Source organism: Andrographis paniculata, unplaced genomic scaffold (genome assembly GCF_009805555.1).
Source record: "Andrographis paniculata isolate CXL003 unplaced genomic scaffold, ASM980555v1 Contig9END, whole genome shotgun sequence".
Lineage (NCBI taxonomy): Eukaryota > Viridiplantae > Streptophyta > Magnoliopsida > Lamiales > Acanthaceae > Andrographis > Andrographis paniculata.
In genome coordinates this window covers 2574549-2646637 of record NW_026137639.1, presented here as the reverse complement: position 1 = coordinate 2646637, position 72089 = coordinate 2574549, and the positions used below count along the sequence as shown (strand labels likewise).

General features: G+C 28.3%; 4 protein-coding genes across 20 annotated transcripts in view; 1 reads left to right on the top strand and 3 right to left on the bottom strand.

The window, feature by feature from the left end:
- LOC127244159 (uncharacterized) overlaps positions 1-11466 on the bottom strand; it is a 22187-nt gene extending 10721 nt beyond the window's left edge. For 3 of the 6 annotated variants that reach the window (XM_051264549.1, XM_051264550.1, XM_051264551.1), the window contains exons 1-2: positions 11033-11466; positions 10702-10948 (exon numbers count right to left, since the gene is read on the bottom strand). In XM_051264549.1, coding sequence (XP_051120506.1) covers positions 10702-10948; positions 11033-11281 — 496 coding nt within the window. In that variant the 5' untranslated portion in view covers positions 11282-11466. Of the gene's footprint in view, positions 1-3370; positions 3884-4339; positions 5970-6848; positions 8012-10701; positions 10949-11032 lie in introns of those variants that run through there. The other 3 variants (XM_051264552.1, XM_051264555.1, XM_051264553.1) reach the window with 3 other exon arrangements.
- Positions 11467-36438: 24972 nt separating this feature from the next.
- On the top strand, positions 36439-40150 carry LOC127244160 (copper transporter 6-like). 2 transcript variants are annotated; one of them, XM_051264557.1, is made up of 2 exons: positions 36439-37006; positions 39142-40150. In XM_051264557.1, exons 1-2 carry the CDS (start codon positions 36548-36550, stop codon positions 39202-39204), a joined length of 522 nt encoding a protein of 173 aa, XP_051120514.1. In that variant the 5' UTR covers positions 36439-36547; the 3' UTR covers positions 39205-40150. The 2 variants fall into 2 exon arrangements, with proteins under 2 accessions (XP_051120514.1, XP_051120513.1); XM_051264556.1 differs by having other exon boundaries at positions 36440-37006; positions 39113-40150.
- Positions 40151-43169: 3019 nt separating this feature from the next.
- On the bottom strand, positions 43170-48005 carry LOC127244156 (neutral ceramidase 2-like). Of its 3 annotated transcripts, XM_051264547.1 has the most exons (10): positions 47878-47982; positions 47230-47576; positions 46122-46330; positions 45688-46032; positions 45351-45615; positions 45013-45274; positions 44822-44947; positions 44667-44730; positions 44359-44528; positions 43170-43837 (listed from the first exon to the last, which is right to left on the bottom strand). In XM_051264547.1, the coding sequence occupies exons 2-10, from the start codon at positions 47538-47540 to the stop codon at positions 43289-43291; spliced, it is 2301 nt and encodes a 766-aa protein (XP_051120504.1). In that variant the 5' UTR covers positions 47541-47576; positions 47878-47982; the 3' UTR covers positions 43170-43288. The 3 variants fall into 3 exon arrangements, with proteins under 3 accessions (XP_051120504.1, XP_051120503.1, XP_051120502.1); XM_051264546.1 differs by having other exon boundaries at positions 45351-46032; positions 47230-47579; positions 47878-48005; XM_051264545.1 differs by having other exon boundaries at positions 45351-46032; positions 47878-47984.
- Positions 48006-57688: 9683 nt separating this feature from the next.
- LOC127244396 (uncharacterized) lies at positions 57689-69600 on the bottom strand. 9 transcript variants are annotated; one of them, XM_051264914.1, is made up of 11 exons: positions 69441-69600; positions 68273-68542; positions 67976-68191; positions 65600-67901; positions 64727-65436; positions 64429-64607; positions 64262-64356; positions 64127-64179; positions 63815-63980; positions 59286-59374; positions 57689-58298 (listed from the first exon to the last, which is right to left on the bottom strand). In XM_051264914.1, exons 2-7 carry the CDS (start codon positions 68477-68479, stop codon positions 64278-64280), a joined length of 3693 nt encoding a protein of 1230 aa, XP_051120871.1. In that variant the 5' UTR covers positions 68480-68542; positions 69441-69600; the 3' UTR covers positions 57689-58298; positions 59286-59374; positions 63815-63980; positions 64127-64179; positions 64262-64277. The 9 variants fall into 9 exon arrangements, with proteins under 9 accessions (XP_051120871.1, XP_051120868.1, XP_051120872.1 ...); XM_051264911.1 differs by having other exon boundaries at positions 57689-59374; XM_051264915.1 differs by lacking the exon at positions 63815-63980.
- Positions 69601-72089: the final 2489 nt, after the last annotated feature.

Below are 72089 nucleotides of genomic sequence, written 5' to 3'. Positions count from 1 at the left end.
AATAAAAAAAATACAAATAAAATTAAAAATAAATTAAAAATAAGTTTTTTACAGCGACACCTGGCGGACACGTCACCTCCGGCGAGCCACGCGGGCATCTCCAGCGCCGGAGGACTAAAACAGCGAAAAATTTTCACTTATGGGACTAGTTTGCGACAGGTTCCACTTACGGGACTAAAATGATAAGGGGGTCCAGTTACGGGACTAAAAATAACCCGTAAGTTGAAAATTTTCGCACATTTAATCATCCGACGTCGGAGATGCCTGCGTGGCATACCGGATGACACATATCCGCATGGTTAGCGCCACTTAGCTTGGCGGATAGTGGATAATTTTTATTTTTAAATTACAAATAAAAAATATAAAAGGATTTAAAAAATATAAAAGGATTTAAAAAATATAAAATTAATATAAATATAATATTTTTTATTTTTATTTTTTCTTTTCTTTTAATTAATTTTTTTATTTTTATCTTTAATTTTAAATTTTAATTTTTTTATTTTTATTTTTAAAAATAAATTATAAAGTAAAAATTATTCACGTGTTCGCTGGGTGGCGTTTTCACTTTACAAAATTATATTTAGTAACCTTAAGTTACAGATTAAAATGATAAAGAGGTTTAGTTACTGAACTAAAAAAATAGTTTACTCATATATTTATAAGGCTAAATTGTATAAAATCCACCCGTTGTTTCATGAAATTGCACCAAATCCCCCATACTTCTAAAACTGCGTCAAACTCCCTCGTGGTTTCATAAATTTTGCGTCTAACCACCTCAGTGGTCCTTATTTAACGGTATTTGATCTAAATGCGCTCAAATTGCGAATAAATTTTAGAATCTCAATTTATAAACCCCTAAAATTACAAATATATATTTTTTTTATATTTACCCTAAAAAATAGTTATTTTTTCTCAGGTTTGAAGAGTTTATTTTTACTATTTATTTAGCCTAAATATATAAAAAATAAATATATTTGTAATTGTATGGGTTTAGAAATTGAGATTCTAATATTTATTCGCAGTTTGAGCGCATTTAGGTCAAATACCGTTAAATAAGGACCGCTGAGGGGGTTAGACGCAAAGTTTATGAAACCACGAGGAAGTTTGACGCAGTTTTAGAAGTACGAGGGATTTGGTGCAATTTCATGAAACCAAAGGTGGATTTTATGCAATTTAGCCTATTTATAATAATAATAATATTTTCTATTTTAAAGTATGTGTTCACTTGATATTTTACTCTAATACATTTTTTCAAAATATTATTCAAAACTATAACATATATTATAAAAGTTAACAAAAAAATCAATAAAAGTATACAAAATATTACTCTCTCCGTCCAGCTAGAAAAATATACATATTTCTATTTTCGGACGTCCAATACAAAGTAAGCATTTCATTAAATACCTTATTTGCTTAAAAAAATATTCTTACTTTACATCACATCATTATTTTTACACAAAAAAGCAAGACAAAAAATATTATTACACTACTTTTAACAATCTACTTTAATTAAAATACTATTATTTCTTAAATACTGCGCAAAAATAAGTGTTTACTTTCTATGTGGACGGAGGGAGTATTTTTTATAATAATTTCACCATTCTATATATCTCAAGAATTTATTAATATAAAACAAACACACATTAAGGGGGTATATTCAATATAGATTTTGTAGGATTTTGTTGGACTTTCAAAATTTGGATGTATTCAATCAAGACTTTTAAAAGTCTTTTAAAATTTAGAGGTATTCAATCCAAACTTTTAAAAGTGTTTTAAAATCTTGAGGTATTCAATATAGACTTTAAGTCTATTGATTTTAATGGAAAATTGTGAAAATTTTGTATAGGAAAGAATCTCTCCTAATCATCAGAGGTTTTGATGGATTCTTAAAATTATTATTATTATTATTATTATTATTATTGTTGTTGTTGTTGTTGTTGTAGTATATATGATCAATAATATGATAATATTTATTACTATTATTATAATTTTTAATAAAAATAATAATTTAAAACTAAAATATATTAACAAATTATTATGAATTTTTTAAAAAAAATATATATTTTTATATTATAAATATAATTTTAAAAATTATTATTATCACAATAAATATGTATTACTGTCGTCTTTTCTTTTCAATTATCGAACACTATATTATCATTACGATAACAATGAAATAGATATTTAAATATATATTTTTTGTTGAATCGTTAATTTATATTTATTTTAATATTTTAATATTTTTTTAAAAATCGTAAATTATATTTTTTTTATTTTATTTATATACGTATTTATTTTTCATGTAAAAAAGTTATATAAATAATAATAATAAATAATAAAGAAATATAAAACTAATTTGATATATTGAATGATAATATAATACTTATAAAATTAAAATTAATAATTTAGAATGGAGTAGTATTACAGATGTTACAATACTTCTACATTATTAATACTTATATATTATTTATTAATATTAAATATTATTTTATTAATAATTATTTATTATATTTATAAAATTTGTTTGTTTGATATAAATTTATATAATTAATATATATACATAAAAAAAAATTATTTTACAATCCTACAAAATCCATATAAATCCATAAAGAATTCAATCAAATCCGAAGAAATCCATCTAAATCAATTACTAAAATCCATCAAACTCAACGTAGACTCTGTAGATTTTCTAAATCCACGTAAATCCATAAACTTTTTAAAATCCAAAAAAATTCATTAAAATCCTAATTAAATACACCCCCGTAAGTGTGTAAAATTAAAACTTTTGCTAAATAAAGCAGTAAAAATTGATTTTTTAGTTTCACCCGTAACTCTTTTATCATTTTAGATCATAGTTAGACTTTATATTATATTTTTTATATAGTTAAAATTTTGGCAGAAATGATCTGCAGACGTCGGAGTCCTAACATAGCACCCTAAACTCTAAATGCAATGGAGATTTTGCGAATGATACGTGGAAAACATTGAGAATCTGACGTGCAATGACAGCAACTCCAGCGCTTGAGGATTAGTTTTGCCATTTTTTTATTATTATGGGAGTAATTAAAAACAATGTCTAGTTATGATCTTAATATGATAAGGAGATTGTGTACAAAATTAAAAAAAAAAATAGTTTTCCCAATAAAGAAATATATATTAGTGTCTTGTGAATTTATTACTCTTCATTTCAACTCAAAATACTATTTTTATTATTTTTGTCCGTCACACTCAAAAATATCAATTTTCAATTATAGTAAAAATAATCACACTAAAACCAAAATACCATTTAATTTTTTTTTATAAACTATAAATCTAAAATTACATATACAAGTAATTTATATATAAAATAAAAAGCGTAAAAATGTTAAAACTATCTTACATATTTCTATTAACCGGTAAAATATTATTATTTTTTAATCTACTATAAAACCTCGTACAACTCTTTGGATTGTGATGAAAGGAGAGTATTGTTTTATATTTAAAAATATATAAATATATTTTACAAGTTCCATTTATTCATATACAAGTGCACTTGATACTATTTTATATATCATCTCTTTATTAATTTATAAAGCATTTTAAACAAAAATGTAAAAAAGATAAAAGAAAAGAAAGACCTACAAAAATATTTATTTAGAGGGGAAACTATTTTTAGTCCCGCACATGACCATTATTATTGCCACTTTAGGACTCTAAATGAACTCTATTCCCAACTAATTTTTTTTACATAAATAGTCATTTGTCACCGGAATTGACACATTGTCGATGATGTGGTTCTCCGGTGCTGATTTGGCGCTCGAAAGATCATACACGTCTGCACCAAATTAGTAAGGGCAAGCCACATCATCACCGACATGTCAATTCTGGCTACGGAGGACTTTTTCTGCAAAAATTGCAAAAATAAAAAAATTAAGGCACAGTTTTCATACATGGGCTGTATTTGTTTTGTGAAAATGATTTGAAGAGATATTTTTTCATATCAAGTATAAAAGATTGTGTAGATAATAAAAAAAATAATAAATGTGTATAATATATTAATATTTTTAGAAAAATTTAAAAAAGAATAAACACATGCTCTATTTAGAATCTGAAAATAATAATAGTAGTTACATGGAGAACTAAAAAAATAATTTATCCTTATTTAAATTATACTCCTCTGTCCCAATTGAAGGTTTATTTTTTTATTTTCTTTTTTAAAGTGGATTAATAAATCGTAGTAGTATTATCTTAGTAATTGTATATATAATAACAGGCTTGTAATTTATATAATTAATATTTGATTATATTAAAAAAAAGAAAGAAATTTTTTTAATGAGAAATACAAAAATAGTAAAAAAAATAAAATAAAATAAAAGAGTCACGTTTAGTTAAAACTATACTATAACAAAAATTATTAAAAATTGAGTGACAAAGATAATATGTGTTATATATTGTACATTTTTTAAATTGTTTCCCTCTGAAATAATGTCAGTTCTTGCAATATTTGTTGGATTGTGAAGTCTAATAACAAACTACCTAGGATTAAGGATATAGTTAGGATTTTTTTAAATAGCAAACAATAAGAAATAAAGATAAGATTAAAGTTTGTTGTGATATGCAAGATTTAGGCCTAAGGTTTCAACCTCATACACATAAATATATATATCTTATATTTTAGTATTTTTTTTCAATTTCTTAATTAAAAGTATAGTGAAATTCTTTCTTTTCAATGACCCAAATATAAGTCAATTTAGATTGAATTGAGTAAACAAATTCCCTTTAGTTTCATATTGTTTCATTTCATATCATTGTGATATTTTCGTAAAAACTAGTATCAGAGCCTCACGGGTGGAAGCCCTCACAATGATGTAAGAAAAGTTTCTCATTAACAAATTCAATAGAGTCGACTACGGATTTTGGAAGATGCACATTAAAGATTATTTCTATGGAATGATTCTATACAAATCCTTGGGAGATATGTACCAGAAGCCATATGTAGCCAATAAAGTTCATCAGATGCGGAAACTCTTCAACCTTAAGATATCAGAGACTAATATCGTTTATGATCACATCAACGAATTCAATATTATCACATCGGATTTAGCCTATGCTAATATTGAATTTGACGATGAGGTTAAATTCCTAGTCTTGTTTTCGAGTCTTCCAGAAAGTTAGGAAGACTTTGCCACAATAATTAGTGTTTCATTAGGAAATGAGAAATTGAAGTTCGATGTCGTTAGACATCTGATTTTGAGCGAGAAAATTCACAGGACAAAAAAGGTTATAGGTTCTATTCTGAGTATGGAAAGTCAAGCTAAAGGTAATTCTAAAAACAAAAATCAAAGTGGACTCAAGTTGAGTAATTGAAATAGACTCAAGAAAGATTTAAACCATATTATGTGTTGGAATTGTTATGAGTCCAAATATTATTGAAATCAATGCAGAACACCGAAAAAAGATAAAAATATAACAATTCAACCAATGCAACAACAGAAGATATAAGGGGTGCTAACAGTGTGAGCACAAGCACTCCTTTAGAGTCATTGTTTTGGATTCTAGGGTTTCGTTTCACTCTTGCAGTAATTTAGAGATCATAGAAAACTAAAGTTCCAAATATTTCGGAATTGTTCATCTTGTGGATAATGAACTGTTGAGGATTATGAGAAAAGAGAATCCCAAGATATATATATATATATAAATAAAAAAAAAATCCATCATGGAAACAAATGGGAATTGCATGACGTCACACACATACCAAGCTTGAAGAGAAATTTGATCTTTGTAAAACAATTAAACGATAAAGATTATTCTACAATGTTTTAATACAAGACATAGAAGATTTTCAAAAGAACCATAATGTTTGCTAGAGGTTAAAAGAAAGTGTCATATATATGACTACAAATATGTTGACTAAGGTTGTACACTTAGAGAAGTTGAAACTATCTCATAGCTTCAACATGTTTGGATAATGAGAATAATACAGTTTTACACTGCAATTGAAATTGAAAGATGAAAGTAAGAATTGCAATCAGTTTTCAATTAAAAGATTGTTGGATTGTAAAGTTTGAAAACAAACAAATAAGAAATAAGAATATAGTTATGATTTGTTAGAATAACAATCAGAAATAGTGTAAAACTAGAGTTATTGTGATATACGATATATAGGCGTAGGATTTCAATTATATATATATATTTTTTATTTCTATTAATTGAAAGACAGTGAAATTTTTTATTTCGCAGCATCCACATACGAGATCAGTTTAGATCGAACCGGGTAACTAGAATCTCTTGAATCTTATATTGTTTTTTTTTTGAATCTTTGTGATATTTTTGTAACAGTATTATAGTATATTTGGTTATTGGATCACATGTAAATTGAAAGTTGGATTAGAGGAGATTTATTAATTAATATTTGATTTACAATCTAATATATATAATTAAAAAAATAAAATACTTCAATCATTCTGTCTCACTTCAATGTACTTATTTGAATAGAAGATTAAAAATAATAATATTTTATTGGTTAGTGAAATCGTAAGATGATTTTAAAAAAATTATCATTTGTATTTTATTTATAAATTAATTTTATGTATAGTAGTATATTTATAATTTACGTAAAAGTTAAGGGTACTTTGTTATTAATGTAAGATTACTTTTATTATAATAGAAAATTTATACTTTTGAGTAGGAAGACGAAAATAGTAAAACTGTTACTTTTTGGGACAAATAAAGTATATATTAAGTATTTTAAAAATTATATCTCATTATATTATATAATATGAATATCATATTGTAAAAAGTAAACTTTTATATAATACAGAATAAATAAATTTTTTTATGTTTAATAGTATAAATTAATTGTATTAAAATAGAGAATTTTGGATTTATATAAAAATATTTATTTATTGAAGAGATAAATAAAAATAAAATTTTTGGAGTGTTTTCGAAACACAAATCAATATTATTTAGTCTATGTGGTTTTTTATAAAAATATATTATTTTTTCTCATAAAGCATTTGCGAGGACTGAATCAACCCAATACTAATATATTATTGTCTACTTTGAGTCGAGCCCACGCGAATTTATTTTTAGACTTTCTTCAAAAGATCTCATACTAGTAGAGTTCCATTTGATACTTAGGTGTGAGTTTTTTTCAAATCTTCTAATGTAGAACTTAGATTTGCATCTAAATAGCATCGTATTAAAATATTATTTAAAAGTAAAATTTAAATAAAAAATACACAATTTCAAATTAAAAACAAACAAACACTTAAATGGGTCCTATTGAAAAAAAAAAGAAAAAACAAACAAACAAACAAAAATTAATAGTATAATAATGCAAGTACTAACCACAGTTATGTTTGGATGTTATGCGATTAATAGTTAAGTAGTTCAAAATACTTATTTTGTTATTCTAGTTCCGATATTGTGTTTAATTTAGGAAATAAGCACTGTGATCATTTTTTCAGAAAGGACAGATGAAATGTCCACATACCATATGACACTCTCGTCTGCAAGTCACGTAAAATCAGGCGTGTCGGGCTTAGGCTAACCTCACAGGCCAATACGAATCCTCCAGCGTAGTTTGTTCTTACTCACGCGCACCTTGGGAGACTTTTTCAAATGGTTACCTATTTTCAAATTACTCTAGAGTTTTTTAGTAGAGCTCTTGAAAATGAATGTACACATTGTTGATATGTGTAGTTTATTCAATTCATTTAATTTCTATTTAACCTTTGATGACATAGCACCGGCTCATCCATACGCGAGAATTGGCTTAGCACCGGCCAAACTCCGGGGTATCACATCCTCCCCCACTTTAGAATACAAAGTCCGTGTTGCAGCTCAAGGATTCGTCAACTGTTAGGCCCTTCAACAGTCAGGTCAACGACTGTGAGCTGTCGCAAATCGACTCTAATACCAACTGTGACACTCCGGCCCGCAAGACACGTAAGACCGAGCGTGTCGGGATTAGACTAGTCTCACAAGTCAACACGAGTCTTTCCACCTTGTCTTTACACTGAGAGATGTCCTAATGAAGCACCCATTCTCAAATTATTTTAGAGAAAACATACTTAACTTTAGAGTTCTTTCAGTAGGGCTCCCGAAAAAAAATATGCAAATTGTTGACATGAGTAGTCTATTCAGTTCACTTAATTTCTATTCAATCTTGAATGGCTTAACATCAGCTCATCCATACATGAGAGTTGGCCTAGCATCGGCCCAACTCCGACGGTATCACATACCATCAATCTTTAGTTCAAATAGCATTGTGCTCTGTGAAATACTACTATCTACTTATTTTTTGAACTGGTGCTCTAGTAAAGTATGTCGGATGCTCTAAAAAATATGTATTGTACTCTATATCAATTTACCTTGTTTTCTATAGAAATATATTAATGTTTTATAGAAATATGTTTAATACTCTATATGGTAAATATTATGCTCTATAATGTGTTGTTAGTTCTCAAAATAACATTGATTCAACAGTCTATAAAACATTGATCAAGAGTCCAGAAAAATATACATTTTGAATATAGTATATGCTATTTGGACTCGCAATCAGTGATCTAAACTATTAAATGATGCACTTTAAAAACTTAAATGATGTTGATTTTTTCAAATCAATACTGTAACAACCGCATTTTTATTCAAGTGCATAAAATGTTATATCATATTAAATATGTTTTTTATTCAATTTTTACCATTTCCAAACTAACCAGGAATACTAGTGTGATTTATAGATTAAAGTGTTAACCGTTCATAGCATAAAAGCTATGGGAAATAAAACCTTAAATATAAAATTATTGTAATAAAATGGCGCCATTGATTTGGTGGAGAAAGGGTACATTGTGGTTGTGATTTTAAATGAAAAATAAAAATAAAAATAAATAAATAAATAATAATAATAATAATAATAATAATAATAATAATAATAATAAAATAAATAAATAAATAAATTATTTTGTATATTTTTTATAAAAATATATTATATTTTTTAATAAAATATTATATCAAAATATTATTTAAATAAAAATTCAAATAAATATTCAATTTCAAATTACAATCAAACAAACTCGAACTTTATTTATAAATATTTGTTGGTATATTGGTGTGAACTATTGACACTCAACATGTTAAATGTGTGATTGTTTAGTAGTTTTTCTATATTATCTTACTCGACATATTTTTTATTTTTTTTATGTCCCATGATAATTTGACAATTTTCTATTTTGGGTAAAATTAACTAAATAACATATATCATCATATAAGAACTATTCAAAAACTCTTTACTTCTATCTCTCTACTCAAAAAGTAAAGATTTTTTTATCTATATTTAAAACTTCACATCTTTTATAAAATTAATTTATATTAATTATAAATAAATAAATAAGTGTATCTTTTATATTATTCTATTATAAAAAAAAAAGAAAAAAATTATTCTCTACAAAATGATATTGTAAATATTCCCTTTATCTCGCTTATCATGTTCACATTTCTATTTTTGTTCATCTCATTTATTTTGTCACTTTCTTGTTTTTTGAAAAATATTATACACTTTAATTTTATTTTAAATTTATAAATTAAAAATTTGAAACTTTAATTAGACTAATTAGTATCTCAATATTAATCTATAATTATTTTTATTTTACGATAATTATTTTTACTCATACATTCTTAATAATTTACTAATTATACTTCTTTTAAATTTTCATGTCTACAGTAAAACGGACATGGTATCCGGGACGGATGGAGTATTTTTTATTGCATTTTAAATTATTTAAATGTATATTCTATTTTTAAAATTATATATATTAAATTTATTTTAAAACTATCAATATTATTAATTACATAAAAATATAATATCATAATTCACTATTATTAATTAATTAAACATGTTATTTTAAATACCATGTTACTAATGAAATGGTTCGATTCAGTGGAGACGATGGAATATTTTGTTTTGAAATATTTTATTATGTGAAGCATAAATAATTGTACGGATAATAAAAAAGTAATATATTATATTAAATATTGATTTATATATATAATATTTTGTATTAACAGAGCCTAAATTAAATTATTAATATTATTATTATTATTTTAAATAATTGTTGATGTTATATTTTGAATATAAAATTATTTTTAGTTATAGTTTTAAAATAAAAATAATTATTTAATTTATATTTTTAGAGAAAAAAAAAGATAAAAAAATCTTGTGAAAATTTTTGTAAAACATAATCATTTGATTTTGATATTTTGTGAAAAATCAACAAATTACACAATTCTCATTTAAAGCAATAATACTCCCCCTTTTCAAAATAATAATTTTAATTTTTTATTTTCGTCCATCTCAAAACAACAGTCTTATTTTCATAAATAATCATAAAATTAAATCTATTTTTCTTTATTATTATACAAATATCGTTATTTTTTACACAAATACATTCAGAAAAATATATATCTCCTTTATACTCATTTTCAATATAATATTATTATTTTTTAAATTTTGTATCGATGACAAATGAGATTATTGTTCCGAAATGGAAGGAATATATAAAAATAATAGTATATTTTAAAACCTATTTATATGTATATAAATTATTTTATTTAACCTTTTACTGTATTTAAAGAAAATTAAAATTTTTAAATTTTAACCGGCATATGATCCTTAGCCTTTTGAAATCAGTAAAGTCTTAGAAACCCTACAAATAAACATACCTGATTTCTCTTTGCTCCCGGTTGGGAGTCCTGATGCACGGGGGAGGAAAACGCCAGTACCGGAGGACCCGGACCCGCCAAGGAAAACTGCATGCATACCCGACCCGACCCGGCTGCTTGGCCTGTATTTCGGATCTGCATTTCGGAGCTGTTTCTTCTGCCGGTGGGTCGGCGGCAGCTTTTTCCGTCTTTCCGGCCGGAAACGGCCTTGATTGGCCGCCGGCGGTTGAGTTTCCGATTCAGGCCCCTGCCGGAAAATGATACCATGAATAATCAAACACATTTAGTTAATAAATATTTCCCCCCAAAAAAAATATACAGTAAGGCTTACCTCAATAATAAACTTCTTGTTCTCATCATTTATTTCTTCTTCTTCTTCTTCAAACATGAACTCAGCCATTTGGCGAGCTAATTCGGCGGCGAACTCGCCGCCGGCGTCTGCCGACGAGCCGAAATCCGGCGTGGTGGAGCCGAAGCAAATAGAGGAGCTTCTAGAAGTGGAGGTGGAGGTCGTGTGGCTATGGGTTTTGAATTGATCGGAATAGAGCAGAGGTTTTTTACTGCCGACAGACGACGCCATAGACACGCCGGCGATGTATGATATATAAAATATATATGTATAGAATAATAAATTAAGATTATTAATTATATATAAATATATATATATATATATATATGTATGTAGAGGTATATGTGGGACTTGTAATGAAAGGGAGGAGGAGCGTTAGCAGGTGGAGCTGCAGTTACAGTTGCATTTGCATTTCAATTTGGATTTGCATTTGCATTTGCATTTTGGGGTGATATGTATTATATGCACGTTTGACTACTATTTAATTATATTTTTATATAGTTGGAATTTGAATGATTTATATAATATTTTAATATAAGAAAAATAATATTATCTCCTTTTACTTAAAAGTATACATATTTTTATTTTAGAACATTCAATTACAATGTAACCATTTTATTAAATACCCTATTTTTTTCCACAAATATATTTACTTTACATCACATCATTACTTTTATACTCAAAAGTAAGGGCAAAAATACCAGTATACTACTTTTAACTACCCACTATAATTAAAATATCATTATTTTTTAAATTTCGCACAAAATATGAACATATATTTCTTAAGCAGACGAAGGGAATAATATATTTCGATTAAAAATTAGATAAACTAGCCCTATTGTTAAGAAAAGTAAGTAAATTTCTCAAATATTTTAAAATGTTTATGTTTAACGCCCTTTCGTCATTATTTAATACTCTCTCCGTCAAGTTAGAAAGTATACATATTTCTATTTTGAGACATCTAATTACAAATTAATCATTTCATTAAATACCCCATTTTTTTCCACAAATACCCTTACTTTACATCACATCATTACTTTTATACCAAAAAAATAAGGGCAAAAATGTCATTTCATTACTTTTACCTACACACTATAATTAAAATATTATTATTCCTTAATCTCCATGCCAAAAGTAAATGTATACTTTTAACTTGGACGGTGGGAGTAGTTATTATAAGTAAAATTCTCAAATATTTTAAAATTTTTATGTTTAACACTCTTTTGTCATTATTTAATAGTCATTATAAATAAAATTCTCAAATATTTTAAAATTTTTATGTTTAACACTCTTTTGTCATTATTTAATAGTCATTATAAATAAAATTCTCAAATATTTTAAAATTTTTATGTTTAACAGCCTTTGGTCATTATTTAATAGTGACTATACTATATAGTCTTAATTTAAAAGATAATTCAAAAATTCTATAACTACAAAATCACAGCTAGCAAAATGATGAAAGTAGATTAAATTTATAAAACTACCAAAAAATCTAATACTCCCTCCGTTTCAGAACTATAGTCTTAATTGAATTGAGTACGAGATTTAAGGAATATTGATATTATATTGGTAGTTGGTAAAAAGTATAGTTAAAAGACCTTTTTGCCATTGTAAATGTATTAGTGTAAAAAGTAGTGGCAATTGTGTAACCAAAATGAAAAAGTAGGGGTAGTTTTATGGTGATATGGTTATTTATGGAAATAAGACTATTGTTTTGGAACGGACAAAAATGGTAAATAAGACTATTGTATTGGGACGGAAGGAATACAATTTTAAAAGGAGAAGGATTTTTGCATAATTTTTATAAACTACAAATGAATTTTAAATGGTGATATTTTTTTCAATTAAATTTGATATTAATTGTAAATTTGCACCTAATTATTTAAATTTTCTATAAATAAAAAAGTTAAAATTCTTAAATAAATAAATAATTTATCACCATTCATTTAATAATTTTCGAAGACTAACTGTTAACTTATAAATTTTTACAAAAAAATACAAAATAAAGTATTGAATAATTATTTATTTATTTCTTTTAATCAAATAATACTATTTAAAATATGTTACTCTTTTTATTTACTAAGGTAATTAAATGTATATTTACAACAAAATATCAAACGCACTTAAAAAAAATTACAAATTACTACGGAAAAATTTTGTCACAACCGACAAAATTTCCGTCACAATTTTCAATTATAACGGAATTTGCATCCAACTGAAAATTGTAGTAAATATTATTGTAGTAATCCAATGTGACAACTAAGATTTCCGTTACAGAAAATTGCCACGTAATTAATGACTGTTATTTCCGTTGCAACATTTTGCATTGCAAGAAAATATAATTGTTGTTGATTCCGTTGTATTTTTTTGCAACACATTTTTCAAGATTTATATATGTTGCAAATTCTGTCACAAATACATAAAAAAAATTACGAGAAAATATAAGTATTGCTAATTCCGTCGCAATTTCTATAGCAGACCATTTATTCAATTTGTTTCTGCTCATTTTTTTTTTTCGATTTTTCCAAAACCTATATGAAAAATATATATTCAATCCTCCAAAATCAACCCAATTTAATTATTTGATTAATATCTCTCATCAAAGACACAAGAACTAACTAAAATAATATAGAATTTTTAAACCTAAAAAGTGTCTAATACACTATAGATATAATGTATTTATTATCAGTACCATAAGTAATAAATACCAGACAAATGTATAAATCTGTTTTCATCCGCCATAATATCATAAAAAACAACTAAAGTCATAACTATAAAAAGCATATAATAATAAAACATCATGATATTGGAGCACTACCACCATCTTAATCGGGGTCGAACCTATAAATGAATGGTGCTCTCATACGCCACCTATAAATGAATGGTGCTCTCATACGCCGTAATTGCTCTATAATGTGCAAGATCAAATTGTATATGACTTGTTGGTTCTCCATATTTGTAGCTCACTGCATCATTAAAATATCATTATAAATATATATAGCAAAAAATAAAAATATATTAATATTGCATACAGAAAATTCTATCCAAGAGACTTGAATTTTTTAATTATTTCTTAATAATAGAAATTCTATATAAGCAATATTTCAATGTACAAGCACTCAAAAAAATGAGAGAAAAACTCATAATTGATATAATATTATAATAATTTTTTCACATTTTTGTTTGAATTTTTTTTTTTTTTTTTTTTTTTATGAGAAGCAATATTATTTTTTCAATGCATAATAATATCTAAACATAATTTTGTAGAATAAGTCAAATGATAAATCATACTGCATGTGTCATTCATAATACTTAACTACTCATTTAAAATGATTAAATTATTATTTTTAAGGTGTTTGTTGCACTATTCAACTACAACATTTACAATTCCAATCATATTCAATTTTGTGCTTAAAATTATCAAATATTTTTAAGAAATCTTCAAGATTAAATATTAATATGGTATGATGAGATTGAAATCAAATTCTGACAATTAAGAATGAAAACAATTTATTAAAAGAGACAAAGAATTAAAGGATAATTTGGTTATATTATAGTAATATAACTCAACATCTACATCCATAAATCCTAATAACAAGCAATTTCGGGGTGTTGGATGATCAATACTTAAATGCATCTGAAAATCGCTGCCCTTAGCCCCTTACATTGGCAAAAACCCCTTACATTGGCAAAAATGATCAGTAAAAAATAACTCCTCATATTCAGAACAATGCTAGCATAATGCAAATCTGCTTCTCTATACTACTATGTTTAAAGTTTCTAAGAATTGGTATCTCTAGAAAGACAATAAAATAAGCAAACAAAAGTGGAATATAGTTATAATCATCTGAATATAACTATCGAGCAATAAAACATTTTACCTGATGAAGCAAGGCAAGTGTGGAATTGTACAAGTTCAACTCTAGACTGAACTGCTTCTTGTACTTCATTACTTCATCTTTTGGCTATCTCTGGATTTGTCTGTTCCAACAATTGTAGTAGTATTAACATGACATATTCACTCCAACTAAAAAAAAGCATTTATCCAAAAATAAGGAGTACCTGTAGCAGATGAATACCACTCACAAGGGTAGCACTGTAAACAACATAATTTTTGTAAACTATAGCCTATTTTAGGTATCTCTCCATTTGGTTCAAAAGTGTTTCATCAGTAATTCGGCAAAGTACACCAATAGCATTTCCTTAATACATATCAATGCAGTTATTGATGTTCTTCGTAAGGGAGCTAGTGACAATTATAACTTGTAAAGTCAAATATAAAATTTGATTCTTCACCTGTAGTAGAAAATTGAAGAATTCAGAGGTACAAGATGTGCAAAGATACCTTATCTGTAGAAGGAGAAAGCTCTTTTATCATCAGATATACCATTCTTTGTAGCGAATTTGAATTAAACAAAACAATGTTGATCCTGTGACCAAATTTCTGGAAGTAGTAGCCTGCAAGAAATGAGAAGTCTATTTACCAACATAATTCAATATATTTAATCTTGCAAATCGGAAGAACTGACATTCAAGAACATTAGCTCCAAATGTAGCAGATGACTCCATTCCAAAACGGCTCAGATATGTTCCATAACTTAATCCACTACTCTTTAAATTTGCCTACCAAATTAAAATACACAAAAAAGTTATAACACAAGCTCCAAATATAGCATATGGCTCCATTCCATTATAACTTCACTAATTCCATCGGGATAAATATATATATATATATATATGACCCTTTTGGATAAACTTGGATATTGACTGACCATATTAGATGCTGCAGCAGATACCTCTGCATGCATGGGCTGAGAGAATTTGCAGCATCTCTCCCTGTGCTTCAACTTCGCTAAGAGAACTTTGTACGGACCAACCATTGGAGAGTGAATAATGCATAGTTACAAAGCCAGGGTTCATAGAGGTCATGCTGCAATCAAATATAAAAAGTATAGAATCATTTTCATTATTATGATAATTTATCTAAGAAATTGGGCATATACAACATAACTCATCCTTGAAAGCAAAAACGAACAGCTGACCGGTGTAGGCAGATTATGAGCATGGTGATCTCTATGTTAAATACAATGTCCACAAAAGATGAAATGACTGCAAAGCAAATAATAAAGATAGTTGAATGAAAGTACAAACACAAAGCAACAACAACATCTGGCATTTGCAATTAACTTTGAAAGAAAACTAAACAACCATGTCATTCAATTAACAACACAATGGAAGATAAAACAACAATGATTGCACCGAACAACACATTCAGCGTCACATTTCCACAACAAATCGACACTTAGCTCGAGAATTTCAGTTTTAATGTCCAAGTGTTGCACTAGATCCTAAATACTATATAAAATCAAAAATTATGGATTTTTGCTCACCCCACTGCCAATTTATAATGGATTTCCAGTTATCCCCAAACTCTCCGAATCAACCCTATATAAACCCCTTCACAATTCACCAATCTATCAATCAAAATTAGTGAAAATGGAGGCATAGATAAAATACTCGTTCATCCTTGGATTCCTCGCCATCCTTGGCATCAATAGCGCTTATGAAGGCGGGGAGTGCTCTAGATAAACACCCGACGCTGAGGCGATTAAGCTGTACCCCTGTGCCTCGGCCGCGCAGGACGCAAACGTGGTTGTTTCCCACAACTTCCGCGCTCAGGTGAAAATTGAACCTCGCAGGTGAGGATTGCCAGCCTCCGGTCATTTTTGTTACCTCGAAGCGGCGACGGCAAGCAAAGCAGATGATCGATTGAGCTTTGAGAGCCAATCGAAGCGGCAACGGAAAACGTGGTTGTTTCCCACAACTTCCGCGCTCAGGTGAAAATTGAAAATAATGGTTCGAAAGCCGCTGTGCGTGAGTAAGAATTGGAATAATTAGTATAATTAATTAACACAATATTATTATTAATTATAGTTAATTAAAAATTAATTAATTAATAATATTATTAAATTTTGGAAAATTTGCAATGGATTTAATTTGTTGATAATCCCATCCCAATTTTGCAACGGAATATAAGATTCCTTATGAAATTTTTGAAATTCTGCTACTGATTTTATCTATTGCTATTTCCATAGTAATTTTGTAATTAATTTATGAAAATCTGCAATAGAGTTAATATCTTGTTATTTCCGTTGCAATTTTGCAAGGTAAAATAATATTTCTCGTATAATTTCTAGAATTTTTGTGACATGTCAATTTTCTTGCAATATTCCATCACAACATATCACAATTGCGACTATCTCTTATTTACTTAGCAAATTTTGTTGCACTTTTGCAATAGATTGTATTCCGTAATAATATTCCGTGGCAATTTAGGATTTTTTTGTTGTGAACTTTGGACGAAAAATAGTATTTTATGCATATTTTAATTTAGCACAAATAAATTTCAAATAATAAATAAAGTATAAGGTATTATATATATATTACTAAAATACCAAGAATATTATGCAATTTACGCTAGATTCAAAGTACACAAATTAATGTTATGTTATGTAAAATCACATAATTTACGTACATTTGACTACTATTTAATTTTATAATGCAATTATTATAAGCACTTAGGAGGTGGTGACAATTTCTTGCTATGGCCACCTATATATGGCTAATGGCTTCCCAGCTATTCCTACTACTTTTTATTTTTATATAATAATAATAATAATAATAATAATAATAATAATAATAATAATAATAATAATAATAATTTTGTTCATAATCAATTTATTTATGTATTTTAAAAGTAATTTTGTTCTTTACAAAAATTAATAAATAAATAAATAAAATCTTATATTTCAAATTGTGATTATAATAATACAATCACTTTAAACTCATTCAACGATAAATTATTTATTCACTCGTCTATTGTACTATAATTTATAAAATATTAATATTCTAAATTCATATAAAAAAAAAAGATAAATAGATAAATTAATTCTAACCTAATGGAGTATTATTGTTGTAGTTTCAATTGTTAATAGATATCTATTTATATGTTAGTGAGATAACAAAATGATTGTCCGTGAAGTGTTGAACCATTATGAAATAATATAAGCCGTTGGATTAGAAATGGAGTTAGTTATAAATAAACCGGTGTGTTTTTTTAGCATAATTCCTCTTAGATATCCTATTCATTTACAGTAGAATACTATTTTGGCGCGAGGCGGACCTAGGGGAATAAAGTCTGCAACGTAACTTCATAGGTGTTGACTACACGTATATCTCTCTCCTTCACCATTTCTTCTTATGTTCGCTACTCTGCTTCTTCTCCCTCCTTCATTATTTCTCATCTTCTATTCGTGCTCTTTATTTTTCTCTCAAATTTTCTTTACCCCCTTTGTCGCAGAGCGAAGATCGTCGGACTTTAGCGATTTCGTCGGCGAGTGAAGCAGAGGACTGCCGCGAAGGATTTCGGGGGACGAACGTCGACGGGGGATAGGGTTTCCGACGGTTGAGCGTAAAGAGGTAAGGAAAGTCGAACTACATTTCAATTTGGGATTAATTGGTTAGTCCATTTCGTAAATTCGTGCAATTTTCGATAAATCTGTGATAGGACCATCGTACACACCAATCCGATGTTGTCTTCATTCTTCGCTAAGGGTTTCGTATCGGAGCCAGAAGAATATGGATAGTTGTGCACGACCGTGCACTTAGGTCTATTTTTATACTTCAATTTCTACGGGAAGCAACCATTTATACGGAAGTCGTACTTGATTGATTCTAATATGCTGCTTTTGGTATTACGTGAAGCACACAACAAACAACAATCGACCACCGCCGTGCAAATGTGACTGCATTTCCCTGTCCGGTGCATTTAGTGTTGTTTTCGAAAAACCACGGACTCATGCATGGTTTTGCACACGCTTGTTCTTCCGCATGTAGCTGTAAGCAAGTCTTAGAAATAGATCCGAAATTCTTTTTATTTTTTTTAGTTACGGATGAAAAAAATAATAATAAAGGGAAAAAAAATCACTCTTCGTATATATTTCATTACTTTTATATTTAATATAAATTATTTTAAATTAAATTAAAATTTTCATTACTCCAATCATCACCTATCAAATCACTATTCAATAAAATTTTCAAAATCCCAACAAAACCTACTACACTAAAAAAAAAAAACACAAATTCTCAAAACTTTTAAAAAATTCAAATCCAAATCAAACAAATTCAATCTTTCCAAACCCAACATAAAGAAACACACTCACAAGTTTTTATTATTATTATCTATATAATATATATTTGAGGTCGGTCTGAGTCCCACACGATCAAAAAAAAAATTCTTTTTTTTTTTACTTTTTAATAAAAATAATTATGTTAAATAATATAATTAATAGGTTACCATTAATATTATATATGTATTATTGATATAATTAATGATGTTATAACTAATAAATATATTTATTAAAATTTAAATTCAAATTTTATTATTATTATTATATGTTATAATTAATAAAATTTTAATTAGTATATTTTTAAAGATAATAAAATAATTGATTTAATTTTATGATTAAAATTAATTATAATATTATTTTATTTTATTTTCATTAATACCTTTATTTAAAAGTAATGAAAATGTAATAATTTTGTAACGTAATTTTTATTATTTTTATAAATAATTATATTGATAATGAATAAAATTAAAATTACGTAATTATATTTTGTAATTCTAATATATATAAAACGCCGATAAGTCTCATAATTTTATAATTTTTTTATCTTTTAATTCTTAAAAAATTTTAAAATTAATGTAATATTTTATTAATTTTTATTTATAATCGTAATTAATGAATAATGGAATTTTACTAATTTTTGAATGTAATTATATTAAATAATTATATTAATTGATATAGATATAATTGATATAAATAATAAAATTATGATTAGTAAATGTAATTATTAAAAGTTAAAAATTATTACTATTATATAAGAGATTAGCGTGGGTCTATTTCACCATATTTTTTTTGATTTTTTATTTAAAATGAGATCTACTCCATTATATTTTTTTGTCATTTTTTTATTTTGCTAATAAAATAATACATATTAAATGCTATTAAGTATATCATAATTGATTAAATTATAATTAACACATTTTGAATATAATAAAAAAAAATGATTTAATTTTATGATTATAGTAAATTATAATACTTCCTCCGTCCCACATATCATGTCTACGTTGACGTTTCTGTCCATCCCACGTACCATGTCACTTTCTTTTTTTGGAAAATGATTATACACTTTAATCTCATTTTAAACTTTTTTAATTTTATTTTTTAAAAAATTTTAATTAAACTAATTAGTTATCTTAATCTTAATTTATAATAATTTATATTATCGGATAATTATTTTCACTAATACATTCTTAATTATCTACTAATTACACTTCTCCTAAAATATTGTGTCTACAGTGTAGCAGACACGGTATGTGAGACGAAGGTAGTATAATTTTATTTTCATTTATACCTCTATTTAAGAGTAATGAAATTTTACTAATATTTCAATGTAATTATTTTACTATTATATATATATAATCATTATAACTTGAAATATATTTTAATTATATATATGAAAAATGAAAATTATATCAATTTATCTTCTTTTTTTCCTTTTTAAATTTTTTTAAAAATAAATGTATATTAAATATTCATAATATATATACTATAATAATCCCTCCGTCCCGCAAGAAGGTTGTCATTTAGTTTTTGTGTCATTGTACTTAACATTAAAAATATCATTATATTTGAATAATTTACTCGACAAATATCATTGTATTTCTATTATAAAAGACTAATAAACATATTTTTTTATCTTTTTCTCTTGATTTCTACTGCGTATTGATATATTAATTAATATTTAAATATCAACACGCAAAAAGGCTATAGCTACCTTCTTGCGGGACGGAGGAAATAATATATTTAGTAAATTTATAATTATTACAATCAATATATATATATAATTTGATAATATACTATAATATGGATATATAATACTTCTTCTATTTTAAAATTAAATAATTGAATAATATGTATATATAATACTTCTTCTATAATACTTCTTCTATGAATAATATGTATATATAATACTTCTTCTATTTGAAACACTCCTATATTTTAATTTTATTTATCTATTAATCTATACAAAAAAAAAAATCTAATTCATACTATTTTTTTTTCTCATTATTGATTTTTTAATAAAAATAAATTTATACTATTAAATTAAATATTCATGATTAATATACCATAATAATATAATAATAATATTATTTATTTTTTATTATTATTATTATTATTATATAATATTATTATTATTATTCTCTTGTTTCAATTTTTTTCCTTTTTTTTGTATTTTTTAATATTTTTAAAACCGATTTCATACTTTTAATTTTCATTTAAAAACACAATTAATAACAATTATAATACTAATTAGTTATATTAAAAATGAATTATTATTATTTATAAGATTTTGGAAATATTTAATAAATTTAAAACTAATTTTGGTTTAGATGAGTATGGGAAAATTTTGGTTTGAATTTACTATTAAAATAATGTATTATTGGATGTTTTGTGAGAGAAAAAATATTTTTTTTCGAAAAACGCAGAGTTCAAATAGTAAAAATTTAAGATTTGGTGTAAAAGAAACATACTTAATATTTTCTTAATTCTAATCAAAATATATAATTAATGTTAATTATATTTATAATTAATAATTTTAAAATTTTAAACTTTTATTAATTTTATAACTATTTTTTTAGAAAAAAAAATTATTTCATACAAATTAATTATAATTATATTTGTAATTAACACATATCATTTTATCCTTTTTTTTTTTCTTTTTTAATAAAAATATTTATTCTAACGCAATACAAATTAATTATTATCAATTAATATATTAGTCAATATTATTATTATTATTATTATTATTATTAAATTAAACTTATTATGAATAAAATTAATTCTAACGTTTATGATTCGAAGTTACCAAATATTAAAGACATTGACTACGATCAATTAACGTCGGTATTAATGATGAATTTGATGACAATCCTCGTTTGAATGTGTATAAATGATCATCTCTTCACCTCATTTCAATCTCACATCAACCTTTCATCCTCTCCATTTTCCTCATTTTTTCGGCAATATTTTTTTAGCGAGTTTTCGGTTAATATTTCAGTAATATTTCTTTTCCTTAGTCACTCAATAGAGTTGTTTTTTTCCCCATATTTTAATAATCGGAGTTCCAAAATATTGGGGCACCACCTAATCTGAAAATGATGTGTCGTATTAACGTATAATTTACTTATACTATTTTATTTTATTTTTATTTTATAATGTGTATAAATAATTTCATATAATTTTGTGTTTACAGATATTTTGTGTTATTTATTTTTAGGTAATTCATATATTAGTTTATATTTAATAATAAAATTAAAATTAAAAATTGATTTGATTTTTATTTACAATATTAATTATTTTTTTGTGTTATGCCTCATATATTAATTGTCCCGACGCGCAAGATCAGTTTCTTACCCATTTCAATCACACTTTAACCTCCTTGTTCCGTAATTCTTTTATTTTTTACGAAATATTTTTCCTGTGAATTTCTGCTCAATCTTTCTACAACGTTTCTGCTCAATCTCTTTTTTGGCCACTCAATATAGTTTTTTCGCCCTCATTTTAATTCATTGGAGTTCCAAAATATTTGAATTGTAGAAAGTATAATTTATTTAATATCTTATTTTGTTATTGTTTTATACTTTGTACAAATAATTTAATAGTATAACTTTTTTTTTGTATATTATAGATATTTTTCTATTATTTGCTCTTTAAATAATTTCTATATTAATTTCTTTTTAATAATAACATTACAATAAAATTGATTTATTTTTATTTATAATATATGTATTATATTATTCATATTTTTTCATTTAAATTAAAATTTCTTATTTATTTTAAATAAAAATAAAAATATTGATGATTTAATGAAATTCTTATAATTTTATTCAAATATATTTGTGTATATATAAGTTTTCAATAAATCTATACAATTTTATTTTATTTTTCTTTATTTTATATATTTTTATTAAAATAAATTTATATTAAATATTCATGATTTATATACCATCATTAACATACTTAACAAAACTATAATTAACACAATTAATAAATATTTCATAAATATAAAAGTTGATAAAATTATTAAGAATATGATACTATAATGTATATATAAAATACTTATAGATGTATTCTTTTAATAAAAATTTAACGGTGACATAAAAAATAAAAATATAAAAATATTTGATTAACAAAAAAAATTAATATAAAAATGCCGTGCATCGCACAGGTTTCCACTAGTTATTAAATAAACAAGGGTAGTATAGGAGTTTATAAATCACTAATAGACATTTAACATCTATTAATTTGGTAGTGATAATATTACGTACATAATTGTATATTATTAGTAAATAATAAATCTTTTATACTCTCTCCATCCCACGTATCATGTCCATGTTGCTGTTTCTGTTCATCCTATATTCCATGTCACTTTCCTTTTTTGGAAAATAATTATACACTTTAATCTCATTTTAAACTTTTTAATTTATTTTTTTTAATTTTAATTAAACTAATTAGTTATCTTAATCTTAATTTATAATTATTTATATTATAAGATAATTATTTTCACTAATACATTCTTAATTATCTATTAATTACACCCCTCCTAAAATACCGTATTTACAGTGTAGCAGACACGATATATGAGTCGGAGAGAGTATTACTTAATGAATTAATGATGTTATTAAATAAGTATAAAAACAATATTCAAGAGAATGCATAAAGATTATTGAAATGTTATTCATAGTACAAAGAAATGCTTTTATTGAAATAAATTAATGATGTTATTAATAATAATGAAAACAATATTCAAGAGAATGCATAAAGATTATTAAGTAATAAATCTTTTATATTACTTATCCTTAATCCTCAGTCTTGAAGTAATGTGAGTATTACTTTTTTTGTTTTTTTTATAACGTGAAATCCGCAGCCACTAGTCGAACAAAATACCCTGCAAACTAGACTCAACAAGACAAGTCACACTAGACGAACTATATGTGGTATGTGGACCTGGTGGTGTAGAGAGTGAATTTGTCCCTCATTCACGTACCAAAAGACAATAGAAATCTGGGCGATATCTCCAAAGATGTTTGTATCCTCGAAGTATTGATCTATGTCGTATATGAAATTATCTATAGCCCCTAACCTTGCATCCCCAGCAAAAAATTCTAGGCGTGGGACATTACCCCCACGGCTCCCAACACAACTTTAGTCGGCCTCATCGCCCTTAACACTCTCAATGTTTTCAGTTCATCATGAACATATGAAGACTCTCCAACCGTAGTCTTCTTCAATTTTGCAATTTTGATCTTACACTCAGCAAGCTCAAGATTGTTCGCTATTAGTGGTTTATTGAGCGTGACAACCTCAGTCCTTAATGCATCAAGAAGATCCTGCATTATTGATCTCATTTTCGAGAGTTTTCCATCATGCATTAACTGAGGATAATATCAATTCGCACAACTCACCTCATTTGAACTCGCAAATAGTTTTCAAAAGTTCCCATTAGATCAATTTATTTGTCCATCACATTCCTTCAGCCTCTACTCGTGTTCTCAGGCTCAAGTATGTACTCACCGTTATTGTTCTATATTTTCTTAAAACCCAATTCTGATACCAATTGTAATACTCTAGGTTGGATAGTTCATCTTTGAACATCTTCCTATCAATATAATATTCATAAATACCTTGAGAACCTTATTGGTGAGCCTCACTACGTTAGCACAAAAAAAACAATTACTTACCCTTGGTGAACTTATTAAGTGAAGAGTCTAGTGTGTTCTTTCTCTCTCTAAAGTGATTTATAAAAGTATATTAAATTGAATTAACTAGTAATTGTCACGGTATTAAGCAAAAATAAAATAAAATTATATCATAAAATACCACAATAATTTTAGTTTTAGAATAATAAAATCAGATCATAATAGAATTAATTTTAAAATTAAAGAATTATATATTTTTTTTTAAACTAATAAGATTTAAACAATATAAAGTGTATATAATACTTTTCTCGTGTCAATTTAATGTACTTTTTTATTATTTTTATATATCCTATTTAAAAATATTATTTTTCTATTAGTGTAAAAATAATTCAAATATAAATATCAAAATAATTTTAACTTTTGTAAAAATACATCTTTTCTTTACATTTGTAAATACAAAAATATAAAAATCATCTTACATATTTTTATTAATTAATAAAATATTTTTATTTTTTAATTTATTATTTAAAAACAGTACATTTAATTAAAAGAAAAAAAATATTTATATAATTAGATTTGATAGAATATTAAATATAATATAATGGTGGATTCCACCGATAAAATTGACAACCAATTTATATTTTTGGCGTAACGCTCCAAAATGTTTAGGCCAAATGGAACAAATATCTGTATTTAGATGGAACTTGTAATTTTACACGGAAAAGTAATATTCCCTTCGTCCCATAAATATAGTTTTAATTGGATTGGATACGGGATTTAAGAAATATTAATATTATATTAGTAGTTGATAAAAAATATGAATAAAAGATTTTTTTGCCCTTGTAAGTGTATTAGTGTAAAAAGTATTGGCAATTGTAATAAAAATGAAAAAGTATGAGCAGTTTTATGGTGATATGATTATTTATGGAAATAAGACTATTCTTTTGGGACGGACAAAAATAATAAATAAGACTATTGTATTGGGACCGAAGGTAATATTTTATTATTTATATGAATATTATATTTATTAAATTAGAAAAAAATATATATATTAGTAAGGTCGGTCCTAATGCATGTAACATAGTCCAACTCGTAATATGTTATTATAGAATTGCTTTACATTATGTTTGTTTAGGTGATTGGATTTTAAATATTAAATTTTTGAATAAATAATTTTATTAAAATTAAAATATATATTTATATAATGTTTTTAATATAAAATTATATATTAATATAATATAAATAAATTGTTTAGTTTATTTATTTTTTATAAAAAAAAATTAATAATAGTAAAAAAAAACCTTTTAAAAACTAAAAAATAAAAAATAGAACTTTCAAGCAAATTAATTAAATTGGACTGGACTGACCCATTACATATTTTTCTTTTAATATATTTTTATATAAATTTAGTCATTGTAACAGTCTAAACTTGACAATGCCAAAAACACATTACAAGCAGGCCCAATTGAAGACTTGAAGTCAAAATGGGCTCGATTGGATTTTAATTGATAAATTGAGTGTTGTATTATGGTTAAGTAGTACTTCCTCCGTTGCCAAATTTACTCTCACTTTTTTTTCCTGTTTATTCGTTAAACTTATCATATTACTAATTTTGGCAAAATCAACAAATCAACATCTATAAATCAATTGCGATTTTTTAATAAGTTATTCTGCCAGACTATTTTGTGTTTGAACATGAGGAACTGAGTGTTTTATATTTATTCCAATCGACATTCAATAATCATAAAATGCATTCGATAAATATTCACTAGTATTATCATAGAATTGTGTTTGTAATTTAATAATTTGGGCAAATAATATCGCAAATGTCACATAGCGAGTAATAACCAATAGGCATGGGACCATCCGATAGATGCATCAATAAGCACCATAAAATATTTAAATGGCTCACACATTAGGTCTATTGGTCCACATATATTTATGTGTATTATTTCAAAAAAGGTAGGTTATTCAATACATACTTTAGTTGACGATGGTTTGGGTATCAATTTTTTCAGAGTACATGCAACACAACTTAATTCATTTAAGTTTAACACTTTATGACATTATAATGAATGGAAATGCGAATTTTTAATTATTTGTGTAATCACTATACCGTCAGGATGCCTAAGACGATAATGTCATATTTGAAAATCCGTAGTCTTTTGATCTACCGTGAGGTTTGTTTCAACAACACATAATCTGACATAATATAAACCAATAAATAGTTAGGGTAATCTCTCGATTGTGCATTTATTTTTATCAATGATATTGGTAATTAATAAAAATTCACCATCGGTACCACTCATAATTTCAATGTGATAACTATTTTTCCGAATGTCATTAAAACTCAGTAAATTTCTTCGAGCTTTAGTGGCCAATAGTGCATATTGTATCACAATTTCTGTCCATACGAGAAAAAATATAATGGCTTCTCCAGAACCTTCAATTGATTTTGCATTGCCACTTATTATATTAACATTTATTTTTTCTCTTTTCCAAATGGGAGAAATATTTTTTTGTATTTCAATATAGCATGTGTCGTTGCACTGTCAATAAAACATATATTTGTATCAATTTTGATTGACATTCATTTTACTTTCAAATATAAATAAACGTAGTATTAATAATAACAAATATAAATATTACAAAATGCAATACAAAAATGTATACGTGATCATTTAAATATTACAAAATATAAAATAATATAATGTAAAATGATATAACATGTCTATCGCTGGGGATTTGTTGGATTTAAGAAAAAATCTGCTATATCAAGATATGTTGTGTTGTAATCCAGAACATTACCATCGGGGTAGTTATCATTATCAACGTAATTAGTCTCGACCTTTTTCCCTCTTTTCTGCAGTGAAACTTGATAAATATCAACTAAGTATTTGGTTGTTCTGCGGATATTGGCCCAATGACCTTTAATGTCACATGACAAATGATGACTTTCTCTTTCACTGTTTAGCTTGTCCGGCTACATTGTCACATTGCCGTTTATTCTGCTTTTCGTAAATGTCAAAATTGTGGTGATTGTACAAAGTATATCGACCGCGTTAATTCTCACGACCGCGACCAAATCCACAGCCTCTACCACGTCCATCGATCTCGTACAGAAAATGTCATGTTCGCTTTAGTGAATGGACTAGAACCAGTGGGCCAGGACTGATGATTTTTCATCAATAACTCATTATTTTGCTCATGTAATAAAAAGACATGTTATTAGTTGTGAGTATTTTTCAGAAAAATTTCATAATATTGTTATTGCAATACAACATTAAAAATATGAAAGATAGAGGGAGTCATTTCCAATTTATTATTTTAAATAATATTTTCTCCGTAGAGCTTTAATTGAGATGTAATTTAATGGATAACATAAATGTACTATGTAACCGTTTTAAAATCCTACAAACATAGGTAAAGCAAATCATGTTGGGTTTTCGGAAGAGTGATATATTTTAAGTGTCCAAATATCTCTCTTAATTAATTCCAAAAATCAAGTAGATTTTTCACTGACAGATATTCTGACTGTAAAACAATGTCTAAATTGTGACAAATAAAAATAATAGTTTTAACCCGATTTTGGTTTATAACCATATTTTCACTAATAATTGTATAAACAAGACACATAGAAACCAGATGTATATCTATATCCAGGGACCAAGTCGAAAAATTATTGCTGGTGGGACTCAAATGTTAAAAAAAAAAAAATTGCAAATATTTTCATAATAGAAATAATATGTATAATACAAAAATAAAATTTACCAAAAATAAAATATATAAGAATTTTTGTACTAATAACATTTTATATAATATATAATATACTATATAAGATAAAGTATCGAGAGATATATAACTGTTATATATATATTTGATATTTAATATAATATACTACAATGTACTATATATATTTATCCATATATTAGTAAATTAAAGATGCTAGAGAGAGAATTAAGAGGGGAGAGAGTGAGAGACGTTTGTTTCTTTTAATTCAAAACTTTTTTAAGTTTTTATTATTTGAATTTTGTTTTTCTAAAATAAGATTTTTTATTTTTATTTTTTACAAAATATCTCATCATATATTTTTTACTACCAAACACAAAATAAACTTTTATCAAACCAGTCAAAAGAAGCATTCATATCTAATATACGTAGACCGTAGTGATGATAAAACACTTCGTATATACTACGTAATATATATGCGTAGGGGCGGAACCAGAACTTAGCGAGAAGAGGGGCTAATTTTTTTAAATAAAAAATAATACAATTATATTTAATTTATACATATAAAAACATATATATATTTATTATTGTGTAATTATATTTTCGAGTTGTTATATTTTAAAAAATTATGTTAGATATAATGTTGATTAGAGTTAATCATTACCCACCAGATTATAATATAATACGCACCATATATTTTTGTTGAAATTTTTGAAAAATATTAACAAATAATAATTACATATTGTAGATATATATATATATTTTTTAATATTGTTTGAAATTCACAAATAATACATTTATTTGTTTAAAAAAATTACTTTTAATAAAAAAATTATTAAAGTTATTTCATTCCCACAACTAAAAATTTGATTGGTTTTAATTTGAATATTATTTTTATTTTTTATTTAAGTAATATTATTATAATATTTTAAGAAAAAAAATTTATTTTTATTAAAATTTATAGTACAAATTAAATAATTAATAATTTTGATTAAAAAAATTTCAGTAATTTTTTTATGATTTTTTATCAATTTTTATATAATATATATATTTAATAAAAAAAAAATAGAGTGGGATGGGGTGGTACAACTCCTCTTGCCGTATAATAGGTCCGCCCCTGTATATGGCTATATGGGTATATAATATACATATTATTATAATTTTATTGTTATATATTTTTTCATTTTAGTCAATTTGTTCATTTTAATTGGGATACAGAATTTTAGATATTATATAATTAACAAATAATTAAAATATGTATTAATAAAAATAATTATAAATTAAAATTAAAATGATTAAATAATTTTATTAAAATATAAAACTATGAATTATAAATTTTAAAATATAATTAAAGTATATAATTATATTTTAAAAAAAATAAATTGTAGAATAAATCAAAATAGAAAAAATAAACATGGATTGACTCAATTTTGTGAAGTCTATGGAATTTATTATCCAACACGGCTTTGACTTAATCAAATTCACAAATTTGGCGTGACAGTCACACAAACAGCAAATACAATTAAATCTCATTTCATCCTCAGCAACTACATTTCCGGTGTTTTCCCTTATATTTTAGAAATATGTTAATGCTTTCAATTATTTATGAAACAGTAAAAATAAATAAATAAAAAATTTTAATGTCATATTTAATATTTTATACTATTTAATATTTTTCTAAAAAATAATTATAAAATATATTATTTGAAATATTAAATTTTAATTCATTTTTACTTTTTTTTTAAAAAAAAATTAGCTCAAACCGGCCAAGTCCTTTCTGATTTTTCGTATCACCCGAGTTTAAATAAAATTCTTAGAGCCAGACGGAGAAAGTATATAAGTTATTTAATAGTTATACTCCCTCTGTCCTGGCATATCATGTGACTTTCTTGTGGGCGCCGTTCTTAAGAGAAATATATACAATTTATTTATTTAATATTTTATGAGTGAAATATATATTAAATAGTTTTGGCATAAATAATTTTTATATTTGGATGAATAATTTTGTAATTATTTTTAATAATACAAATTTTTGAAATATGATTGAAATTATTTATAACAAATTATTTATAATAAAAATTTTAAAAATTATGTTTTGTTTGATTTATCAAAAGAAAAAAATTACTATTCACAATTTTTTCTCTTCAAAATATTAAATTAAACTTTTATTTTTTATTTTTATATTATATGAAAAAATAATTTCACATTAAAAATCTTATATACATATGTATATAATACTATTAAACAATTTTTTCAAATAAAAAATTTTAATATCCAAACTTTAAATTTTCAATTATGCACGTTGTTAGAATTTATTTATATAAATTTTCTTTCGAATATATTAAATCAACCTTTTATTGTTTATTTTTTTATATTATATTATAAATCAATTTTATATCAAAATATTACATTAATATATATTTATGACATCTAATCATTAGTCAAATTAAAACAATTTACTATTATTACTCAAATACATTGTTAAGTTTATTCATTATTTCTTTTTTCCAAAATATATATAATCACATTTTTATTTTATTATATTAAAAATTAATTTTATATTAAAACTATCATACCAAAAACTATTTATATAACATAAAAAATATTTAAATTAAAAAAATTTAGTATTCAAAATTTAAAACCAAAATCTAAACCCCCAACGAATTAAATATACTATTATATTTTATTCACCACTATTATATTAAATTAAACTCTTATTTATTTTTATATTATATCTAAAATTAGTTTTACAATCGAAACAACGTTCCAATACATATTTATATTATATCAAACAACCTATTTATATTTAAAAAATTTATTATTCGAAATCCAAACCCTAACCAAACACACCATGTTATAGTCTATTTATCAATTTTTAAATTAATTTTATATTCAAAACACTATATAAATACATATTTATATTAAATCAAAAAATTATTCAAATTAAAATTCTTTATTATTAACGCAAATTCAAAATCTAAATTTCAATCAAATACTTTGTTAAAATTTATTAATTATTAAATTTTTTTTTTTTAAAAAAAAATACTGTATTAAAATTTAAATTACTTTTATATTCTAAAAATTTCAGCTATCGTCCAGTCGAAGTCCGATTTTTTATATTATGTCCGAGTCGAATTTTTGAGTTTTTGTGTCATATTTATTTTTATCAGTTTTAATTGAACGTAGTCAAAAATAAATTCTTGAAATAATTGTGAGTAAAAAGTTAAATAGATTAATTTGAATGAATTAAAATGTAATTGTCATTAAAATTTATTAATTTCTACTTTTTTTACAATATGATATTCTCCTTCGTCCCAACAAATTAGTCTACTTTTTCCTTTTTGGTCGTCCTACAGAATTAATCAACTTTCCAATTATAATAATAATTAGTAATAATAAATAACTAAAACTACTAATTAAAAAAGTTTGACTATATTTTATTAATTTACTAATATTTTTAGTTTAATTATTTGTAATTGTAAATTTAGAAGTTGAGCTAAAATTTTGAATAATAAAAGTAAAATAAATACTTAATATTATATAAAAAAAATATTCATTTAATTTTAAAATTAAATTTTAATGTAATATATAATAAAAATTTGATGTTTAATTTAGAAATTTATGGCTGAAAAAATTAATTAAAAATGAGATTCGATATTGATTTTTTTCTTTGTTCAAAAAAAATAAAAAATAGAATTTATTTATAATGATATAAACTTATTTTAAATTTCGGTATTTGACCTAAAATATTATATTCTAATACCGTGTATACAATTCAGTTATAGATGGTTTAAAATAGTATACCGAAAATATCGAAATATATTGTATACAGTACCAAATTTTTTTATTTATTAAAAAAAATATCAATATTGTATCAAATAATCAGTATATACAAAAATTCCAATTTTTTTAATTATCTACATATACTGAAAATATTTTATTGTATATCGTTATCATATAAAAAAAATCATATTGTATCAAAATTTTGAAATTTTTCGGTATTTTTTTTTACAAGTATCCATATTATTTTCGTAATTCAGTATTTTTATTTAGCAAATTCGGTATACCAAAATATTTGTACAGTACAGTAAAATATCATACCAAAAATTTTGTACCGTACGTATTCGATGTGGTATTAAATTTGGTATGTCATAACGAACTATCTCTAACAACAACCAAATTCGAAAAATTTTATTTATTATTTATATAATTTTTTTATTACAATTTTTTATCGTATAAATTACATTTAAGTTATTAAATATATTTATTTACTTTTTTTTTTTATCTAAATGCATGTATTGATTTACAATAAATACAATTATTACTATTATTTTCAAAATAACATTAGTAAATAAAAAATTCAATATTTAAAAATTAATATAAAAAATATTTTAACTTTTAATTTAATATTTTATTAAATAAAAATATTTAATATAATATTTTATTATATTTATTAATCAAACTAATTAACTATATAACACATTATTTTTTAAATTAAATATCCAAAAAAAATAGACAAATTTCATATAACGACAGAGAGAGTAATTGAATAGAACGACTAAAAAATATGACTTAAAATAAATTGACGGAGTATATAAAATAAATATACAATAAGCTCTTATTTGCATTGGAATCTGTTTCCAAAGCCACCTTGTTTATGGACAAATATTTTTGTGTGTTATGTATAGCTGATTAATATTGCAATTTATTTGTGCATTATCTATAATTAATTAATAAAATATATTTATATAGAAATAATGCTGATTATATATATATAATACACTATCCGTTACACCACTATTTTTATTTTTGATTGTCTCGTGGATGCTTTTCTATTTTTGATAAAAATTATTAAATCAAAATATATTTAACAAATATAAATCAACTTAATTAATTACATAATATACAACATCATCAATGACGTAGGATCCACTCAAAACTCTTTTATTTTTACATCTCTCCTAAAAGAAATAAATATTTTTATTTATATTTAAAACTACACATTTTTTATAAAATTGATTTATATTAATTATAAATAAACAAAAATATTTTTTATTTACTTGTATTATATAATATTTTATTCTCTACAAAATTATATTCATATTGCCTATGTTTTTTAATTGCTATATAATTTTTAAATATTTAAATATATATTTTAATTTTTTTAATCATATATATTAAATTTACTTTAAAAATATAAATATTATTAATTATACAAAAAAATAATACTTCTTCCGTTCCGTAACAAACTATCTATTTTTCCATTTTAGTCTGTCTCGTAACAAAGTATTCATTTCCTTATATCACACAATACTAATAAGGTTATTTTAGTCACTTATATTTTATTTTTACTACATCTCAATATAATACTAATATTTTCAAAACTCCGTACAAAAAATAAATGGATACATAGTTATGGGACGAAAGGAGTATAATAATATTATAACTAATTATTGTTAACTAATTAAATATTCTCACTTTAAATACTGTGTCTCTAATCAAAGAATTCAATTTTAGTGAGACGAAGAGAGCATAGGAAAAGAAAAAAAAAAAAAAAAAAAAAAAAAACATTTGTTTTTAGGTAACAAAGGATGCTGACTGCGAACAAACCTTTCCCGCAATCGGATGCAGATTTGTATACTTTTCAAATTTGCCCTCTATTATTCTATCCTACTTTACATATATAAGAAGCAAATATTATTTATTAAATTATTACATATACATATATATATATACATATTTTTTTTAAATTCAAAATATTTCATGAGATGAATGAGACTGTATTTGAATGGAATTTTGGATATTATAGGATATATTTAATCAAAGTAAATTAAAGTATATGTAATATGCTTTTAAATATATATAGTAATAAAATATATTGAATATACGGGTATTTTTATTAAATAAAATTTTATATAATATAATTTTTAAAAAAAAAATAGTAAAAAATAACAAAAGCTCCTCTTAGACAGAGGATTTATTTGGTTATGATTTTAAATTGATTTTAAATTTTGTTTAGATTATATTTTAATTTAATATTTTTTAAAAAAATAGTTTTTTTTTTATTTTATTAAAAATGGTATATTATTGGTAATTTCAAATTAAAATAACAATCAAATAGACTCCTATTTTGGTTATAGAATTTTAGTAGAAATTTTCTATTATAATTTTTTTTTTTCGAAACAATAGTATATATCAAATATTTTTTATTTTTATATTATACTCACTCCATCCTATAACAAAGTATCCATTTTTCTTTCGCGTCATTGTACTTAACATTGATAATATCTTTATATTTGTATAATTTTTTATACAAATGTCATTATATTAGTATTATAAGACACCATTTCTCTTTATTTGTAATACGATTTGATATAATAATTAATATTCAAAGATCAACACGCAAAAAATAAATGAATATCTTGTTATGAAACGAAGAGAGTATTAAAAATTAATTAAATTTTATTATTCAAAATACAAACCTAAAAATCAAATCCTCAAAACCAACTCAAAGCTTAAAGACATACAGAAATGATGTGTTTTGGTTTAAATTTTAAACTTACATCAACATTATAATTACTTCACTAGATTTCAATAAAGATAGTACTCCCTCGTCCCATTGAAAGGTTATTATTTTTTATTTTTGTCCGTCGCAAAAAAAAGTTACTATTTCATAATTTAGTAATTTAATACCTACCTAACATAATAAATACCTTTTCAATTTGCATTATATTACACAATTGTCATTACTTTTGTATTACACTATACTAACATGGGTGTTTTTGTCCTTTTTACTACAAGCCAATATGATACTAATATTAAAAAATCTACATGCAAAAAGCAAATATCACCCTTCCAATAGGACGAAGGGAGTATTATTTTTTCATAACAAAATATTATATCAAACTATTATTTAAACAAAAATTTAAATCAAAACCTCATTTTAAATTAATTTCAAACAATAAACAAATAAACTTATTCATTTGTCTCCGTTCCAACTCAATGTAAATTTTTTATCATTTTCGTTTGTTTTTCAAAATACATCTTGCATAGGATAATAGCAGTAATCACACACTAATATGAAAACATTATTAATTTTTACATAACTTATAAATATATCATTATATTTATAATAAATTACATATAAAAAATTAAAATAATTTTATATATTTATACTCGTTAACAAAATATTATTATTATAAAATCTAAATCGATACTTTAATGGGACAAAGGAATAGTACTTCTCAACATAATTTTTTTTAATTTTTTATTTATTATGTTCACATAATTTAACTTTTTGTTTTATTCAAATATCTATATATTTTAATAATATTTTTAATTTTAATTAAACTATTTAATTAATTTAATTTTAATATATAATTATTTTTACTATAAAATATTTATTTTAACTAATATACTTCATCCGTCCCATATAATATGAGCGTATTACTGTAGACACGGGAATTTAGGTAAAGTATAATTAGTAAGTAATTAAGAAGTGTATTAGTAAAAATAATTATAGGTTAAGATTAAAATAACTAAATAGTTTAATTAAAATTAAAAAATTTATAAAATATAAAATTTAAAATGCGATTAAAGTGCATTATTATATTTCCAAAAATAGAAATGACAAGTTATGTGGGACGAACGAAAATAAAAAATAAAGACAAAATTTGTGGGACGGAGGGAGTAATATTTTTAATATTTATTAATTATATTTTACTTAAATTAAAACATATACACTACATGAATATTAAATTAGAAAAATATATATTTTATTTAAAAATTATTAATGCTATTACCAAACAAATCCCAACACTAGTTGACGTACTTTAATTGCTATTTATTATTTTCAACAAACTCTCTCTCTCTCTCACTCTCTCTCTCTCTCTCCATCTCTATATCAACCCCTCTCTAATCCGACGGCCTCCAAACAGCCGGAGATGGACGGCCACGATCATATGCACGGCGGCGGCGGCGGCGCCACCGCCGCGGGGATGGCGGGGGCCAACGGGACTACGCACCTCCATCACGTGATGATGCACATGACCTTTTTTTGGGGTCATAACACCGAGATTCTCTTCGCCGGATTTCCTGGCTACGGCCGCGCCGGGATCTACGTCCTGGCGCTGGCGATGGTCTTCGTGGTGGCCGCCGCCGTCGAGTGGCTGTCGGCGACCGATCTCCTCCGTGGCTTATCGGACCACTGGGCTGCGCCGCTGCTGCGGACGGCGCTGCACGTGGTCAGGACTGGACTCGCCTATCTGGTCATGCTCGCACTCATGTCCTTCAACGGCGGCGTTTTCATGGCGGCCGTCGCCGGCCACGGCGCCGGTTTTTTCTTGTTTGGGAGGAAGCGGTTCGACCGGCCGGCGACGACGACGACCGGCGATTCCGGGAAGGTAAACTCTGATCTCCCGCCGTTGAATTGCTGATGATTTGAATGAACGGCTGAGATGTTGTAATCGTAATAAATAAATATATATAATAATTGGAATAAATGAATAAATTATTGCTCTGCATTAATTAGGGTTAGCGGAAACGTCCAAGATTTTTTTGTATGGATATAAAATTTTGAAAATATTTTTTTTAGTATAAAAATGTATTTGATTTTGTCATTTTTAAGGATGTGGTCGGATGAGTTTTGAATTTTATTATTATCTTTTTTTTGAAATTTGAGGTATTTTGATGTATTTAGTTGGTGATTGTTATTTTGTTTTGATTTTTTATTTGGACGGACAGATGAATTGAATAAATATATATATATTTTTTTATGTGAGTTATATAAAATTATATAAGTAATATAAAAATAATGAATACATGTGTAATATATTAATATTTTTGAAAAAATTTATTAAAAAAAAAAAATAATGGACGAACACAGCGGTGATATTTTCAGAGATGAAATATTGTAATTTTATAGTGAATCATATCTACGGTGAATAAATGAATGGTAAGAATTAAACAATAAAAAAAATAAAATTAGTTGGTAAACAAAATAATTCTGACTGACTGTAATATTTTGCGTTTTTTACGGAATTTTAAAAATATTAGTATTATATTGAGATGTAGTAGCAATAATAGAAATGACTAAAATAATCTTATTAATATTGTGTGATATAAAGATAATGACATTTGTGTAATATATTGTAAGTTGTAAAGGTATTTGTAATATTAGGTAGATAGTATCGTTACTAAAGAAAGAAAATAGATACTTTGGTATATGATAAAGTAAAATGAAAAAATAGATATTTTGTTATGGGACGGAGAGAGTATATTTTTTAAAAATATTTGTATTTTAGTATTAATCTTTGCTTCAAATAATAGTTTTGTGTGATATTTTATATAAAAATGTATTGCAATATGAAATTGAAAAGAGAATATGAAAAGATATACTCACAAATTAATCTCCTATTTTTCTATTTGGGACGTCCAACAACTATTGTCCTATTTCATTTTTTAAATACAAATTTTACATTTTTAGGGCAAATTTGTCAATTCATAACAAAAAGACAATCACCTAAAAAATCGTGCAAATATACTTTAGGACAATAGAAATTGGACGGATGAAGTATTATAGTAATGCAATATTTTTAGATTTTTTTTTTTAATTGCATTGTGGTAATTTAACTTGCAATTTATCTAAATAATAATATTGTCATACATAGTTACGTACATCACTACAAGAAAATATCATTTTGGTAACGAAATTTTTTCGTCTTTAAAGTCACTTTTTTCGTTACTAATGATATTAGAGACGGAATTAATGATGGAACTACGTTAGCTACATGATCTTTAGGGATAGAATTCCGTTACAAATATACTATTTTTTTGTAGCGTGTGACTAAAAGTAAACGCAATTAAATTGGCTGTGTACATAAATTTAATACTGCAATTAAATTAGCTACTAATTTCCGAATAGATTCATTGAAATATGTTTGCTTTTACTCCCTCCGTTTCAAAACTATAGTTCGGGTTGTGTTTGATACGAGATTTTATGAATATTAATATTATATTGACAGTTGATAAAAAATACAGGTAAAAATCTTTTTTGCCCTTGTGAGTGTATTAGTGTAAAAAGTAGTGACAATTGTGTAATAATAATAAAAAAATATAAGTAATTTTATAGTGATATGATTATTTATAAAAATGAGACTATTGTTTTGAGACGGACAAAAATAGTAAACACGACTATTGTATTGGGACGGAAATGAATATTATTCTTTGTTATTATAGAATTCGTGTAATTTTCAATTTTACAGTATTTCCCCTGTCACTCAAATTTGTGCTATTCATATTATTTAATTTAAATCTAAATAATATAAAAGCTTTATTGTTATTATTTTCCATTAATTATGTAACTATTTTAATGTAATAAAGTTAAACAATTAACATTAACCAATCTCTTTAATTAAAATTAATACTTTAAGTTTTTCATTTAAAAAAAAAAAAAAAAAAAAAAAACATTGTGCTATATAGTTTTTATTTAATTAACCTTCTTCTATTAGATTTATTATCTCTTTGCCGTCACCGGCAGCTCGACGATGCAAGAGGGGGCAGAGGTGGCAACGGCGAACTAAAGCTCTTCGGGTATGACTAATTAACATATGTTTAAACTATTTTCAAGAATTGTCGTAATTTGTAAAAAGAAACTTATAATTTGTTAAGTCATGTGAACAAAGTTGAAGATGATAGTTTTTTTTTTTTTTTTTAAAGAAAAAGTATTGTTGATTTTGATTTAAAATCACAACTAAATTTATTTCAAAATTAGGTATTTTGTGTTTATAGTTTATATGTAATAGTTTAATATGAAATAATATAATTTTTATAAGAATATAATTTACTACGGTTGTTTAATAAATAAATGGAATATATATAAATATATATATATATATATAGAGAGAGAGAGAGAGAGAGTGAGAAATAAAGAAAGTCAAGCTATTACAGAAGTGAATGGGTTCGGGTAGACTCGATATTTAACTTGGATATGATCTATTTATTTGAACTCGAATTTAAGTATTCGAGTATTGACTTGATTAATATATTAATAATATATAAATTATGTAAAAGAAAAAATAATAATTTTTAACAATATAAAATATATTAAAATTATTTTATTTATTTAATTTTTATTATTTTATTATAATATTTTTGAATAAAATACATAAATTTTAATATATATTGGGTCTGGACTCGAGTTCGGGTCCAATTTTAAGTTAAAATTTAAGAATCGCAAAAGAGTTTTGCGAGTCTATTAAGTCTATCGGTTATTATCGGATATTGTTCTGGTTGAGTCCGAGTATTGTGGTCCAATTTGGGTCTCGGTTCCAACAATATGTATTCGAGTTGAATCTTGAGTCCATCTAGATCCGACTCATACCCGATTCATTGTCATCCCTACAAGCTATTTTCAAATAATGTAAAGCAAATGTTGACATGTTGAATGAAAATGGGAATGAAAAGAATAGCATAATTTTTACGAGTTTGTTTGGTTGTAGTTTGAATTCTATTTGAAATGAGACGTTTGATTTGAATTTTTGTTTAAACATAGTGTTTTGATACTTCCTCCGTCCCGGTGCAAGGTTGTCGTTTATTTTTTGCACGTAGATTTTTTAATATTAGTATTATAATGAGTTGTAGTGAAAAAGACGAAAATGCCCCGATTAGTATTGTGTAATATAAAAGTAATGACATTTGTGTAATATAGTATAAGTTGGAAGGGTATTTATTATGTTAGGTAGGTAGTACAATTACTAAATTAGGAAATGGTAACCTTGTTTTGAGATGGACGAAAATGGAAAATGGCAACCTTTCAATGGGACGGAGGGAGTATAATATTTTGTGAAAAAATAATATATTTTTTATTTAAAACTGTGCTTGATTAATAGTGTTGGTATAATGTGTTTGAGTTTTAAATATAAAAATTTTGAACTGAAATTGTTATTTAATACTCACTCCATCCTATAAATATAGTCTTAATTGAGTTAGACACGACGTTTAGTTGGTAAAAATTATGAATAAAAGACTTTTTTATCCTTGTAAGTTTATTAGTGTAAAAAGTAGTAACAATTGTGTAATGAAAAAGAAAAAATATGGATAGTTTTATGGTGATATGGTTATTTATGAAAATAAGATTATTGTTTTGAGACAAACAAAAATGGTAAACAAGACTATTGTATCGAGACGGAAGGAGTATAATATTTTAAATATAAAATTATTTTTTAATGTAATATATATAATAGATCACTACTGACAAAATAAACATTTAGCACAGAAGAAATCGCGTCAAAACTACAACATTTATGCTCAAATGGCACGGCCTGTGTCGCGATTTTAATCTATGACCAAAGTATGATGCCAATATTTTAGTAGAGACTACCCTCACAAAAAATAAATACTCTCTCTGTCCCATGTCCCATGTAATATGAGTGTATTACTGTAGACACGAGAATTTAGGTAAAATATAATTAGTAAGTAATTAAAAAGTGTATTAGTAAAAATAATTATAAATTAAGATTAAGATAAATAAATAATTTAATTAAAATTAAGAAAATTATAAAATTTAAAATTTAAAATGCGATTAAAGTGTATAATTATATTAAAATGCGATTAAAGTGTATAATTATATTTTCAAAAATAAAAAGGACAAGTTATGTGAGACGGATAAAAATAGAAAATATGGACAAGTCATATGGGACGGAGGGAGTAATTATGACGCCACCGTAGATGCCATAGAAAAGCAATATAAAGTTGAGCCACCAGAGGTGGCACTGAAAATGACGTCAAAAATAAATACTCCATCCTATAACTTGTCAAAAATAAATACTCAAAAATAAATACGTCCCACGTAACTTGTCATTTTTATTTTTGAAAATATAATTATACACTTTAATCGCATTTTAAATTTTATAATTTTTTTAATTTTAATTAAACTATTTACTTATCTTAATCTTAATGTATAATTATTTTTACTAATGCATTTCTTAATTACTTACTAATTATACTTTATCTAAATTATCGTGTATTCTCGTATCTACAGTAATACACCTATATTACATGGGACGGATGGAGTAAATTATATGTTATCGTTGAATTTTTCACCCTTACAAGATAAATAAATAAAAGTATTTTGATGCCGAAAATAGAATAAAAAACTAAAATAAAATAAAATAATAAAATGTATTGGTGTCAAAAATTAAAATTACATTTTCAAAAGATAAAAATTACCAAGTGATGACATAAAGAAAATACACACAGCAAAACTATGCACAATCTTTCTGTGATTCAATTACATACTTTTGATTGTATAGTATTTTAGTTCGAGATGTTTTGTTTAGATTTTAATTTGAGATATAGATAATCGTATCAATAATATTTAAAATAATATTTTTTATTAAATTCTTGATTTTCGTTTTGAAAAAAATATATATACATATCTATATTTTTTATTTCTATGGGTGTGTCTGTTTGGGGGTTTAGATTTTGAATTGGGATTTAAATAGTAAAAATTTTGAATTTGAATAGTTATATGATGTGATATAAATAGGTGTTAGATGTGATATAAATAGGTGTTGATGTGATATTTTTAATGTAAAATTCATTTTTAGTATAATATAAAAAATAAAAAATAGGTATTTGATTTGATGTTTTTGAAAAGAAAAAATTGGATGAATAGTAAAATTTTTGCAAAATCTTACAAACGAACGCACCCATTGTGGTGGATGACTAAATGAGCATTGTTCTCAAATATATATACAATATTACATACACAAATATATACATACATACATCATTTTATTCTCATATCTACGCCTAAAATAATTATCAATCATCACTAATTTTGTAATAATCCCCCCATCACGTTGAATTGTCGTTTTTACACAAAATTTTAGTTATTGTGAAATTAGTAAATAGTTAAGAAGTATATTAGTAGAAATAATTATAATTTAATAAAAATAATTATAGATTAAGATTTAAAATAATAAAAAATATATAAATTATAAATTTTAAAATGTAGTTAAAGTGTATAATTATATTTTCAAAAAGGCTAAATTGCATAAAATCCACATGTGCTTTCACGAAATTGCTTCAAATCCCCCGTATTTCTAAAACTGCGCCAAACTCCCTCATGGTTTTATAAACTCTGCAACTAACCTCTCGGCGGTCTTTATTTAACGGTATTTGACTTAAATGTGCTCAAATTGTGAATAAATTTTATAATTTCAATTTTTAAATCACTAAAATTACAAATATATTTATTTTTCTTATATTTAACCTAAAAAAAATACTCTTAAAACTTGAAAAAAATAAGTATTTTTTAGTATATTTATTATTTTTTTGGACTAAATATAAGAACAATGAACAAATTTGTAATTTTAGAGATTTAGAAATTGGTATTCTAAAATTTATACGATGTTTGGACGCATTTAGGTTAAATATCGTTAAATAAGGACTGCCGAGAAAATTAGATATGAAACCACGAGAAAATTTGACACAATTTTAAAAGTATAAATGATTTGGCGCAATTTCATAAAACCATGTGTAAATTTTGTGTAATTTGGCAGCTAAAATAATTACCAATCATCATTAATTTCGTAATATCATCAACCTAAAATACAAATACATCCCTAAAAAAGGTAACTCAATAATAACAACACCAGACGTCGAAAAACTGTAGGCAAAAATCACAAGACAACAAAGGCAGTAGAAGTACCTGTAAAATGTTTGATCGATCCAAAAAGGCTCTTCGCAGCTCCAAAATGCCTTATTCTGTACACTCCCGGCCTCGCCGTCTCCGGAACATTCCATTCGATCCTCGCCTGGCTGTGCGAGCTCAGCTTCGACGGCCTCGACCACGCGAACCGCACGCAGAAATCGTCGTCGTCGTACGCCGGGACCCACGAGCTTCCGCCGTCGAGCATCTCGACGAGCGCGAACGTGCCTTCCGTCATCAGGTCGTTTCTCGGGCACGCCGACCAGAACACCACCGTCGCCTTGCTGCCTTTCTTGAACGTCGAGTTCTTCGGGACGTCTACGCTGACGTCGCCGAACGCCACGCCGAGCGGGGTCCCGTCGACCACCACCGGCGGGAGCAACCCGATTTGCTTGCTCAGCATGTCCGGCGGCTGTGGCCCGGGTTCGACGGGTTTTCCGGTGGTTAGGGCTGCGGCGAGTTTCTTGAATTCTTGTATGTAGCCGGAGAGAGTGTGCGGACCGTATAGCGTCGAGGCGCCCTGGAAATGAAGGGAAATGCTCGTATACCGGGTTGGAAAAAAACGGAAATGTAGTATATTGTCTATGTCATAATGAAAAGATACTGAAAATATTGTAATTTTCGATACAGTATCAGTATAAATATACCACAAGATACAGTTACGGTGTCGAAGTTTGATATAATATGATACCAGTATATACCAGCACCGAGAGTATATATCGCGTCAACACCTATTTATATCATGTTATATAATTATTCCAATTCAAAATTTTGACTATTTTTTAAATGAATGTTGTATCCTTAAACTGAGATTGAAATTATATCGAAAATTAATCGATCTCTATTTTATTTATTGTATGAAATCTCTATTGATATGAAGTCTAAATAGAATATTCTTTTGGTTCAAGAACAGCGTCTATTATGCGTAATTCTTAGTTATTGTTACTTTTTAACGGAAAGAATATTTTACGTAGACTTTATGCTAAACTTTCGACTTATATTCACATATCTCCAAGCTATATATTAAGAACGATTCCGAACCTCGTATCTCTGTATCTGATACTCTTCGAACGTCGTCACATATTGCGAATACGTATTCGTCAACCCCGCGATCACAACCCGGGCATTCTTACCGAATACATTGCTACCTCCGCTCGTCAGAACACTTTTGACAGCATCCCGGAGCCGTCTTCCGGCCATCGTCGTGAACTCTGCCACGACAAACACAAAAACAACAAAAAAAAGCCTCCATTTTTCTTTACTCTGCTCAATCTCGAAAAATTTCGCGATATAAAATTACGAAGAACATAAGAACCAAATGTCTTCGACAAGAAGACGAGCTGTCGTACCTCCGGGGACACTAAGAATGGCGAGCTGTCCAATCCGCAGAATTTGAACTGGAAGATTCGAAGGCTGCGATAGAAAAACAATCGTCGTGAAGATTCGAATAAACTAGTGGCTAATCGAGCGACATTATTTTTAATGTTTTCGAAGATGAACGGACCGCCCAATCATAAGGAACTTTCATCTCTCCGGTGTCGAGAAGAATCGGCTTCGGACGCTGGCATTCGATTTGTTCGGGACCAGGAGCTTTAATCACGTTGCGTACGAGCTTCCAGAAGGCATTTCCCTGTCGTATAAAGACGAAAGAGTGACATAAATATCGATATAACTACAACGAAAAAAAATGCGTACTTCATTATCGCCTTGCTTGAAATCGAAAGCTCCCGGTCCATCAGTCGTCCCGGCAGCAAACGCAAATCCCATAGCAGCAGGGCAAGTTTTCTTGACATCGCCGTTGTTTGGAATCGCCACGTCGAGCTTGGAAAAATCGACGTACGAATGTCGATAGTCGATCTTCCCGACTAATTTTTCGGTTGCTGTGTTGTAAAGCTCGACCGCCTTCCTGAACTGCCTCTCGCCGATAATTCGCGTACTTTCGAACTCGTCGGGGTACCTGCCGCGCACCAAATCATTCGAATCTTCGACAAGTGAAAAATCGGGGCACGGAATATGTCGTACGATGCACATACCCGGGTCCTCGGCCGTAGCATAGCTCGTTCTTTCCGTTGCAAGTGCTTTGATTGAAATCGCACGGTAAACCCGTATCGTTACAGAAGGCACCGAGCACATTCGGACTAACGTCTCCGCAATTCGTCTGGCAAAACGCCGATACGAACTTAGGCCTATTCGCTTGCACGAGAGCGCTTCTCACTCGCGCGTTAAGGCTCGACGATCGCGTGGTCGTTTTTCCAGAAGTCGACTCGAAAGCGGCGGCAAGTTGTAGCAGCTCATGATCTGATTGACAAGAATCATTCGTAAGTAGTAACGAGTTTACGGCGAATTGCGACGCGAGATAGAAATTCTTACGCTGATCTTCGATAGGCGGGATGATGTTAGAAGTTCTTCGAGGAATTCGATCGCTCCTAGATTCGTCAGACGATACGCTTCCACGGCTGCTCTGATCGAACCAATCTTCCATAAATCGAGCTGCGGCGCCTTTATTGTCGCCGCTGATTAGTGAATTCGTCCGGCTCATTGAAGTTCCGTGTGTCGCGAACCAATTGAAGCTCCCGACGGGGCCCCATTCGTCGTCGACAAACTTCAAGAGAGTCATTTCTTTATCGACATCATACTTGTACTTGCTCCGCTCGGTAGCTGGATTGTTAAGATACGCGCTCGGACTCCGATTAACTCCGGCATCGAAAAGGTCCCCTGCAACGTATCGAGCAAGAATAGAACATAGCTGTCGCAACTAGTCGAAAATAAACAGATTCGTAAACGACGACGCAGAAAATGACTACCTTTATTCACGTAGATTGATCCCGGCCGGAGATTGTTATGCGCTCGGACGACGCTCTGTTCGATCCCATCGACAAGAGCATCGAACGATTGGCGCACGAAGCCGAGGGACGTGACAATGTAGACGACGTATTGGAGATAGCCTCCGGGGCCGGCGTGTGTGTGAATTCCGCTAATGGCGACATTGTTTTCGTTGTAGATATCGCCGTATCTGTAATATAGTGTTAAATGACTATTTCACTTAAAAATTTAAACTAAAAAATGCACATTGTTACACACCCCCTTCTAGGTTCAGTTATACTACTTATGTATTGTGTCCGTCATATACAGACCAATCACCATTCACCATGTATATTTTTTAAAACAAAAAAATTAATAAAAAAAATTTAAAATATATATGGCGGATGGTGATTGGTCGGTACAGAAGGACCATATTGGAGGTGGAGGTAGGATAATTTAACCCTGCCTCCTCCAATATATTGTGCTCCTCGTATACGACCCATCACCCTCAGTTATATATTTTTAAACAAAAAATTAATAAAATAAAAAATTTAAGTATACATGGCGGATAGTAATTGGTTGATATAGGAATAGCACATTGAGAGTAAGGTAACTGAACTCCGCCCCCTCCTGAGTTCATTTACCCTACCTCCGATGTATTGTACCCCTCATATACCGATGAATCACCATCCGTTATGTTTATTTTTAAAACAAAAAATTTAATAAAATAAAAAATTTAAATACACATAGCAAATAGTGATTAGTCGATATAGGAGGAGCACATTGCGAGTAAGGTAACTGAACCCCGCCTTCTCCTAGGTTCATTTACCCTACTTCAAATATATTGTACTCCTCGTATACTTAACCAATCATCATCATCCATGTATATTTTTATAACAAAAAAATTAATAAAATAAAAAATTTAAATACACATGACAAATAATAATTGGTCGGTATTAAAGGAGCACATTGAGAGTAGGGTAACTGAACCCGCAGCCCCCTCCAAACAAGTCTTCTACAAGGACATTGAGCTCTGATATCATATTAATTAACTATTTCACTTAAAATAAATTCAAATGTGATATTGGAAAGAAATGAATATCGACGGACCTCGCCTTGAGACGGTCGAGGACTTTAATGGTGACGAGCTGAGACGCCATACAAGCGTCGAGGTTTACAAACAAAACTCGGCTATTTCCTCGAGGCTCGGCGACAATGAAGGCGCGGGCGTGCAGCCGGAAGTGCACGCCGGAGGCTATCTGGTCGGAGTTAGCGTAGCCCATCATGTTGACGTCGGCAGCCGGTCCGGTGATGTCGTAGCTGCCGAGGCCGATTAAGTAGTCGGAAACTGATTCCACGACGCCTCGGCCATTGATGAGTAGCAGAAAAATCGACAGCCAGAACATTCTGTTCGATCTCATCTTCCTAGCTAGATCTGTGCTCAATCAAATCAATCACTTCTGCAATAAACACACTTAATTAAAACCAAACTTAACCGCCGTCCGATTTCGATTAAGATCCGAAGAACATGAACGAACGAACGACAAATTGAAATCACCAGAACAGAAAACCTAGAATTGCGAGCATTCAATTCAAGTAATTAGCACAGCATAATTGAATCCGCCGAATAAGTAAAATTAATTTCTGAGCAGATTTCGATAGCAACAAAACCAAAACGGAAGATACAAGACGATTCAAGGCTCGATCCTTCTGCAAATTAAGAAAATCAAAATTGAATTGAGGAGCATAAATACATACAGATTACAGCTCATTCCGAGAGTTGATTTGGAAGAATGGCGACTCCACGGTGCAGTGCAGTTAGATGGGTGTGGAGTAACGACACTTTATAGGTAAGGTACACAATAATTAATTAATGTGAAAGAAAGGAAAATCCATGGGTAGCGGAGAAGTTAAGGCGTTTTTATACTTGAATTTTAAAAAATTAATTTGAATTTATATTAAAATAATATTTTATAAAAGTAAAATGTATATATTACTTTTTCTATTTTTTTTTTTAATAAAGATACACAACTAACAATCCGATGGGTTCCGACAAGTTATTAACGCGACCTACACTGCGTCCTGCTATTTTTTTTTATTTTTTTATTGTCATCCAAATTTATTTTATATTTTTTGCCATTCAAATTTATTTTTATTTATTTTATTTAAAATTTGTATCCGATCAAATAAATACATAATTGGACGACAGAAGAGTATTTATTATTATTATTATTATTATTATTACTATTACAGAACGGTATGGAAGATGATAGAGTATTTATTTCTTAATTAATTCTACTCATCATTTGAGATAGACATTCACAGTACTCGTGTTTTCTATTAGTTAATTAATTATATGATTATTTTAATCTTAGTCTGGATTGCCGTGTCGTTTGTCTGTCGGTCTTTTTATTACTATTATTTTTTATTTTTTATTTTTTCGAATTTACTATACATAGCCGTGCAAATACGACTATTCTCTCCATTTTATATTTTTGTTAGTATGTCGTGCATCTTATTCATTATTCTTTTCTTTAAATGTTACACTCCCTTCGTACTAAAACAATACTCTGAGTTGAGTTGTATTTGATATGAGATTTAAAAAATATTGATATTATATTAGTAGTAGGAAAAATACGAGTAAAGGATTTTTTTGTCTATAATGAAAAAGTAATGATAGTTTTATAGTGATATAATTATTTATGGAAATGAGACTATTGTTTTAGGACGGAACGAATATATAATAATTATATTTTAAATTTTCTGATATATAATTATTCTAATTAATTACTTCAATATTTATTTATAATTATTTATGTTCTAATTGTTTTTATCAATATATATTTTTATTTATTTATTAATTATTTATGTCACTTCTAAAATTTTATATTTATATATAAAACACGAAATGTAAGAGGACTGGTGTATTATATTAATGTACGAATCCGGTGTGTTTGTTTAGAAATTTGGATTTTGAATTGTAACTTGAATAATAAAATTTTTGAATTGATCGAAAGTATTATATACTCTCTGCACATAAAGTATACAATTACTTTTAAAATTGTGTTTAATAAATAATAGTATTTTAATTATAGTGGGCAGTTAAAAATAATGTGATGACATTTTTACCTTTGCTTTTTGGTGTAAAAAGTAATGATGTGATGAGTGTTTGTTTGGGGTTTGGATTTTGAATTGGGATTTGAACAGTAAAAATTTTGAATTTGAATAATTATATGATGTGATATAAATAGGTGTTGATGTGATGTTTTGAATGTAAAATTGATCTTTAGTATAATATAAAAATGGAAAATAAGTGTTTGATTTGATGTTTTTGGGGAAAAAAAAAAGGGATGAACAGTGAAAATCTAATCCAATCCCCCAAACAAACACACCCTGAGAGTATTTGTGAAAAAAAATTGAAGCATTTGATAAAATGTTTACTTTATAATTGGACATGTCAAAATAGAAATATATATACTTTCTAGTTGGACGGATTAAATACTCTTTCCGTCTCATAACAAACTATCTTTTTTTCTATTTTAGTCTTTGTCATAACAAAGTATCTATTTCATTTTTTAGTACATGTACTATCTACCTAACATTACAAAAACCCTTACAACTTACAATATATTACACAAATATCATTACCTTTATATTACACAATACTAATAAGGTTATTTTAATCATTTTTATTTCTACTACATCTCAATATAATACTAATATTTATAAAACTCCATACAAAAAACAAACGGATACTTAGTTTTGGGACAGAGAGTATATTTATTTCGCCAAAGCTATTTATGTCATAATGTTCAAACATATAAATTAAAAAATGACATTATTTTAATATAAAAATAAACTAAATAAAAAATAAAATAAGGATAGTATAAAAAATTTATTAAAGATGTAATAATAAAAAATTTTGGTCCGTTCCATAACAAAGTATCCATTTTTTTCTTTAATTGTACTATTTACCTAACATTACAAATATCCTTCCAATTTACAATATATTATACAAATGCTATTATTTTTATATCATAGAATACTAATAGAGTTAATTTAGTTTTTTTATCTTTATTTTATTTTATTATAATACTCCCTCCGTCCACAAAAAAAGTATACAATTACTTTTGGTGCGGTGTTTAAGAAATAATAGTATTTTAATTATAGTGGGTAGTTAAAAGTAGTGTAATGATATTTTTGTCCTAGCTTTTTGGTGTAAAAGTAATGATGTGATGTAAATTAGGGGTATTTGTGAAAAAAAGTAAGGCATTTAATGAAATGTTTACTTTGTAATTGGACGTCCCAAAATAAAAATATATATACTTTCTAGCTGGACGGGGGGAATATAATATTAATATTTTTAAACTCTATGTAAAAAATAAATGGATATATAAATACGAGACTGAGCGAGGACGAGGTAGAGAAAGTGGAATAATAAAACATGTCATTGGTGATCACGTGGAAGCAACTCCAAACTAAGAATTCAAACTTCATATGAATCTAGCAGTTAGTTGTTTAGCAATTAATGCTCTTTTAATTTATTTATTTATTTATTTTTAAGTGTGTTCACTTTTATCATTTTATTTTATCTATCAAAAATATATTTATACCATATTTAGTAATAAAGCGGAATTCTTTTTTAAAAATTTATAGGTATATATATTTTTTTTATAGATAATTATGATTTTAAATAAGTCTATTTTGAATAAGTCTGCTGCTATTTTAGTGATTTTATTGGTAGTAAAGTAGTGATCTATATTCCTGATTTTGTGGATGTTAGTCGAGTTTTCTATTCTATATATTGTATCATGTTATTCTTGAAGTTAGTCAGTGAATTGTTTTTTCTCTCAGTCTTTGTCGATCAAACTATATACATTCTCCTAAATTTTAATTACAACATTTTTTTTTTCTATTTATTTACACAGATGCTACTGATGAACCATAAATAACTCATTCTATTTTAATCCAAAAATTATATTAGTAACTATATAAAATTTCAATTCTAATCTTATAAATAAAATGTACAAATAATTAAAATGTTAATTTTCTTAAGTATCGTAACTAAAAATTGAGTATAGTTTTATAAGGTGAGTATATAAGAATATTATTATTATTATTATTATTATGTGTTAGTTTATTTATAATCCATATACTACCAAGTTATATTTTATTGGTTTGTTATTGCACCTACTTTTAGGGTTATATAATATATTCCCTCAGTCCCGATTCTATCGATCCATTTTGTTTATACACGGAATTTTAGGAATATTAGTATTATATTGGAATAAAGTAGAAATAAAAGTAAAAAGACTAAATTAACCCTATTAGTATTGTATGATATAAAGGTAATGACATTTGTATAATATATTGTAAATTAGAAGGGTATTTGTAATGTTATATAGATAGTACAATTATTAAAAAAAAAAAGGAAACGGATACCATGTTATGGGACGGACCAAAATGGAAAAATGAATAGATTGTTAAAGGACATAGGGAGTATATATATATAATTTTCATAATTCTCAAGTAAAAAAAAAATATATAGTATATTGTTTATTTTCACAAAATCATAAATTAAAATATTAGTTAAATCAAAATTCATATAGAAACTCTAAATTATTATTTGGCTTGTGGTACAATACTAGTTTAAATTTGTGTTGTAGTGATTTGACGTACTCCCTCTATTTTAATACAATAGTTTTGTTTACTATTTTTGTCTGTTTTAAAACAATAATTTTATTTTCATAAATAACAATATCACTGTAAAACTACCTTTACTTTTTCATTTTTATTACACAATTGCCGCTGCTTTTTACACTAATACGTTCACAAGAGCAAAAGAGTATTATATCCATATTTTTTATCAACTACCAATATAATATCAATATTTTTTAAATCTCGTGCTCAACCCAATTAAGACGATAGTTCTGGGGACGGAGGGAGTATTTCTCTTATCATATGAAATACTTTTTTCAATTAAATTATACTAATATTTTTTTATTATTTTCGTACGTCTCACTCAAAAATATTTGTTTTTTTATTATAATAAAATTAATCACATATTAATAATAAAATATTCTTAATTTTTATATAAATTATTGTTTGGTACTGTAATTTCATTTGCATTCAATATTATTTTCCTTTGATTCAAGTATACTTGTGTTAGAACTCTAATTCAATATTAAATATAATTAATTAGAATAGTGTTGATAACATACAAAATATATATCAACAAACAGTAGATGAGATATATACTGATAATATAAAGCTTAGTTATATAATTTGTATAATTTTTTGTACAAATATCATTCTATTAATATTAGAAGACAGTAATGAAAGTATTTTTACAATTTTTTTTTTTAATTTGTACTACATTTTGATATAATAATTAATATTCAAATATCAACACGTAAAAAATAAATAAGACCCCTAGAACAGAACAAAAGTAAAAAGTAATTGAAACCCGTAGAACAGGAGCATAAGATTATTACAAGATAAATGTGGAAACTACAATATATATATATATATGTGTCTATCTTTTTCTATTATATTCCACAATTAATTATTACGTGCAAATCTTTTTCTTATTTTTTTTTTGTCAAATTAATAATAATATATAGTATTATTTTTAATCCATAATGTATATCTTCAATTTCCATTATTATCTATTGACGACGAATCATTTTTCTAAATTCATCTAAATGTAAAAATAACAAATTAGTGTAAATTTTGGTGACAGAATTAAATACAAGCAAACTTTCATTTATTTAAATTTTGTTACAAATACTATACTCAACATATAAAGTTTGGTACAAAAAAAGATTTTTTGCGAAAAAATGGCAAATCGAAATAGGGGTCGAAAATAGAAAATTTTGATTGTACTCGGCATCGACAAACCCGTGTTTATACATTCATTGTCGCTTTTCTTTGATTTTTTATTTTATTTTTTATTTTTAGATGAAAATTGTTATTGGATATAAAATTTTGTATATAAAACTATTGTTTGTAAGAAATTATAAAATTGTAAAGTAAAACACTAAAGAAAAAATAAAAATAAAAATAAAACATTGTCAACTAAATATTGGCATTTTTTGTGGCAAATTAATGTATACAATTCTACCTTATTTACACATAATTTATATGTATAATATAATTGAGAGTATGTTCATTTTTACTTTTTATTTTAAAATTTTTATTATTTAATGTTTAAAATATTAGATTTAATATTTATTTTTATTTAAAATATAAATTTGTTTACTATATAATTTCTAATATAAATATACTCTTTTATTTTTATCACAGAATATTTAAAAAATAATAAAAATAAAATAAATATTTTAATAATATTTTCAAATATCACAATAAAATAAGAAAAATCCCCAAAAAAAGTTATATAAATTATTATTATTTTTTTTACGTGGAAATCGGCAGCCGCTATCCAAAAGTGTGCACTGGATGAGCCCCCGGCTGAACCTAATACCCTGCAAACCAAGTTTGACGGGAAAGTCACACTAGGCGAACCATGTGTGGCAGGTGACCTGAGGCGTCGAGGGTTTGAACCCATGATCTCACGTGACACGGCTCCGGATCACCCGAACCTGAACTTAGATGGACCGATTGCAACCCGAACCCGGTCGAAGCTACTTGTTTGCTTAGAGGTTATGATCCTTTGATCTTAATCGAAATGTGTGATATAGATTAGCTTGCTACTTAAGATGTGTGGCTTAAATTAATTTGTCATTTAGTATATATAACTTTGTTTATTTTCTTGATTGACACACAACTTAGATGACAACATTTTGGGAGAAGGTTTACCTAGTTTTGGAAAGATTCTTAGAGTTGGAGTGATTCCATCCGCCGAGAGGGCAAATCGATTGTTTGAGCTTCGGATGCAATTGCGTGAGAGACGGAAGATGCATCGCAGCCTCGGACAGTCCGTGGATTCTCGAAAGTGCTTGCTCGAGAGGAGTGATTACTTTTTTGGAATTCGACTAATCCTATTTCTATTTCGATTTCGATTCGTCATTTGTAAGTTCCCAAATATATTAGATACTTGTCTTTCGAGTTTGATTCATAGAGATGATCCTAATCCATGTCATCACGGTCATAAGTCCAACCCATACACCACCAGGTCATCCCTTACGGGATTATTATTATTATTATTATTATTATCATTATTATTATTTATGACGTGGGAACTCGCAGCCACTACCCGAAAGTGCACATTGGGTAAACCTCCAATCGAACCTAATATTCTGCAAACCAGGCCCGACAGAAAAATCACACTAGCCGACTATTATTAATATTATTATAAGTATGAAATGTGCGACCGCTAATTTGAACACTTTGACATCCATTTTGTCATATTTGAGTGTGAATGATAATATATATATATATATATATATATGCTAACTTAATTATTTTCATGACGTAGAAAATAAAATAAAATCGGTGCTATTGTTTAAAATTTTATATATTTAGTCAATACTATTTTGTTGTGGGAATTTTTATTTTCTTCTAATAATAACCATACATTGTCATCTATGGCATCCACAAATAAAAGATAGAATTTCCTTATTCGATAAACCACAATGTTAAAATTCTACTATTTCTATCCGCTTATTAAGTATATATTTTTATTTTGGTTTGTCTAATTACAAAATAATAATAATTATTATTTTTTTTAATAAGTGTGGACCTATTTTTTTCAACAAATATTCCTATTTTACCATCACATCGTTTACTTTTACACAAAAAATTATAATAAGGACAAAATTTTATTTATACTACTTTAGCTACTCACTACAATTAAAATACTCTTATTTTTTAAACTTCACACCAAGGGTGTGTTTGTTTGGGGGATTGGATTACATTTTTACTATTCATCATATTTTTCTCCCCAAAAACATCAAATCAAACACCTATTTTTTATTTTTTTATTATACTAAAAATCAATTTTACATTCAAAACATCACATCAACAACTATTTATATCACATCATACAACTATTCAAATTCAAAATTTTTACTATTCAAATCCCAATTTAAAATCCAAACCCCCAAACAAACACACCCCAAAAATAAATATATTTTTAAAATTTGACGGAGAGAGTATTATTTTATGTAAAAGTATCAAAATACTCATGTTAACATATAATCCCTCCGTCCCAAACACCATGCAACATTTGTGTTTGACACGGGAATTTAGGTGGAGAGTATTAAATATGGTGATTTGAGATAATTTTGATATTAAGTGATGTGATTAGAGAGAAAAATGATTATTTATTTTTTTATTTAAGTGATGTGATAAGATAAAGTGAAATATATATATATATAAATATTACACGGAAGTGCATACCATGATTCTTCTGATGCGGAGACTCCCATCCTTCTTCCGTTGAAAGAGCACCGGTGCACCAAAAGGGCTCTTCGACGAGACAATTATCTTTGCTCCCAAAAGTTCCCCCAATTGCTTCCGTAACTCGGTTGATTCATCGGGCGACATCCGGTACGGCGGTTGAGATACCTGCTTTGCACCCTCCACCAAGTCGATGGCGTGGTCAACCGCTTGTCGAGGCGGCAACCCCTTCGGTAACTCGTCCGGCATCACATCCTTGAATTCCTTGAGGATACCCTCCAACTTCTTAGGTGGCACGACGGCCTCCTTGACCTCATCACCCTAATTATTTCTAATTTAGAAATGTTGCAGTGAGTTTGAGACAAACAAAAAAAAAATGTTGCAGGATGTTTGGGACGGAGTGAGTACTATTTTTATGAAGTATCGACTCCTATGATCTAAAATATTTTAGTATTTATCATTTAAAGACCTTTTACGCACAATTCTTAGGTAAGAAAAAAAAAAGAAAAAAAAATCAATGTGAAAGTTAGGAACTCTTCCTTAGTTTTTATTTCATTAGTATTGTAAATTGTTATGTGTATTTTAATTGTGTTAATTTCTAGTCATTAGATGTAATAATTAAATTTTTTTTTTATTATTTTGGATATAAATGTATAATAAAGTGATGATATGATAGTAAGTAAGTGTAAAAATAGAAACATTTATAATTAAGGGTAAAATTCACTTAATTATTATATCGACATAATACAAATAAAAAAATAAATACATCTATTAGTTGCTTGGTAAAAATCGGTATATCATATTGTATTGAATAATTTTTATATACTTCTTTGTCTGACTTTAAAGGTCTCATTTACCTTTTGCGTCATTGTACTTAACATTAAAAATATCTTCGCATTTGTATAATTTTTTGCACAAATGTCATTGTAATAATATTATAAGACACTAATAAAAATATTTTTGTTATTTTCCCTTAATTTGTACTTATATTTTCATATAATAATTAATATTCAAATATCAACACGCAAAAAGTAAATGAAACCCTTTGAGCCGGACGAATTTAGTAGTAAAAATAATATTCACTCTATCCCATATATGAGAGGACGGAGGATCATATAGCATTGAATAAAATTTTATAGTAAAAATAGTACTCACTCTCTTTCATATTTGATTTTACTTTTTTAATAAGTTTTTGAAGTTTTTTATTATTATTACTCTCTCCGTCCCTTAACAATATATTTATTTGTAACAAAGTATCTATTTCATTTTTCTAGTAATTGTACTATCTACCTAACATTATAAATACCCTTCAAATTTACAATATATTATGCAAATGTCATTACTTTATATCATACAATACTAATAAGGTTAATTTAAATTTGTTTACCTTTATTTCTACTTTATCCAAATATAATACTAACATTTCTAAAATTCCGTACAAAAAGCAAATTGATATATAAATATGAAACAAAGAGAATATTATTCTTTAATTTTTGTAAAAAATATTATGTTTTTTTCTCTGTTTTTTAAAAATTTTTAGTAAATTAAAAAATTATAGTATTTTACTAATTATTTGAAGTGTGTAAAAATTTTAATATTTTTGTCATTTTATGTATAATATTTTATATATATTATGATATATTTGTAATTTAAGTAAAATAAAAAATATTTAATTATTAGTATATATAATTACTTTTTTTAAAACAGAAAAGTAATACTTTCAAGTGTAACTAAAGAAAATTAATAAAAATGATACATTAAACAGAAAAAAAAAAAAAAAAAGAGTATTATTTTTAGAAAATAGTAATTAAAAATCAGAAAATCGCAATTAAAAATCAATATTTGAAAGAACAGAACGATAATCTTTTAAAAAATGCAGATGCACGCGCGAGGCGAAAAATACTCCAACAATAAACGTCATGAGACAGATAAGCGCATTATTCCATACCACTTTAAAAAATACACTTGTTCTGCAACCTCCCCCCTCGGCTTTACCACTTTTTCAATTTATCAAATATGCATGACAAAAACACTAGAAAAAAAGTATAACCTCCAAATTTTCATTTCAATCTCAAAATTAATATTATTATTACGAAATTGAAAAGTGTAGTTATGATTTTTGATTCTCAACAAATTCATCAATCATAAACCATAAAAATCATTATTGTGGCGACACCAACCACTTCAAATCAGCTAATAATTATAAATATAATAAAATAGAGATTGATTGATCGATAACTCCTTATTTATTCAAATGTTTAGATTGATGTTACAGATACAAAATTTTACAATATAACAACAAAAGGAAACAACTACCAAGGAAGAGTTACCGCACATTGCAATTGCATAGCCCCGCCAACTGACTGGTCGAGATACTTGAAGCAACCAAAAATGGCAACTAAACGACAGCCAAAAACACCTACAAAAGCCACAACACAACAGAAACAAAACGAGAGAAGCTCCTCCCGAACAAACATTAGTCCCAGATATCAATCAAACATTAAGAGCAGGAGCGAGGTGGGGTAGGGTGGGGGTGAGATTAAAGTCCATATATTGTGTTTTAGACAGATTTTCCATTAAGCAACAACTGATAGCACAGACATTATCTAACTATATATATTAATGTAACTTTTAAGTAAATCAATCCAAGCATTTACTTCATATTAACATGTAAAATTGCCCAACTAAATACAAATGATAAATTACCAAGGTAGTGGATATCATGGGTAGTACTAAGGAGGATGAAAGCAATTCATACGACAGTGCATGTGCTAACAGTAAATGACTCGACAAAACTGGTTGTACGTACTGATCCTACGCTGCAAGGGTGAATTTCAAAATCACTAGACAGATAATATGAAAAATAAGGTTCTCGAGAAAACTTCCATGGTAGAAAAGTAAAAGTTGAATCAAAATTATGGTAGAAATCTTACAATTCATAGAGCAATTAACATTCAAGACATCGGCACCTAAAAAATTACACAACTAAAAGAAAAGATGTTGAACACTAGGGTAGATTGAAGTATAGTTCAAACACTAAGATTGTGTTCTTTTGTGGATTTTCCTATAAGTTTTTACTATTCAGATTCTTTTTTACCTCAAAAAATATCACATTAAACAATTACTTTTCTTTTTTTATATTATACTACAAATTTATTTTAGATTCAAAACATCACATCAACCTCAATTTATATCACATTAAAAAACTATTCAAATTCACATTTTACTATTCAAAAATTCAAACCCAAAAACTAAAACCCACAAACAAACACACCCTAATAGTCTTTTATAGCATCTGCGGAAGAATATAGAGCAGGGTCCTAAGGCACACCTTCTACGTATAGTTATCCGAATTCTCACCTGTATATCATCTAAACTGTCACACTTTTCACATACGAAAACCCCATAAAAACATCAAAATACCTCTAAGGTAACTGGCACCCTAACCTACAGGCTACTTTCTGCCGTTCAAAAGACAGGAGTTCAGAAGAAGTAGCAAACCCTAACTTATATCGACCAATCTACTTCACTTGATTTCCACCAACAAATAGGAAAAAGCGAAACTGACCGCATAATCAATAATGACATATCCAGATGTCTATTTTCTATTGAAGCTATTTCGTCGCTGAGTCTCAGACAAAAAGACAAGACTATGCATTCTATGGCTAGGCATACGAGATCTACCCAGAAAGAAGTACAGACCTACAAAATAGAAAATGTATGAAGGCAGCATAGAAAGAAAAAAAAAAGAATTAAAACATGACAAACACTTTGACAAACTCACACAGGGCACCACATTATCTTACCCCATTTGAAAGCGATCAATCATCCTGCTTAACTTTCAGCCTTTTTTCTCGTCTGCTTCCCCAAGAAAGAAAGGTCGAATTGAAATGATCTATTATAGAGAAATTTCAACCAGAAGAAAAATCAACTTCGAATCTTACTCTGATATAACAATGTCACAATGATCAGGAAACGTCTTGAACTACAGAAGATTAAAAAAAACAAAAAGGAAAGAAAATAAACAAAGCTTGGAAATAAAAGTATCCTAAAATTTGAGAATGATCAAATGTAGAATGGGCAATCCCAAGCAAATATATATATATAATACTCATCATTATAGGTAGAGAAAAAAAAATTAGTATATTTCCTAAGATGATGGGAAGGTAACATGCTGGTAACAAATCTTGAAACTGCTTGAAGCTATTTTAGCGCTGAATAACTCAACTAAGTGTTTAGCTGATATTCAATTCCATTAATCTGTTCATCTCAGTATCTCAGCCACAGCTACAACGATTTAGGCTGGACAAGTGACAACACATCATGCTCCAGAATTCTTCATAGGGGTACAGTTTTTAGAAAATATATGTATACCTATGTATTTTTATGAACAGAACTTTCAGTACAGTTTCATAAGCATTACACTGAATTAAAGCTCGCCTGGTAACTAAAAACCACAAACTATAACACAGTAACATTGATGGCTCGTTACTATGCAATCTACACAAAACACAAGAATCCTAGTGGCCTTTGAATTGAAACACTCACATACTTCTTCAGGACATTATGACCATAAAATATGGAAACCTATCCACAACACTCTGGTCTACATTTTCTCGGCAATCATAGGCATCAGATTCCCTATAATAGATAAACACTGCAGTGTTGGCGATATTTCACGCCGCAATTAATCTTGTCTAAGAAAACAGAAAAGCATTCAATATTAAGAATATACAAAATATTAATGAAACACATAACATTACAAATACAACAGATTCTCCTAAGAGGCGGAAACTAGAGTTCAAGTCATTCCATCCAATTCTCAGTTCAATTGCCAGTTTGTGTTATGCAGCCACCTTTTATGTGTTATTACACTACTCTCCTTATTTAGCTCAGATGGTTGAGAAATATTCCATAGGGGTCAGGGAGCACATTAGAAACAGATAAGACCCAAAGGATTTAAATGCAAGCAATCTCATTGTAGTGATTATCTTTTTTCCCACCATAGATAAGAATTTTGACAACCCCTTCAATTGAGTCAATAGGTTAGAGAGACACTAAATTCTACAAGTCAGAGAGCTTCGGTCAGCGCTTTTTATCTTTGTACTCCAATAAGCACAATTCATTTTCACACTATCTAGTAAGCTGGACCCACTTCCAGAGAAGACAGATAGTGCATGAGAAGAGGTTCATACAAGACAACAGATCTGAAACTTGTCAAATATCCACAGGGGTATAACACAACATATGAAGCGTGATCTCACTTAAGAAGAGCATGCTATATATACAGAACTATTATTGCATTAGTAACAAGCTGGAACAACCTCCATAAAAGGAAAGGATTGTGTACCAAAAGGGGGTCAAATTTAAGATATATAAGTTAAGCACCCTATTTAGTACCACCTACACAAGCATAATAAAACAATGTGGAAGCATAGTTTCACTTGAAAGAATAAGCATATTTCACCAGAGTGCCAAAGCATCTAAAATTTTCATGTTACAAGTTTTTTGGGGTACGTTGGCATCAATCTTCCATGTGATACTTAAGTTTACAATTATATGCGGCATGCCAGTTCAAAGATTAGAGAGCCTCTTTAAACATTACATTTTTAGTTGTAAATTTATTATCACAATATTTTTAGCAAGCTAGGATCACAACCAGAAAAAGGATAAGCAAGTGAACCACAAAGTCTAATGCAATACCATCGGTTTGACACTTGTCAAATACCAAAAGATGCAAAATATAACCCGCCAGAAGCATGATCAGAATTAAGGAGTACACTTCTTATTATTGTGTAGGGTATTCATATCGCATTCTAATATTTTGAAGAGTAAAACTGTCGCCAAAAGTCAGTTTAATGCTTCACGCATTACATGTGGCATACTATTTGTACAAAGTTAAGAGAGTATTAAGGATTTTATCCTTACACTCACACATCTAGAAAAGGACAAGCTAGTGAGCCACAAAGAGCCTATTGCAATACTATTGGTTTGACACTTGTCAAATACCTAAACTAAGCAAATTATAACCATACATAAGTGTGATCACACAAAAGGAGCAAACTTCTTATTCATATGTAATGTATTCATTTTGTGTCCTAATATTGAAGAATGGAGCCAAAAGTAAGTTTAATACTTCACAAATTACATTTAGTATACTATTTGTAAAAAGCTAAAGACAGTAAGGATATTGTCCTCTTGCACAGACAAGCTAGTGAAACAAGAAGAGTCTAATGCAATACTGTGACACTTGTCAAACAACTAAAGATAACCCTAGGGAAGTGTGATCATACTTAAGGGGCGCGCTTCTTATTTAGATGTAGAGTATTCATGTTGTATTATGATATTTAAGTAATATGGTGGCAAAAGTCAGTTAAATGCTTCACACATTACATGTGGCATCCTATTGGTAAAAAGTTAAGAGGGCATTAATGATTTTATCTTCACACTTGCACATTCAGAAAAGGACAAGCTAGTGAACCACAAAGATTCTAATGCAATACTGTTGGTTTGACACTTGTCAAATACCTAAAGAAGTAAATATAACTCTACAGAAGTATGAACATACTTGAGGAGTACTCTTCTTACTTGCATGTAGGGTTCATTTTGTATTCTAATACTTTAAAGAGTACAATGGCGCCAAAAGTTAGTTTTAACACTTTTCACAATTACATGTGGCATACTATTTGTAGAAAGTTAAGAGATCATTGAGGATTTCATGCTCACGCTTGCACTTGCGCAGTTTATTGTAGCATTTAATAAGATAGAACCACCACCAGAAGAGGACAAAATAGTGAGCCATGACGAATTAAGCCATGATATATTGGCTGACACTTGTCAAACACATCCAGTGGCATTATTCTACTTAAAAGAATGTTAATCTATATAAGCACCTCGCATTTACTTAAATAGTTTACATTTTGAAGAGTACACTGGTCACAAATTACATGTGGCAGGCCAGTCATACTATTTGAGAACTTCCTTTATATTTCAAAATAGTAATAAATGTTTCTTAAACATTGCGGCATAATCAAGGGTCCAATTATGATCAATAATTTTTTCAAGGGTTATTATTTGATATACTCAAATAATTTTCATCAGCATCAAGTCAAAACTCGCCCACATCTATTTGACTGTCCAATTAATTTTCTCAGTACTAATTTAAAAATGACTTTTGGGGTTTAGGATTTAGGGTGTAATTAAATATGAACTCATAATTTAATTTCTTGGGAGTAAACATCAATGTTCGCGGCAATCATTGCTAAATTATAGATTAAATATTATTATAAAGTATGTGTTCTTGGACAAGGATCAGCGTTCAAGGGAATCACACTACTAAATTGGAGAGATAAAAAATGGTTCAAGAAAGCTGCTGAATTCCCGTCCAACTGTTAATCAAGAAAATTGTTTACTTAGCCAATTCCAATACTTCATAATTATTATAATCCTTGGCATAAACATTGTTTTTCAAGGCAGTTATCACTAAATTAGAGATTGAATATTATATATATGATTATTGTTCTTAGACTAAGATCAACATTCAAGGGAATCAAACTGCTAATTTAGGGAGATGGAATAAAAAGTAAACCATCCAAAATAAACTGTAGTGATAAAAAGATGGGAGTATTACATCCACCCAAATCAGTACGAGAGATCTTCCAGGTTCTAGCCCAATAGCTAATCAAACAAAGTGTTTACTTAGCCAATTGCAACATCCATACACCTTTATTTTTTATTGTTTTTTTTGGGGTTTCATGGCACTGGCCGTCTAGCAGCCAAATTAACTCAATTATCGCTAATAAATACAGAGGTTTAAGAAAACACCTAGAGCCAATACTTCGTTTAGAATGTATTATTATCTATTAGTTCAGATACAGGAAACAATACTTTTTATAGTAGAAAAAACCCTGGAACATTTACCCATTTTCAGTCACCATTACCATACTGTCACCCTAGCCATTTTGAAGTGAAAAGTATAGGTGGTTTTGTAAGTCATACACAGTATTCAAGTTAATCAACCAGGATTCCGGGCTTATCATTACTCTTCATAAGAAAGGAGATATATTTTCTATCTAGGACACATTAAATTCAGTTCAGTTATTTTCAGATTCCTCTGATCATCCACATATATTTCAATTGCAATTGAACAACCAACTCCCAAAAATATTTTGAAACTTACCAGTTATTCCATTCTAATTATAACCTTTATTGCAGAAGCGAGACTATTAAATAAATTATTATGTATAATATTGCCTAGGATCTTCCAATTCACAAAAAAGCATATGGGGCAAATGATTGTAACTTAGTTCATAAACATCCAACCAAATAAAAGTACCATGTTTTCAAAATATACATCCTCCCACTCTCATCAAGAGTTCCAAAGTGATGTAGCATCCTATCATAAACATTACACCATAAGCATTGCCAAACACGACAGAAAGTTCAACCTCAGACCAAGTTTGCTCCTGAACCATGCTGATCCAATAATGAAATAAGTAGAGCTGGAAAGAGAAATAAGCATCCAGAATAAAATCATCCGAAACAATAAAAGAAATAAGATGCAAGTTTACAGTATAACTATAATGATTTATCAATCTATAGCAACCTAAATTGAAAATTAGGATATTAAAATGATAAACCAACAAACCTAGCTGCCACCGAACTTCATTCCCAGAATATTTCAACCATCACGGCAGCATCCTGAAAGAAAAGAAGAGCACAAGTCATACTCTTGAATTTTTAGAAAAACATGCTTATAAAAAAAATTTAGCTTCAGCCCAACCCCTGACAAGGTCAATTCAAGGGTTGCCTCCATGGCCAATATCCCCAGCTTTCCTATTCTTACTCCCCCCATCATGCAAAGTCTGACCGCCAGTTCTGTATGCCACAGCCAAAACAATGATACCACATGCAATTTATTTGGGTACATATTGCTGGATGTTTACTTACCTCGGCTTTTTGTTCTGCATCTTTATAGACTTGACCATATCCATGGCTATCTTTTGATGGTCCCTAGTCTGTGAATGTAATTCGAGTCCTTCAACTGATTCACAGTCAACCCCACAGATGCGGCACCATCCATTGCTTACAGGCTTTCTCTTCCAAGGCTCAAAAGACTCCATGCCAGTCTGCCAAGACAACAGCATATTAAGTAAAAAGGCAATAAAATCAGATAGCACAGAAGACAGGCTTGCTTATTATAAACAATATGAACTCCAACATAGAAACCAGGATACTTATTACTTACAGAGAAAGATCCAGCATTAGGAAATCCTGGAAATGGGTAGTTGTTATGCATGCTGGGGTCACCAAAATGACCAAATCGGTCACCTCTAACAGGCTCATTGAAAGGAAGACGAGGGAAAGTTGCTGGACCTCCTACTTCTCTTCCACGACCATGAACGGGTAAACCACCAGGCCCAGCAGACTCAGGCATGCCAAAATTACCAGGAAAGTTTCCAGGGCCAGAATATTTCCCCCTTCCTAAATGGGGTGGACCATCTTGTCCAAACACAGCATCATTACCAGGAGCCCTATACTCAGCAAATCTAGGGTTTCCAGTTCCATCAAGGTGACCAGACAAAGGAGGAAATCTACCATCATGAAAAGGATTTCTAGGTAGACTAGTTGAAAGATTAAATGGCCGAGGCCCTTCCCGAAAACCATGCACTTCCCTGGAAGTATTGTCATCAAAAGCTGAGGTGCCACGGGGAAAACTGGCAGGATCACCAAATCCAAGTGGGGAAGAAAAGTACTCTTGACCAGGGCTTCGACGAGGAAATTGCTTGAGATGATGTTGGCCGAATTCAGGTCCCCCTCCAAGAATCTCCGCACTACCATGCCCACCAGAAGGACCATGTGGAGGCAAGAACCTAGGAGGACCCATGGAACTTGGATTCATCTTCAACCCAGCTTCATGCATTTGCCCATGGGGTGCTTTATCCAGAGGCCTTGAAGCTGCATCCATCATAAATTTAAATGCGTGTGTATACATGAAAAAATATAAATCAGGGTTCTCATTCAATAGCAGATTGATAAAGGAATCAGTAAGAGAAACAAGCAAACCTAAAACATCATAAGCTTTCAATTTCACCTGAGTCAAAAGGACCAGTTGGCTCACCTGTCAAGGGGTTCAAATGTTCTCTGGCCATGGCAGTTGATTTATCGTCTTTGGAGCCATAGATGGATTCTGGAGCTATTTCTGCATTCTTTCTTATAAAAGTAGGCTCCTCTACCTGACTTTTAACAGTCCCTTCGCCACTGCCTGATTGATTAGCAATACCAGACATCTGATCTGTTGACCTTTGACCATCATTTGGGAGAACTTTACCTATAATCCCATGCTGATGTGCTTGAGAAGGGTATGTTGGCCCATGAGTAGTAGATTGAGGCTCAAAGCCTTTCGGTGGGCCATAATAGCCTTGTGGTCTTCCCTCATCTTGATTGGCAGATTGCCCAGGATGTGGCATACCACCTGCTCCTTGACCTTGAGGCGGGTGAACCGAGAAAGGGCGCCCATGCACTTGTACTTCAGGCCTTGCACTTGTACTTCGCTGGGGTACAATAGGACCCTCAGTGCCAGTAGCAATAACACCAGTTTGAGTGTTCTTGCCATAGTTAACAGATGATAGCCCTATGGCAGCTGATAACTTCTGATTCTCAGGATTCACTAGCTTCGACGAATTAGAATCTGCTTCATTATTTACCATACCTCCTGTATCAAAGGATTTTCCAACAGCTTGTTGATCCAACGAACTGTGCATGTCCTCTTGCTTGATTGTTTGCATGTTTCTAGAATCCTTTGCAGCATTGTCAGCTCCACCAGAAATTATCTCAATTTGTCCAGTTGCTGCTTTTTCTTTCAGGATCTCCCCTTCTGCACCTTTTTCAAAGGGAGCCCTTAAAGGAGATCTAGCTTCTTGCACAGATTCATGGTTAGATTTCACATAGTTCTGGTTTTTCAGAAACTGAGCTGAGGATACCTGATGAGAAGCTCCAACACCAGATGAAAATGAATGACTCACCTGGCTTGGCATCACAGGTCTCCCAGAATAATTCTGTGCCTGCTGCTGCAGTTGAGGAGGGGCTGGAGGGCGCAGCTGTGGTTGTAGTTGCTGCTGATTCACCTGGCCCGGAAATGGAGCTGGAAAATGCTGCTGCTGGCCATATTGCTGAGGCAAAGCCTGCTGAACTGGCTGTGCAACAGGACGATTCTGAAATGAGTGAGTCACATGAGGCAGCAATTGCTGGTGCTGTGGAGCTGGGATAAACGGCACATGATTTTGCCCAGGCAACAATGTAGGTAGTTGTTGCTGGGGGTGTGATGGCAGTGCCATCACTCCAGGCTGTTGTGGGACTTGACCATGTACCTGGGCCGCTGGATGTTGGTGCACCAAGGAACCAGGCAGTATTTTCTGGGTTGAAGCAGGTTGTTGATATGAATGGGGCGGAGCAGGTGGCAGGGCAGTAGCACCGGTGGACTGATGATTCGCTGTGGCTTGTGGTGCATAGGCAGGAGCAGGGGAAGGGGTTGGATAAGACTGCACTTGAGGTTGAGTTTGCACATGAGGCAAGTTCACAGACACAGGTTGGGCTTGGGGTTGGGGTTGGTGAATGGGAGGTTGGGGATGTATCTGAGGTGTATGATATTGGGTTGGCGTATGGGTAGGCCTATGGTACTGAGAGGGCTGAGGTTGAGCTGCAGGTCGCATACCATAAGGAAACAGGGCCGGACCGGATTGACCTTGGGGGGGTGGGGGTAGTGTGGCCTGTTGTGTCTGCGGCCTCAATGGTGGATGAGCTGGGTTCAGTTGATGGCTTGCAGCACCTTGTACTGGCACCTGCCCCTGTACCTGAGTCTGAGGTGGACCTTGCACCTGCACTTGCATCTGCATCTGAGGCTGCTGTGGAGCCTGAGAAACCGGCAGTGGATGCAAGTTTGACTGCTGTTGAGACTGCACCTGCGCTGGCAACGGTTGAGGCAGTTGGGCCTGGGGCAGGAGGTGGGGTTGTGGTACAGATTGAGGCTGTGTCTGGGGTTGGATTTGGCCCGGCACTTGAGAAGCATTCTGCTGATACTGTTGTAAAGGTTGTTGTTGAATCTGGTAGTATTGTTGAGCGGGCTGCTGCTGATAATATCCCATATACTGCTGGTAATATTGCTGATATTGTTGTTGATACCACTGATCTGGGGTAGGCACATTAACTGGAGCAGTGGCAGGAGCTTGAGAGTTGGCATTTACTTGCTGAATTGGATTTTGACCAGTAGCTAGAGTAGCAGCAACGTTCTGAGTCTGGACCTGAGTCAGCGCTCCAGATTGGGAAACAGTCTGATTAGTCTCTGCAGTAACAGCAGCCGCAGCTGTGCCAGGCCTAGTTGTGGTTGCGACAATCGCAACAGCCTGTTGAGCTCCATACAAGGCCTGATGTTAAAAGAAAAAGATAAGAATAGCATAGAGCTTTATCATCTTTTAAGGAAGTATAAATAGACACTTACCAGGCAACTCTGAGCATGATCATGCACTTGACGATGCACAATTTGGATTCCACATCTGTTGCATATGACAGGTGAGTTACCGAAGGAACATAAAGAGCAATGGGAGCTGCAATCAGAAAGCGATCCCTCCCATGTGCAGCCACTCCGGAAGTAGAGGCAATGAACTTTGACTTTGCCAATATTTTCTGCCAGTGTTTTATCAGAGTCCTTAAGCGGCTGCCAACAAGATTAGTCATGTCAGAAAATAGCACAATAGTTAATTATTAATACTCACCCATAAATAAAAAGACAGACAACCTTAGAGTCAGCTTCAGTCACAAGGTATCCGTCATAAGGGCAAGCCTTTGTACCATTTGCAATGTGCGCCAAGCATGGTTTGCAGTATAAATGAGTACACTGCGACTGAAATGCCTCGTTTGGATAGACGAGTGTCCGACAAACAGGGCAAAAGTACTCCCCAGGATAGGTGTGTATATCAATTATGCACTCGATATCGAATCCCATTGTGTACCTCGCATACACTTAATATCAGTAAAATCCAAGACCACGAAAGGCACGTGTGCGATCCTGCATTGGGCAAATAGAAAGGTCATATTGAAATCATAAATGATAATGCCAGATTATAAACTCTTCGATGATCTAGCATCCACGTGTAAAGAAACTATTTAGCGTATACAAAGACGGAAAGCAAATTAATTATGGAACCACTACGTGGCAAACCGGTATACCGTTGGCGGTTAATTTCGTTAGTCTCGGTACGGCTGTTGTCAGGTTAATCCGTTATCTAGTATTTATTATTCATCAAATCCGGGAGCAAAGAGAATCACAGCTCATGAAATACATGGAAAGTTCCTGACTTATTAAACATCTTATGCCAGTTACTCATGAATTATCCTCCCAGATAACGTTAGACACCGCCAAGAGAGAATCTACTCTGATCTATCCAAGAAAATGATGCCACCGCCATAAGAGAATCTACTCTGATCATCCAAGAAAAAGATGGCCACCGCCATAAGAGAATCTACTCTGATCATCCAAGAAAAAGATGGCCACCGGGCCTTTTCTTGTTAAAATAACCAGATCCGAAGGGAGCTCAACCCGCCTAGGGCTAGGTCCTTTCCTCCAGCAGCAACTCACCCAACTTAACACACGACAACATAGTAAAACACCACAATTTCGTATAAACACGCAGCACATTTAGAACATCCTCCAGATTAACACAAATCCTATATTAGAACCACATTTCGCTACACATCTCCAAACCAGTAACCAATTAGCATCGTCACCACAACTTCACAGCGACAAACATGCAGTCATCGAGCAATCAAAAGATTTCGTCCATTAAACCAAGTTACGTACAAAAGCCCCCACCGATTCAAGCAGAAACACCACAGATACGCTAAAAAAAAACTCATGGGCAACAACCAAACTTCAGTTAAACCAAAAAATCTAAGGATAAGCTTACCTTCTCCAGTCCGCCACTCTACAGAAGCACCAAGGGCGGAGTGAGAGTGAGAACCACAGAGGCGACGGCACGACCGAGAGAGAGAGAGAGAGAGAGAGAGAGAGAGGGGGGGGAGGCGGTGGGGTAGGCAGCTAGAACTGTGCGGTGAAAACAACAGGGAAAATGGTGACTAGGGTTTCTGGTTTATATATTTTCGATTATTTTTTATATTTAAGAATAATATTTCAAGTCCGCCAAATTGCAGAAAGATCCCTCATTTTGATGTATATTAGTGGAAAGGGTTTTTTTTCTTTTCTGATCTGTCTATCTGCGTTTCTTTTTCATTTTTAAATAATAAAACAATTTAAATAAAAATATATATATCTATAGGTATAATGATAACATGAAGATAAATGAAATTGAGTAAAGAATGAGAATTAATTCTCCTCCTTGATAAAATAGAGAATTTATTTCAGAAATTTAAAACAAAAATATAGATATATGAATGATCAAACAAAAATAAATGATTAACCGATAAAAAGAGAGTTTTGACGAATGAAAATTCATAAAAAAGTATTTTTGGTAAATTTTGCATTAGCTTCTCATCAAAAGCAGAACCAGTTTTTAGGCTCCAAACATGCTTTTTTAAAAAAGCACATTAGGTGGTGCTTCTAAATAAGTAGAAATTGTTTTGTTATCTAAATTATAATTTTAACCATAATAATAATAATAATAATAATAATAACTAATTAAATAAATAAGATAAAATAAAAACAGAAATAATTCAATTATATTAAATTTAAATATAAATGTATTTTAATTATTAATTTATATATTTCATAATAATTAAATTTAAAATATATAATTGAAAATATCAAATTTTAAAAATATAAATTTTAATTATATAGTAAATAATTTAATATTTTTAAATACAATTTATAAAGTTAAAATAATTTATAGAGTAAAATTTATTTAAATCTAATTATGTTTTAAAATTTTATTTTTATAAAAAATAAAAAAAATACAAATATAATTTATAGATAAAATTTAATAAATATATTTTCAATTAGTATAGATAATTTAAAATTTTTAATATAGTTTATAAAATTTTAAAATAAATTAAAAAATGTGTGTTTGTTTCGTGAGATTATTGAGAAGAAAATTTGTTTATGTGAAGTATATGAAATTGTGTAGAAAATATAAAAATAAAGAATACATACAGTGCATTAATTTTTGTTTAAGAGCAATTTCGACTTTATTATATTCAAATAATTTTTTTATAAAAAAACTTCTTTATAATTATTCATTTAAATGTAAAACCGAACTGCTTTTGTTCTTAGTTCTACTTCTGCATTCGGCTTTTATTTATTTTTTAAAATCAATTCAAACATGCCCTTAATTTAATTTAGAATAAAATTATAATATATATATATTGATACTATTATTTCATTTTTTTATTATTTAATTTTCATGATTTCTAATTTATCATAAAACACAAAATTAAAATATATAATTGTGTTCAACATCCTAAGCTACGTTTGTTTGTGAGTTTAAAATCCAATTTAACTATTTTTTTTTTCAAAAACATCAAAACAATAGTACATGTTTATAATAAATTAAAATTCAATTTTACAATTAAAATAATATTTATTATTTATATTGAATCAAATAACTACTACAATTTAAAATATTACAATTTTCAATCCAAAGCTACCGTAAACAAATTACTAATCTTTAAGTAACAAAATAAATGATGTGATGAATAATGGACTTCATTCATCAACATTTTTAGATGAATTAATTTTTAGTGTGTAGCAGAGATAATTGTGTCAAAAAATAAAAATAAAAATATATTATTTTAAATTGAATATTTTGATTTTTTTCTCTTTTTTAAGAAGTATTTGAATTTTCTTTTAACTTTTTGACTTTTATAGAATGTATTTTGTATTAGGAAAAAAATCAATTTTGGTCCCAATATAATCAAAATTAATCAATTTTGGTCTCAATATAAAAAATTCATCAATTTTGGTTCTAATATAACCAAAATTTATCAATTTTGGTCTCAATATAAAAAACTCATCAATTTTGGTCCCAATATAAACAATTTCAATCAATTTTGATCTCATTATAAACAATTTTTATCAATTTTGGTCCCACCGTTAAAAAATTAACGGAAATTGCTGACGTGGACATGACGGAGGTGACGTGGCAGTTGACTTGAAAAGTACAAGACCATGTACAATTATACACGGCCATCTTGTTACATGACCATGTATATTTTAGTGTATAATTTATACATGGTCATGTTGTTACACGACCATATACAATTATACACGGTCATGTTGTTGTAGGGCCATGTATATTTCAGTATATAATTATACATGGTCATGTTGTTACACGACCATGTACAATTATACACGGTCATGTTGTTATAGGGCCATGTATATTTTAATGTATAATTATACATGGTCATGTTGTTACACGGCCATGTACAATTATACATGGTCATGTTGTTGTATATTTCAGTGTATAATTATACATGACCATGTTGTTATACGGCCATGTATAATTCTACACGGCCGTATATCTTTTTGTTTCGGTCTAAAATTTTAATTTTTTGTTATATTTTTAATTTTTTTTTTTTTGAGTTTAGAATAGTTGATATAGTTA

Excerpts from the sequence above, each read along its gene's own strand:
- LOC127244160 (XM_051264556.1), top strand. The coding sequence starts at position 36,548 with ATGGACGGCCACGATCATATGCACGGCGGCGGCGGCGGCGCCACCGCC. Across the intron at positions 37,007-39,112 it reads CGACCGGCGATTCCGGGAAG|ATTTATTATCTCTTTGCCGT; the intron begins GTAAACTCTGAT and ends TTCTTCTATTAG.
- LOC127244156 (XM_051264546.1), bottom strand. The coding sequence starts at position 47,540 with ATGAGATCGAACAGAATGTTCTGGCTGTCGATTTTTCTGCTACTCATC. Across the intron at positions 46,331-47,229 it reads CTCGACCGTCTCAAGGCGAG|ATACGGCGATATCTACAACG; the intron begins GTCCGTCGATAT and ends ACTATATTACAG. Across the intron at positions 46,033-46,121 it reads ATCAATCTACGTGAATAAAG|GGGACCTTTTCGATGCCGGA; the intron begins GTAGTCATTTTC and ends GATACGTTGCAG.
- LOC127244396 (XM_051264911.1), bottom strand. The coding sequence starts at position 68,479 with ATGGGATTCGATATCGAGTGCATAATTGATATACACACCTATCCTGGG. Across the intron at positions 64,608-64,726 it reads CTAATGCTGGATCTTTCTCT|ACTGGCATGGAGTCTTTTGA; the intron begins GTAAGTAATAAG and ends TTGTCTTGGCAG. Across the intron at positions 64,357-64,428 it reads ATGCAGAACAAAAAGCCGAG|AACTGGCGGTCAGACTTTGC; the intron begins GTAAGTAAACAT and ends TGTGGCATACAG.